General features: G+C 38.9%; 1 protein-coding gene and 1 non-coding gene across 6 annotated transcripts; both read right to left on the bottom strand.

Moving 5' to 3' along the window:
• Positions 1–24,196: 24,196 nt before the first annotated feature.
• Positions 24,197–51,263, bottom strand: PABIR2 (PABIR family member 2). Of its 5 annotated transcripts, XM_090264770.1 has the most exons (13): positions 50,860–51,263; positions 48,665–48,743; positions 45,371–45,421; positions 43,875–43,931; positions 43,299–43,342; positions 43,160–43,214; positions 42,622–42,723; positions 42,221–42,306; positions 41,587–41,648; positions 35,932–36,028; positions 28,570–28,574; positions 26,757–26,901; positions 25,877–26,190 (listed from the first exon to the last, which is right to left on the bottom strand). In XM_090264770.1, the coding sequence occupies exons 1-13, from the start codon at positions 50,955–50,957 to the stop codon at positions 26,043–26,045; spliced, it is 1,029 nt and encodes a 342-aa protein (XP_090120896.1). In that variant the 5' UTR covers positions 50,958–51,263; the 3' UTR covers positions 25,877–26,042. The 5 variants fall into 5 exon arrangements, with proteins under 5 accessions (XP_090120893.1, XP_090120894.1, XP_090120895.1 ...); XM_090264767.1 differs by lacking the exons at positions 26,757–26,901; positions 28,570–28,574 and having other exon boundaries at positions 24,197–25,945; positions 41,587–41,651; XM_090264768.1 differs by lacking the exons at positions 26,757–26,901; positions 28,570–28,574 and having other exon boundaries at positions 24,197–25,945.
• On the bottom strand, positions 33,187–33,305 carry LOC149990680 (small nucleolar RNA U109). The gene has a single exon (XR_016508770.1). It is a non-coding gene; the product is annotated as a small nucleolar RNA U109 (small nucleolar RNA).
• Positions 51,264–72,089: the final 20,826 nt, after the last annotated feature.

The following is a 72,089-nucleotide window of genomic DNA, read 5'->3' as shown; positions in this document are numbered from 1 at the left end:
CTTGACCCAATGCCTTTTCTGTTCAGAAAGCCAATAACTCACTCTCAAAGTGACTTGTTTGGCTCTGCTGGCTATATCATGTATCGTATATTATAAATGATATATCACAGTCATTGGCAAAGCTAACTAATGCCCAAACTCCACTCCTAGATCCTAGCACCAACTGCCAGAGGTAACCATACATTAACATTAGTAAGATGCAGTGGGCTGTTAAACCAATCTGCATTATTTGAAGTGAAAGGATGGAAGCAAACAGACTTCCAAGTTTCTCGGAGCAGTATCAGTATAATTTCTTTTGGACATTAGATAACTTTGAAAGATCGTATTTTCTACATTACTTGAAATTTGTTTTTCAAATCAAGTGAATATTGTGTACAGAACATTGTGTTCAAAGCTCAAGGGACTACAAGGGTTTTGGTAAGGAATACATGCCATATGCTTTGGAAAGATTACAAAGAATCCAGGGTAGTATATGCTAAGTCAAAAGGAATGGTATAGAGCAAGCTATAAGTGCGACAGAAGCATAGAGGACTTTATCCTTAGTTGTGAACAGCTTAAACTCATTTCTAAGCATTTATCTTGGGTCTTTCATTCAAGACAATGATATACTCTGGGAGAGGTGGGGTGAAACACCATTTAGAGTTAAATTAAACCTCTCATTAACCCACTGCCAACCTGAAACAAGAGCACCCTTTTCACTTATTTGCTTCCTGTGGCTAAAGTTAGCCTATCCAGGAAGCCAAAGGAGTATCTGTCTAGTGGTCTGTGTGGCAGCTTGCATTCTGATACTGAAGGAAAGATAAATGTGGAAGGAATTCCCTGAAAAACACCCTGCTGTATTGCAGGTTGCCTGGTCATGCAGCTTAATGATTTTGAAAGACATTATTTTGTTCAGTGGCCAGTAGTGAGTGAACTTTATACTCTGCCAGGGATGAGGAATTAAATGTCTGTCGGAGTGGGGAAGTAGTAGGGACCTCCATGGGAAATTCTCGGCTGGTCATTGAATTTACTCATTTTTAAGAGACATTCTGGGGTCAGGAAGAGAATCCTGCTCTGGAAGTCAAGAAATATGCTGTGAGGTGGGCCCGTTAGCAGATACAGAGAGAACATCAACTGCTGGGAACCCACAAGGAGCATTTATAATGATGATAATGACACAATTGTTACAATATAGACCTCTTTACACTTTTCAAAGCATTTTGACATTTACTACCATAAAATCATAGAATCTTAAAAGTGGAAAATAACTTTAGGAATTATCCAGTATGGCCGCCCACTTCAGGCAAGACTCACCTACAACATCCCTCTTATTTCATTTTCAAAGAAGTCCTCTGTGGAAGCCAGCTTGGAAAGTCACACCACCTTCATCTTAGGCAAAAACCAATTGAAGACTTAGAGAGTTTCAGGCCAAGATGTTGCAGTCAATTAATAATAAAAACAGGCCTTGGACACCCTAGTCCTGGATTTCTTCCCTGCTATCATGTGTCTCTTTTATCTTTAAGAGGATAGGTTCTAGTCACCCTTGTGGTCCTTACTATGTAAATTAGCACCTAGTTATTCTTGAAGTGCTTTAGAAGTTTCAGATATGTTACCCCAACTATAGTATAAGATCTTTGAGGTCAAGATTCATATCTCATAGTGCATATTGCCTTTGAATCTCCAACCTCTCCCTAGCTCACCACCAACGTTAGGGGAAGATATTTAACAAATGCCTTTATGAACAAATTGAAATTCTAAAATATCTGAGTTACTCCTTATACTTTAGAGACATTCCAGTTTCTACTTTCTACAATTTTATCCTCATCTTTGAAAAACTCATTCAGTTGTAGCTACAAGGTTGAAATATTCTGGTATCAGGGCTTAAATGGGGGAAATGTCTTGATATCATATAGCAGATCACCTTTATTGATCAATAAGACAAGCAAGGCTATTTACCTAGGTTTTATATTGGCAAGTTGAGAATTCAACATGTATTTTATTTCCCTGTAAAGCCCTAGTTGGAACTCTAGAATGGAAAAGTTGTGTTGCCCCTTTATGGCCACTGGAACTTATTAAATGAGATGTGTTGTGCTCACTTTATATCTTAATGTTAGAGGAAGAGTTCTAATCAGGGTTACTTGTCATGGGCTTTTGACATAAACTAGCCTCTTCCAAGAGTATTAGGCTGCAATGAAAACAAGAATCAAAGACTTACACAGAAATATCCACAGGGTTCACTGGTTAACCAAAGTGTGCACATAGTAATTTTTGAAGCTAAAATTTTGAACTTGGCGACATATTTTTTATTTTTTTAATCAAAATTTTAAACTTCTGTCTATATCTGGACTTTTAAGAAACTCTTTAGTTCATAACTATTTTATGTTGTTGACATATAGAAAAACCCTAGCTCATCAGTTTCCATTCCTATTGCTCATTCCCTTAGTTTTTCTCCTTTCCCACAAATAGGATCTATATTGCAATAAGTATCTCCTGCTCCTGCCCTCCAAAGACATCTGGAAAGGGTGTTAGTTAAATAGCAATAGGTTTGTACAGTGCTGTAATTTTTATAGCTATAGGGAAGACACCTGCCACTGCCACCACTACCCCAGAGATGCGTGAGCTGCCCCAAAAGTCTTTCATGAGAACAAACAATGGAATCCAGCAGACCACCCTAACCAAACAGCACCCAGGCAGAAGGGCCCAACTTGTCTGGTAAGATTCTTTCAAACACATTTTATACTATCAAGGCTTAAATTCATCAGAAAAAAGACAATGAAATGTACCAGGAAATGTTTAAGGTAGAGTAATAGAGCTGCCGAGATACACTTAAACATAACTTTCTAAGCTTAAACTGCATAATAATCATTTCCAGATCCTTTTAGTTCATTTTTTATTCCAAAAAAAACCTTATATGGAATTGCACACACTTGGCCCAGTACAACTTTGGCTCATATCAAGCCCCTTATACTTGGCCCACCACAAATTCATGCTGTCAAGTCCAGCTTGGCTCCCACCATTGCCCAGTTGTTCCTTATACACCTTATACTGTGAATATTCCAGTACTTCTCCCCAGTCTCCCAAGTCCTTTCCTCCCAACACCCCATTCTTAGTAGATGAGCCTGCTTACAAACCTTATAGATGTTATTGAAAAATTGAAGCTATGGGTTTAAACTCCCTTAGCTATTTGTGATGTTAGAATATCTCTCACATCAGATGAATTTTTTTTCTGAATACTCTCTGCTCTAGAATTTAACCGTTCCCACTTTTCTACTCCCACATTTATACTCTTCCTCTAGACCTGCACCATTCTATATGGTAGTTACTAGCCACATGCTGCTATTTAAATGTAAATGAATTAAAAGAAAATTAAGTTAAAATTCAGTTCTATGATTGCACTAGCCTCATTTCAAGTACTCAACAGTCACATGTGGCTAGTGGCTACTCTATGGGATGGTGCAGATGTAGAAAATTTCCATGACCACAGAAAGGTCTACTGGATAGCAATTTTCAATAGTGTCCTCTGATTTTCTTACCCAGCCCATGGGCTCTTCAGTCTCATCATCATCAACAATAGCAAAAACTACCCTACAAGAGACCTTTCTACCCTTGTAGCCAGCTACCAGTATCTAAATGCTGCAATCTGACTTCTGTATCTTCTTTACAGAAACGAAGCCTCCAAAAACTTTGGGGGCATCTTCCACCATTCTTTCCCAGTTTTCATCCTAAAATTTTTCCTCTCTAACTTGTTTTCTCCCACCTCCTGTCCTTGGCACATGCTCGTTGCTGAAGAAGTTTTGGTCCACTGAGACAATGAACTTTCCTCCTTGATCACTTAGTCCTGCAGGACCCTTCCTACGCTTCCTTCCTGTCCTGAAAACCCAGTCCTCTACTCTTCTTTTGCCATCCCTTTTCTGATGAGTTCATCTTCCCTCATTCACCTTTAACTATCTGCTCTATGAAAATGGGTCTTGATTTCATGGCTCAAGATGCTAATTTCTCAGAAGCAGACTCAGATACAGAGAACAGACAGATGGTTGCCAGAGGGGAGAGAGGTTGCTGGACTGAGTGAAAAGGGTGAAGGAATTGAGAAGTACATATTGGTAGTTACAAAATAGACATGGGGGTGTAAAGTACAGCATAAGAAGTATATCCAATAATATTGTGATAACTGCGTATGGTGCCAGGAGTGTACTGGAAATATCAGGGGAGAACACTCTGTAACGTATACGATTGTCTAACCACTATGCTGACATGAAATTAATACAAGATAATATTGAATGTAAATTGTAAGTTAAATATTTTTTAAATAAAAAGTTAAAAATTTTAAAACGATGCTAACTTCTCTCACTTACATGCCTGGAACTACCAGGAAAAGGTGCTTGTATTATTAATGAATTCCCCCAGTTATTAATGAATGCAGAGAAATCTATCTCTCCATTTCAGTTAATTCCCATGTTTCTTGCAATATGGTGGGCCTGTGAACAGTCAGGAATTGAAGGGAGCAGAAAGAAAGACCGCAAAATGAAAGATATGGGCAGGTTCTGGTCAAAGGAAATGTCTATATAATAATTCTGCTATAATCTTTCTTATGACTAGTTTCAAAGCTGAAGGATAGAATAAAAGTTCTTTCCCTATTCATTTTTTCTTTCTTTTTTTATTTTTAGAGGGAGGAATGGGTTACTACCTTCCACACAGCCTCTTCATAGCAAACTACACAACAGTTGTAGATCAAAATGGAAAACCAGCCATCTGCACAAAAGCAATAGCAATGCAATAAACCTGCAGAAAATTACACCCTGGTGTTGTGAGAGGAAGTTGACAGGACAACACCTCCTTCTCTTTGCAGAATGAAGGCATAAACTCCACTCTAACCCTGAAGAGCATATGATGCTTATAACTAACATGAAGGAAAGTCAGAACTTTTTTTCTCCCTTTGTTTTTTTTTTCTTTCAGCAGAAATATTGCTCTGCTGATTAGAAAGCTAAAAAAGTGAGTACCTAGAAATATACAACTCGTTAAGCTGAAGGAAAATTAAAGTAATGCAGACAACACAGTGTGTGGTGCTTGATTCTGTTACACTTAGACTTAAAAACTACTGGGTCCTGACGAATGTTCCCCAACCCCAGCTTTATTGAGATATAGTTGACAAATAAAATTGTAATATATTTAAAGTGTACAACACAATCATTTGATTACATATACGTAGTGAAATGATTACTACAATCAAGTTAATGAACACATCCATTACCTCATAAAGTTACCTGTTTTTTACACAACACTATTATTAACTATAGTCACTATGCTGTATATTAGATCCTCAGAAATTATTCATCTACCAACTGGAAGTCTGAACCCCTTGGCCAACATCTTCCCATTCCCTCTACCTCACAGCCCCTGGCCATTACCATTTACTCTGTGTCTATGAACCTGTTTTTTCAGATTCCACATATAAGTGATACAATACAGTATTTGTCCTTCTGTTTCCTGACCAATATTCTTGAAATGTAAATTTAATACCCAAAACTCACAGGTGACACTAAGAACACTGGCGGAAGCAAAAATTTACACTGGACAGATGCAAGCAGTCCCAAAACTCAGTGATCTTTGAGTTACAAGGTCAAGACAGTTTTCCACAATGATTTGTAAGAAGTTTGTTTATAGCCCTGTCTGGTGTGGCTCAGTGGACTGAGTGCCGGGCTGTGAACTGGTTCTAGTGCCTGGGTTGCAGGCCAGGTCCCTGGTTGGGGGCACGCAGAGGGTGACCAATTGATGTTTCCCTCCCTCTCTTTCTCCCTCCTTTTCCCTCTCTCTAAAAATAAATAAGTAGAGAGGGGGTGGGTTGGGTGGGGGAGAGAAATTAGGGGAAAAGGGGACAACTGTAATTGAAAAACCAAAATAAAAATAAATAAATAAATAAAATCTTTTTTAAAAAAGAAGTTTGTCTATAAAAGAAAAACAGACTTTAGAGAGGGCATTCAGTTATATACAAGGTAATCAAAGTAACAAAAATAATCTCCAAAGTGGTCATTTACTAGGCATCTTGGGTTAAAGTAACATAAAAGGCAGATTGTTTCAGCCAGTACATCTGTCTTTCTTGCATTTGAAAAAAAATTGTAGATGAAGAAACCGCTTTAAAAGAAAAAAAGAAAGAAAGAGAAAAAGAGCCTGCTTTCTCACAGCCTTCTGCCAAACAGATTCTGTTGCTAGGTAAACATAAGCTACCAACAATTTATGTACCAATATACACAGCAAATTGTAGCTGAGAGGAAGCTCACTAGTTTATGAAACAGATGGTAGATTTATGTTGCAGCCCAAGAAAAACAGGGTTTTTCCACGATGAGCCACTGCAAGTCTCTCTGACAATTTCCTAGCCTAATAAACACTCTGACTTTTTATGTTGTGAAGTTGGATAAGAATGGAATCATGCAGAAAAGAAGAAAGAACTGAACAGAATGACAAAAATAATCACTTTTGAGATAGTTGAAATTATTGGTTTTAAATTTTGTTTATAAATATGCAATAGAAGCAGAAAGTAAGCCAACACGGCTAGTAATATATCCCTCAGACTTGCCATCTGGGTTGAAGTCAGATTTAATAAGCCTTGCTATATCAACTCCACCTCTTTAGCATGATAAAATTTAAGAAAGGCTGGGAACAAGAGGGTATAATCTTCTGAGAACCTCTGTAACTAGAGAATATATCCATGCTTATTAAAATTTTGTAAAAAGAAATTTCAGCAACTTAAGGCCCTTGCAGCTCATATTTCTCATCCAAACTGAACTGATGTTTGTTTAATAAGCACTGGTTCACAACTGGACTTCTACTGCTCCACCACATCTTGGAACAAATTGTTGAACCACACTCAGATCCACACTGACATCTGCAGGTAACTGAAACAGGACTTTTATGAATTGATTTCTAGACACGGGGCTCTCATACCAGTCATCAGTGTGCAAACACATAAATTTAAATACCCTGAATGACGATTAATTTCTTTAAAAAACACTATCAAGGTTTAAGTGCTTCCATAAATTAAAATATTGCATATAGAATATGAGCTCAATCGTGTAGGAAAAACCCCACAAACATATAACTATTTCTGCCTGGTGTAATTATGGTGATTTCATTTTCACTTTAAACTTTTTTTCTACTTTCCATTATTTTTCATATATTCTCCAATGAACATATACTACTTTCATAATATGTAACTTAAAGCTTGCTACCTAAATTTTAACCCCAAACCTTTAGTTGTCCCAATTCAATTTGTATTCACGTTCATCAAAGCCTTCTAAAAACACCCTGCAAAAATGTTGACTGTGGGAGCAGGGTGGTTGTGGGAGGGATAGCAGAAAGCAACGGAGGAAAAATTGGGACAACTGTACTAGAACAACAATAAAAAATAAAGAAAGAAACTCAATCAACAGGCACTCATTAACACACAGTACCCCAACTTACAAGTGTGTTACATTTCAACTGTTTACTGATATTTTTAATAGTGCCCAGGAAATGCATTTTCTTAAAGAAACAAAGTTATGGTAGTGAGGGTCCCAAGTTAATTCACAAAACTAAAGCTGAAATACTGTACTGTAGGTTTGCACTTTGGACAGTGTGGCTTGGTTGGAGCATCATCCCATAAACCGAAAGGTTGTGGGTTTGATTCCCAACCAGGGCACGTACCTAGGTTGTCGGTTCTATCCCCAGTAGAGGCATGTGTGGAAGTTCTCTCTCACATAGATCTGTGTGTGTGTATGTGTGTGTGTGTGTGTGCGTGTGTGTGTGTGTGTCTCCCTCTCTCTCAGCAATTAAAAATATCCTTGGGTGAGGAATAAATAAATAGATTTTTAAAATACTGTAGGTTTCCAATGAAACTGTAGAAAGAAGTTAGCAATAAAATCAAACAAATGTTGGAATGATTTTAACAATAAATTATTTTTTCAGTTTTTGTATTTTGATGCATGAGAAAATAACTATAGAAAAAAAGAAACTCAGATGTTTTCAAGCACTTTAGATAGTAACATCTAATTGCTCTTTAAAATTTGTAGATTTTCTTTTGTTTATGCTTATGGGTCATGCTTAAGGTTTTACTTCAGTTAATTAATGGACATAGATGAAAATTAGAGGAGAAAAAAATTAGGACAGAGATTTTGCTATGGAAACTGAGTAAGAATTGAAACAGAAGAGGGGAGAGGGAACTAAAGAAAACATGGATGTAGACTGTACTTCTTACTTCCACTTCACTTATTTATTCAACTATTAACTGGCAGGCCCTGTTGATGAGTATAAAAACCCAATATTACATTCATTTGTCCATTCTTTCAACCATTCACTCACTTCTCCAAGTGATTCAAATAATCAAGCTGACTGCATATTTTTAAAAACATATTTGCATCTTTCTTACTATGTGTGAAGTTGAGTATCTTTTCATATATTTAAGCATCATTTGTATATTTTCTTCTGTGAACTGTGTACTCATGGTTTTGCCCCTTTTTCTCCTTAGGATTTTTAGCCTTTCCCCCCTGTCTGGAATTTAAGAGTTCTTTGTATACTGGGGATATTAGCTCTTTTTATAGGAAGTATAAGTATTTTCTCCAAGTTTTGTCATCTTTCTTTTGACTTTGTCTATTTGGTTTTGCCACACAAATGTTTTTACTTTCATTTTCATTATGTAATGTAACACATTGAATAATAATTAAAAAATAATTTGAATGATATGCAAAAAAGAGCAGCTTTCTTTACAGAGGAATGCTAGCTAATAAATGCGGAAGGAATGACACAATTAAGTAAGCATCATTTTGCAGCCACCATCTTAAAAACTGATTCAGGAAAGCATCAATAATAGATGCTAAAACTATTGCATAAAAGTTGTCAGGGAACAGGACGCTTACACACTCATATCTACTGTTTAAATATTAATTTAAAGGGGGAAAGGTACCTTTACAGTGGAGAAATCTGGAGAACACTACCTTGACCAAGTGATGAAACTTCACATTTCCAAAGGGAAAACTGACATCATGTGTCTCCTGACGTGATGCAATGGAAATCACCTATGTGGTATTCTTGTTAAAAATGTTTAATGAATCTCTAATATACAACTGAATCTAATCATGAGGAAACAATCTGACAAATACAAATGATAGGGCATTATATAAGACAACTGGTCCAGATTCTTAAAAATGAATATTTCATGAGTGACTAAAAAAAGTAGAGGGCACTTCTGGTCGAAATGGAGGCATAGGTAGACATGTTTCACCTCCTTGCACAACTGTAAGAGGATCACAACTAATCTCAAAGCAAAAAACATCTAGAACTACCAGAATATCAAACTGTATTGAAATTCAACAACCAAGGATTTAAAGAAGTCCTATTCATCCAGACAGGTAGGAGGAGTGGAGTCAGGGAGCTGAAGCAGAGACCATGAGGACATGGTGGCAGCGAGGCAGCAATGGTGAGGTTGTGGCGGCAAATGGATGGTTTTATATTCATGAGTGGCACATCAAGTGATCCCAGCCCGAGGCCAGATCGTGTAGCCCAGGGTTTCAGCACCAGGAAAATAAAACATCATAACTCCTGCCTGTAAAAACATGTTGGGGTGGCAGTGGCGGAAGAAATGGCCAGTATCTCAGGAGAGTACATTTAAAGGGACTACACAGCCATAGAACATATGCAAACCCACCCACACTGGGAACCACCACCAGGGCAACAGTTAGGGGGGCTCCAGTAGCACATGGGAAGTGGATGAAATGACTGGAAATGGGGTGAGTGCTAAGCAAGCCTACAGCAGCCAGACAATGGCATTCACCCCTCTACAACCCCTCTCTCCATACAGAGCCACAAAGCAGTGAAATGGGTTGCTCTGCCCTGGCGATCACCTAAGGCTACACACCATACATCATAACAGGTATGCCAAGACAAGGAGTCAAAGCACCTCTACCAAATACACAGAAACAAACACAGGGAGGCTGCCAACTTGAGGGGGCAAAGAAATATAACTCAAATGAAAGAACTGAACAAAACCCCAGAAAAAGAACTAAACAAAACAGAGATAGCCAACCTGTCAGATGTAGAGTTCATGACACTGGTGTACTCAGAGAACTCATTGAGTACATCAAAAACATAAGAGAAGAAATGGAGGCTACACTAAGTGAAATAAAGAAAAATGTACAGGGAACCAACAGTGAAGGGAAGGAAGTCAGGGTTCAAATCAATGATGTGGAACATAAGGAACAAATAAACAGACAACCAGAACTAAATGAAGAAACAAGAATTAAAAAAAAAAAAAAAAGGAGATAATGAGAAGACTCTGGGACATCTCCAAATGTGCCAATATCTGAATCACAGGGATGCCAGAAGGAGAAGAAGAGCAAGAAATTGAAAACTTATTTGAAGAAATAATGAAAGAAAATTCCCCTAATTTGGTGAAGGAAATAGACATACAAATCCAGGAAGCAAAGAGAGTTGTAAACAAGTTTGACCCAAAGAAGACCACAGAAAGACATATCATAATTAAAATGCCAACGGTTAACAATAAAGAGAGAATCTTAAAAGCAGCAAGAGAAAAGCAGAGTTACCTACAAAGGAGTTCCCATAAGACTATCAGCTGATTTCTCAAAAGAAACGTTGCAGGCAAGAAGGGGCTGTCAAGAAGTATGTATTCAAAGTGATGAAAAGCAAGGACCTACCACCTAGATTACTCTATCCAGCAAAGCCATCATTTAGAATGGAAGGACAGATAAAGTGTTTCTCAGAGAAGGTAAAGCTAAAGGAGTTCATCATCACCCAGCCATTATTATATGGCATGTTAAAGGGACTTATTTAAGAAAAAGAAGATCAAAAGTTTGAACATTAAAATGACAATAAACTCACAACTATAAACAACTGGATCTAAAAAATAAAAACAAACTAAGCAAACAACTACAACACAAACAGAATCATAAATATGGAGATCATTTTGAGGATTATTGTCAGAGAGCGGACATGGGGAAAATGGGGGGAAGGGTACAGGGATTAATAAGCATAATTGGTAGGTACAAAATAGACAGGGAGATGTTAAAAATAGTATAGGAAGGGGAGAAGCTAAAGAATTTACATGCACGATCCATGGACATGATCTAAGGGGGTGGACGGCTGGAGGGAAGGGGGATACCGTGTGGAGGGGGGCAAAAGGAGGAAATTTGGGACAACTGTAATAGCATAATCAATAAAATATACTTTTAAAAAGTGGTGGATTATTCTGTACTAAGAAAACTAAAGAGACATGACAACTAAATAAATTTGCATGATCTCTGATCCTGAATTTTAGATGCTGGATTGAAAATACTCCAGACAATTTGGAAAATTTGAATATGGACTGTGAATTAAATAATATTATTTTGTCAACGTTACATTTCTTGAGTTTGCTAACAAAGTAGGCAAACACCCTTGTTTTTATTCAATATAAGCTGAAAAGTTGTCTGAAAAAAAAGTCTTGATATCTGCAACTTCATTTCAAATGTTTCATAAAATATGTGTATATAAATATAAATATATATACATATGTAGAGAGGGGTGGGAATATAGAAGGGGAGAGGGATTGAGAGTAGAGCAAGTGTGGCAAAATGTTAGCTGTTTAATTTTGGTGAAGGGTATATGGGTGTTCATTGAACCATTTTAATATTTTAAAATATTTTTAAATGTATAGGTTTGAGATTTTTCTAAATAAAAAGTTGAAAAAAATTATAAGTTTTTAAAAATAGAGAGAAAAAGGAAGAGAGAGAAACATCTATATGAGAGAATAATCAATTCATTGCCTCCCGTGCAAGCCCCAACCAGGGATCGAAACCACAACCCAGGTATGTGCCCTGACCAGAATCAAATCCCAAACCTTTTGGTGTATAAGATGATGCTCCAACCATCTGAGCCACACTGGCAAGAGGAAGAAGTTGAAATACTTTAGTTAAATTTGGAAATATCTATCAAAATTACAAATGCACCAACACTTTGAATCAGCAGTTCCACTTGTAGGAACTTATGTGACATATGATCAACGTTATCCATTGCAGCATTGTTAGACCGTAGCAAAAGACTGGGAGCAATAGAAATTTCCTTCAACAGGGGACTAGCAAAATAAAATGGTTAAAAAGCTGAAGAAGCTCTTTGAGGACTAACATGAAATCATCTCCAAGATATTGTGTTAGGGGAAAAAGGTAAGGTACAGAACAATTTCTATAGCATTATATTTGAAGGAATAAATGACCCTACCTCCTCCCTTCCCTAAACCCACACCTCTTGCAATGTGACTTTGCAGCTACTCACATCCCTTGAATCTGGCCTAGTCTTGTGATTTTCTTTGGTTAATAGAACATAACAGAAGTTATGGTGTGCCAGGTCCAAACCTAGGCCCCCAGAGACCTTGTGTGCTACTGTTCTTGTGAAACCCTGACACCAAAATGAGAAAAAGCTGGAGGATGAAAAGCACTGTGGCATAGAGCCAGTAATCCCAGCTGAGGACATTCTAGACCAACCAATCCTGAATTGGCTTAGACTGATCAGCTGAAAACAGCTGAGCCTGGCCTTGAACAGTAGAACCATCCAGCTTTCCCATAGACTCATCAGGAAAGAAAAATGAATGATTATTGTTTAAAGTCCCTAAGGTTTGGGGGGATGGAGGGAGAAATTACCCAGTTATAGTGTATACAAATATTCTACAATTTGTATAAAATTTTGGAAAAAATAATATGTAGATGAACTTGCTTTCATATGAAAACTTTCTCCTTTGGGATGCACAAAAACTGAAAACACAAAACAAAATTGCTTTTGAGGAGAAAAGCTGAGAGATGAAGAAGAAAGGGAGATGTTTCCCTATCTACTTTTTGTACCTTTTAAATTTTGAAACATATGAGTGTGTTTCCAATAAATGAAGGAAGGAGTGAAATCTCTTTCTTTTACTTAACTCCAGTTTTTTTTCTTTTCATTTTCAATTTTTCATTGCTATCACAGCTTTTCTTTCATTTCCATTTCTATGAAATATCTTTTTCCATCCCTTTACTTTTAATTTGTGTGTATCTTTCCTCATGAGATGGGTTTCTTGTGGACAGCATATCTATGGGTCTTGTTTTCTTATCCATTCATCTACCCTATGGCTTTGGGTTGGAGCATTTAAGCTGTTCACATTTAAAGTGATTATTGATAGTTATGTACATATTTATTGCCATTTTATTCTTTATAACTATGTTGCCCTTCTTTTCTTCTCCTCCTTCTCTACCTCCTCCTCCTGCCCCCCTCCTCCTTCTCCTCCTTCTTCAAGGAAACCCTTTAACATTTCTTGTAATACTGGTTTGGTGGTAACAAACTCCTTTAGCTTTTTTTGTGTTTGGGAAGCTCTTTATTTCTTCAAATTTAAATTATAGCCTTGCTGGGTAAAGTAAGTAGTCTTGGTTGTAGGTCCTTGCTTTTTATTACTTTAAATATTTCATGCCAATCCCTTCTGGCCTGAAATATTTCTCTTTTGAAATCAATGGGCAGTCTAATGGGAGCTCCCTTGTAGGTAATTGTCTTTCTCTTGCTGCTTTAAAATTTTTCTGTCTTAGGCTCCGCCCCTTATAACATAACAGGAGCGACAGATCTCCCTAAGACACAGAGGCAAACACACACAGATTTCCAGCCAAGATGGATGCCTAGACTGGCACACTCCATCTCCCTCCACAACTAAGAAGGAATACAACTACCGCAAAACCAGAAATAACCAGAAGTTCCAGAAAATAAATGGAAGTCCAACGTACGAAGTTATAAAGAAGTGCTACTCGTCTGGACAGGTAGGAGGGACGAAGTCAGGGTGGAGAGATCAAGCTGTGCTGGCGGCAGCAGAGGGACGGCAGTAAGCACAGAAACCCATATTTAAGGGGAGGCAAGAAGCTCCTTGGAGCACCCCCGGCTGTATACCACACCCATCAACTTGCATTTCCAACACCAGGGAAGGCAGACACCCATTCCCTCGGACTGTCAGGCCTGGAGGGGGTGGTGAAGGAGGAAGAGGCTCCCAGTCTCAGTGGAGAGTGAATGGCGGGAATCCATCTTGGATCCCCACCCCCACAGAAAATGCCACAGTGTGGTGAGAAAGGTCGCCCGGTTGTGATGAGTTCATGGGGCTCCGCCCCATAAAGCATAGGAGGTGTGACAGCCCTGCCCAGGAAGGAAAGGTAAACACAAACTGTCGGGATGGCACAGATCATGATAGAGATCCCGGTGACACAGCTGACCAGACAGCAAATATCTAATCTAACGAAGAAACAGATAGGAAATCTTTCTGAGGCACAGTTCAGAGCTTTGGCTATAAAAATGCTTACAGACCTAACGGTAGATCTTAAACAAGATGGGGAAGGAATGAAGGCTAGTCCTGCTGAAATGTACAAAAACACATACGAAACTAGTGGTGAGGGGAAAAAAAAAACAGGGATCAAATCAACAAATTGGAACATAGGGAAGGAACAAACAGTCAATAGTGCAGAAAGAGGAAACAAAAAGTGAGGAAAGTGAAGAGAGCATCAGAAATCTATGGGACAGCTATAAGCAGGCCAACATCCGAATCATAGGTTTGCCAGAAGGTGAAGAAGAACTAGAAATTGAAAAATTATGTGAAAAAATAATGAAGCAGAACTTCCCTAACTTGGGGAAGGAAATAGAGTTACAGGTCCAGGAAGCACAGAGAGTTAAAAAAAAAAAAAAATGGACCCAGGGAGAACCACACCAAGACACATTATAATCATAATGTCAAAAATTAAGGATAAAGAGAGAATCTTAAAAGCAGCAAGAGAGAAGAAGAGAATTAGGTACAAAGGGGTCCCAATAAGACTATCAGCTGATTTCTCAAAAGAAACTCTGCAGGCAAGAAGGGACTGGCAAGAAATACTCAAAGTAATGAGAAGCAAAAACCTACGACCACGATTACTCTATCCAGCGAAGCTGTCATTCAGAATAGAAGGGCAGAGAAAGTGCTTCCAGGACAAAGTAAAACTGAAGGAGTTCATCAGATCCAAACCACTGTTATATGAAATGTTAAAGGGACTTGTTTAGGAGAAAAAGGATCAAAACTATGAACATTAAAATGAAAACTGTATTCACAACAACCAACAACAGAAGCTAGGGAATCAAAACAAAGGCAACGAGAGTGGGAAAAGAATTATAGGTATGGGGAACATATTGGGGGTAGGTCAGCGGGGAGGGGGAAGGGAGAAAAGGGAGTGAGATGGTACAGGAATTAAGAAGCATAGTAGGAGGGAGTGAAGTAGATAGGAAGATGTTGAGAAGACCTACATGCACAACCAATGGGCATGGAATAAGTTCGGGTACAACTGGAGGGAAGGGGGTCAGTGGGTGGAAGGGAACAAAGGGAAACAAAATTGGGACAACTGCAACAGCTAATCAATAAAGCATATTTTTAAAAATTTCTGTCTTTTACCTTTGCCATTTCAATTATGATGTGTCTTGGTGGGGGCCTCTTTGTGCTTCCTGGACTTGTGTATCTTTTTCCTTCACCAAGATAGGGGGGTTTCCCTTCATTATTTATTCAAATAAGTTCTCGACCCCTTGTTCCCTGTATTCTCCTTCTGGTACCCCTATTATGTGGATGTTGTCATGTTTCATGTGGCTCCAAAATTTTCTTAAACTATCTTCATTTCTTTTAATTCATTCCTTCTCTCTCTCTCTCTCTCTTTCTCTCCCTCTCTCTCTCTCTCTCGCTGCTCTGATTGGGTGTTTTTCTTCTAACTTGTCTTTTAAATCACTGATTCAGTCCTCTGCTCAATCCAATCTACTGTTTATTCCTTCCAGTGTGTTCTTCACTTCAGATATTGTATTCGTCATTTCTGACTGGTTCTTTTATATGGTTTCTAAGTCCTTTTTTATGTTTACTATCTTTTTCATTAAGTTCCTATTGATTTCATCCATTCTTCCCTTATGTTCCTTGAGCATTCTCATAACCATTGTTTTGAATTCTATATATGGTGAATTGCTTTCCTCCATTTCATTGAGCTTTTTCTAGAGATTTCTCCAGGTCTTTCAGTTGGGGTGTATTTCATTGTCTCTCCATTTTGGCTGTCTCTTTGTGTATCTTTCTGTGTTCTACACAGATAGGCTCTGACTTCCTGTCTTTGTGGGGTGGCTTTATGTAGTAGGTGTCCTATCAGACCCCCTGGCACAGTCTCCTTCATCTCCTTATCTGGATTCTCCAGGGATGTCCCCATGGGGGTTATGTGGGCCATCCCATTGTAATTGAAATTTTATTACTGTTGTCCCATTTGTGTGTGGGGTTGGTTGGCTGGCTGACTATGAGGATTGACCCTGACCACAGTGTATGAGCTGCTGTGCAGGTACTGACAACTCAGAGCAGAATTTCCCTCAGCACAGTCTGGTGCCTGCCAAGATCTCTCTTTGGTTTGCTGTTTGTGAAGCTAATTGGATCCTGCTCTGAAGTTGTCTGAAGCTAGCCACTGGGTGTGCTGGTTCTAGGGTTTCTTGGGAGGGACTCTGGTGTAAGTCAATGTCAGATGCTGCCTGTGACTAGCCCTGGGCGACCTGTTTGGAGCTAGAGAGCGATCCGCAGTTTGTGGCTGACACTGCTGGGCCTGGATGTGTGTGGGGAGGATCAACCTTTGCACCAAGGCTCACTTTTACCAGCACTGAACCTGGTGGCAGGTCATCAAAAGTCCGTAGGAACCCCAAGGTCTGTCTTCACCTGCCTGTACCTGTTAGGCTCAGTCACTGAAAGAGCCTCTGGTAGTACTCAAGTGGCATGCAATAGGTTCTCAGTGAGTGACAGGTAAGGGCGAGAAGAGTTCTGTAGATCTATATGGGTTCAATCTTGGTGCCAGTGCTGGGTTTGAGGCCACTCAGCAAACGTCCTAGGGTATACCAAGTCTAGCTGCAAACCACTGGGTGCTTGAACACCTTTGTTGTGAGACAGGGTCTCAGGGAGTTGTCAGGGTGAGGTCAGCAGTTTATAAGGCCTAAAGAGACCAATATTTGGCTGTGTGAAGGAAAGGCTCCACACCAGTCAGGTGTGTGAGGAAAAAATTTCCTGTTCTAGAGCCACATAACTCAGTTTGTCCCAGATTCTGCCAGGTGCCCAATCTCAGCGGGGAGGGGCCAGTGGGAGTTGAGAGGGGAATACTGGTCAGCTTTGGGAGGAGTTTGGGGCTGTGCCCCCCCCCAAACTTGAGATTCACACAAGCCAGAGTGTCCCGATTTCTGTTTAGACCTCGGCAGGGTGGGGCCACCTAGAGTCAAGAGGGTGGGGTTGCCAGGAGCTTGGGGAGAGCAGGGCTAGTGGATCTCCTGTGAGGGGGAAGCACCAGTCAGCATCACAGGAAAGTAGGGGAAATGGCCGCCCTCCCCTAAACCATACAACTCAATCACTGACACCCCAGCCCAGGCTGCTGACTTCTTAATAAGGTAGAAGCTCTGCATGGTGGGTCAACAAGGAGACCAGAGGGTGGGGCAATTTCTTTTCCCCAGGCTGATGTTGCATGGAAGGGTGTGCTCCACCAGAGGAAGATAGTGTTTGCAGTGCAGTAGAGAGAAAGATGGTGTCTGTGGTGCAGTAGAGTGACTCAGTATAGGGGTCCTTGAGGTTTCCCCTGAGCTCTCTCTCCAGAGCCATAAACCCCAGTCTCTCCTCAGACGACTCTAATCTAGTCTGCCCTCCTTCCACCGGAGCCTAGGGTGAGTGGCTGTGAAAGATATATTATGTGTTGGCCCTTTAACAGAGTGCCTGAGTTTCTAGCAGACTCCCATTCCTCCCTGGGTGAAAGAAACCCTGTTGCTTTTCACAGCCAGTTATTCTGTGAACACCTCTTCTAGGCTCTGGTGTTCTGGGCTGGGGAGACTAGCTTTGGCTTGCGATCCCATGCTTCTCAGGGGAAACCTTTGCAGCTGAGTTATCCCTGCAGAACCTCAAGCCACTGCTTATGGGAGTGCAGCCAGACCTTTTTGCCTCGGCAGCCTTCCCACCAGTCTCAATATGGCTTCTTCAGTAAATTATTGGTTATAAGACTTCTGTTCAGCTAGTCTTCAGTTGATTATTCAGGTTAATTTTCCTATAATTTAGTTGTAATTCCAGTTTGGTCCTGGGAGGAGGTGAGTGTAGCTTTCACCTACTCAATGCCATCTTGCATTTCCCCCTGATCTTTTTTTATATGCTCTTTTTACTGTTTGGATTTTTTTTTTTTACAGTGAACTTGTATTAACTTTTTCAAAAGGAAACTAATGAATAAAATGTACATACCCTTTGACACAGCAATTTATCACTTCTAAGACTCTTTTCTGTGGAAATACTTATAGAAGCAAAGATAAATGTATGCTATTACTTATATATACTAATATATTATAAAAAACCTAAATGATAGCAGTGGCTGCTGTGGCTCAGTGTATTGAGCATCAGCCTGCAAGCCAAGTGTCGCTGGTTCGATTCCCAGTCAGGGCACATGACCAGGTTGCACATCAGGTCCCCAGTTGGGGGCACAAGTGAGAGGCAACCACACAGTGATGTTTTTCTCCCTCTCTTTCCCCTTTCCCCTCTCTCTAAAAATAAATAAACAAACAAATAAATAAAAAGATTTTAAAAAAACCCTAAATGACCATCAATTAAAATTAAGGATTATTTAAATAAATTATAAATGCTTATACAAGGGAATACTCGTCGTCGTCGTCGGCGGCGGCAGCCGTCCGTCTCGAGAGACGATGGTGTAGCTTCTTAAGAGTCTATCTGCACCGCCGAGAATGGCTGTGCAGTCCAACTTGGGAGTGATACGGTATCTGTCTCCTCCCGTGTTGAATCGACATCTTGTGATGACGCTGGAGTGTCCTCTCCAGTGAAGCTGAAGCTACAGAGCCTGGGCAGGGTGATATGGAGGGTCTGCTGTTGCCCATGCAGCAGACCCCCCCTCTCTTCGCAGCTGAAGGGTCCAAGGGAAAGACGGAGTCAATACAGCTTGGCTTCAGGTGCGCCGCAGGAGTTGCCGGTGTTGACTACAATGTCGAACCGCCTTAGGGACTCCGGCTCCGGATTTTCTAAGGGAGTAAACAAGGGAATACTACACAGTTGCTAAAAATAAACCCATAAACTATCACCCAGGTGGATATAGAACATTCCAGAACTCCTGAAGCACTCTTTTGCCCACTTCCAGCCATTTATCCCCTATGAAAGATCAGAAACTGAATAAACCCATGTAACCATCACCCAGGTCACATACAACATTCCAGAACATTCCTAAAACATCCAGTTTGTGATAATTCAGTAAGCTGTACACTTTTTTGTATGTATGTTACAATTCAATAAAGTTTTAAACTATGCATATGTATCTATTATAAATATGAAGGCTGACAGGGAGTTTATTTACTTTGCATAGTTCTATAAGGTTTGAAAACCAGTGGTGGTTTGAACAGAGAAGGAAAACTCTGATTCTAAAAAACCTCCGCTGCCTTGCGGCATACCTCTTCAGGGGAAAGGCTAAGGGAGTAAACCCCGACAGAAAATCCGGAGCCGGAGTCCCTAAGGCGGTTTGACGTTGTAGTCAACACCGGCAACTCCTGCGGCGCACCTGAAGCCAAGCTGTATTGACTCCGTCTTTCCCTTGGACCCTTCAGCTGCGAAGAGAGGGGGGGTCTGCTGCATGGGCAACAGCAGACCCTCCATATCACCCTGCCCAGGCTCTGTAGCTTCAGCTTCACTGGAGAGGACACTCCAGCGTCATCGCAAGATGTCGATTCAACACGGGAGGAGACAGATACCGTGTCACTCCCGAGTTGGACTGCACAGCCATTCTCGGCGGTGCAGATAGACTCTTAAGAAGCTACATCATCGTCTCTTGAGACGGACGGCTGCCGATAAGGTTTGAACTTCAATGAGCTTTTTTCCTTCATAATTTGTAAAATGAATAAAAATAATGAAGAAAACAATAAAAGAGAAAATAATTTTAAACACTGCTATGAAATGTTAATTTTATCTTTGAGGATGAAATATACAGTCACGATTATAAATGCTAGAATTCTTAACTTACCACCTACAACAGCCACAGTTCCCCTCCTCCCATTTCCACCCCATAGGTGCTGGAGGGAGATAAATGCTTGAAGGACAGATTCAGACAAAGGACTACTTTACTAGCTTGGGCTTTCCCCTCAGACTTCAGTGTAGTCACCATATAGGTTAGACTAAAGATTCCTTTTGTCCAAAGTAGGCAGGCCTCCATAGCTTCTTTCTCTGAGGGCTACATTCTGACCTTAGCTTTGGAGCTCTAACCACTTCTTTAGATAAAAAAGATAGGTAATAAAACACAAACTGGAGGAAAACCACATCTAAGGAGGCAAGAAAACTTTAAGGGTGACAAATTGGTCCCAGTTTGCCTGGGACTTTCCTTGTTTTAGCACTAAAAGTCCCCAGGAAAACCATCAATTCCAAACAAACCAGGACCTCACAAACTAGGGCTCGAGTGCTCTTTAAGACCCTTTTTCCTTGAGCCTCAGAGAGGTTCTCTCCTTGACTTTCAAGGAGGAAGGTGTGTCTTCTCAGAAGCTAAAGGAGAGGTACCAGACTTCTCTTACCACACTTCATAGAAGAAAAGAGAATCCAAAGAGGCACCCCAAAACAGCATTCAGTAGATTCAATAGACAGTTCCTCACACCACTGTGACCCAATACTTTTCTGGATCTGAGCTCTGATTTATATTTTACTTCAAAGATTTTGGCCATATCTAGATATCTGTCACTCATACTATTGTTTACTTAAGATGTTTCTTTAAATGAACTCACTTTTTCTTTGTTTTACTTTTTTATTTTTTAAAGATTTTATTTATTTTTAGAGAAGGGAAGGGAGAAAGAGAAGGAGATAAACATCACTGTGTGGTTGCCTCTCTTGCACCTCCAACTGGGGATTCAGCCCACAACCCAGGCATGTGCCCTGACTGGGGATCAAACCAGCGACCCTTTGATTGGCAGGCTGGTGCTCGATCCACTGAGTCACATCAGCCAGGGCTATTATACTTTTTTAAGTATAAATATTTTAAAATATTATTTGCTAAATTTGTTTTAACAAAATTTCATATCAGTCTCATAAATGGAAATTTAGTATCACATGTCACAGAATGTACATATTAGGTATATATTAAAATATTACCTAGAGGTAGAAAGACCCCTCATGCAAGTTTTCCTCTGGAATGTGTGGAAGACAAAAAGCTTAATGCTTCTCCTAGGAGGCAGAGAGCAAGTAGCTTTCTTCCAACTCCTTCTATAGGTTAACACTCTCTTGTGATATTACTTTAGCAGCCTATTTCTAGACTAGATGCAGCCTATTTCTCTAGCCTCATTTTTGTTTTAATTTGAGGTAACATTGGTTAAATCAGCCTCATTTCTCACAATTGTCAACTTACTGTATTTCTGTGATAGCACCTTGCGCTGTTCTTATCTGTTTCCTATTTCCCTCTACCTGACTCCCACCTCCACCCCTAAGTTTGTTCTTCAAGATTCAGCTTGTGCTACCCCTCTGGGAAGCATTCCAGAAGAACAGCAGTCTGTGTTGGGTGCCCTCCCTTTGTGCTCACCCAGAACACTCAAATCAGTGCTTCTAATGGTCAGTGTACTTCTGTTTATTCCACTAGGCTGGTGTTCTTGAAGGCATTAACTTAATTGACATTTACAGTTCCCAGTACAGGGCTCAATAAATATTTGTTAAATTGATAGACGAATATAAAAAATTCCTTGTAGGGTACAGCATACGGAATGTAGTTAATAATATTGTAATAACTATGTATGGCGCCAGGTGGATACTGGAAATACCGAGGGAGGGCACTTTATGAAGTATATGATTGTCTGACCACTATGCTGTACACCTGAAACTAACACAAAACAATATTGAATGTAAAAAAATCCTCCAAAACTAAAGAAATCCATGAGCTGTGAACATCTGAACACAAAGGAAGAGGAGCTCAGGGTTGGCATAAGCCAGGGATATTTAAAACATGAGTATTTAGATTCTCTTCTCTTTTCCTTCATAGAGGCAGCCACGGCTGCTGGGGCTGGAGGGGGAATGAGGGTTGAAGCCAAAAAGATGGCTGGCTGGGCTGACAAGGCAGCCAGTGGCAGAGCAATAATTTGGAGGATAAAGGGAACCAGGTTTGCCACTATCCAAGAATGGAATTATAAATATGGATAGGGTAGATGCTGGAATGAACCCTGTGCTGTTGAACTGTAATAGGAGGCATGAGTTTAAAATCATGATTGTTAAATAGATGAACAGATATAAATATGTGTAGGTCTATACATCTGTGTTGAGGACGCCTTTAAACCATGACGCCCAGTGGCAATGATTATACCTAGTGCCTAGCCTATACCTTGATGTTGAAATACCATTCTTCATTAAAAGGAATCCAGGCTCCTTAGAAAAATGGCTGATCCTAGAGCTGGGGCAAGGAATGTATTAATCTGGGACATCTTGTGCTAGAAGGTAAAACACTGCTCAGAAAACTATAGGGATTTGTCAACAGAATACAGGAGCTGGCTTAGAGGGGCTCTCACCATCCAAATCTGAGAGGTGAATATCAAAATAATCAAGGTAATGGATCAAAACCCATTGACTAAAATAGGAAGGACTCCATGAGTCCACACTTAAGTGAACGGTAGAGAAAGGAAATTTTCTTCATAGTAGAATGCCAGTTAATAAATATAATAGAAATTATAGAATTAGTCACCATTAGGTAGCCATCATACCATCAGGGAAGAAAGATCAGTGGATACTAACAATACTGAGTGAAAGTTTGATGAGGAAACAGGACACTTATATACTTTCAAAGTATCTCCACACAAAATATTTTTTTAATTTCAAAGGGAAAATACTAACTGTTCAGTGGAAAAACATGCTAGACACCAACTTAACCAAAGGATCCTAGATTACCATAACCAGTAATAGAACAGTGACACCATGGGCCTCCTACAATACATTGAGAACACTGCATCACTTATGTGGTATTTCTGGCCAAAATGAAAAACCTGAATTTAATACCTAGGAAACACGGTAAAACCTAAATTAAAGTTATTTTTTCAAAATAACTGGCCAGCACTTTTCAGAAAATGAAGGTCACAAAAGACAAGGAAAGACTAGGGGACTTCCAGATTGAGGGAAACCACAAACCACAGACACATAACGATTAAGTGTAACACACAATACTGGCTTAAATCCTGGACCAGATAAAAGATTTTTTCCCTTTTACTAAAAGAGCATTATTGGGACCACAGGCAAAATTTGAATGGAGTCTGTAGATTAAATGGTATCAAGGTTAATTTCCTAATTTTGATAGTTGTAATGTGGTTATGTAGAATGTCCAAGTCTTGAGAAAATTTTCACTGACACATTTAAGGATAACAGGGTGTATCATGTCTGTAACTTAGATGGTTCAGAATGTGTACATACATACATATATATATATATATATATATATATATACATATACAAAAACATACATATACATACGACAGAAAGAATGATAAAACAAATGTGGTTAAATGTCAACAACTGGGAAACCTGGGTGAAGGATACATGGGAGTTCTTTGGGCTATTTAAACAATTTTTCTGTAACTGTGAAAATAGTTCATATATATATTATGTTCATTTCCTTTTTCTCGAATTTATTGTGGTAACACTCGTTAACAGAATTATACAGGTTTCAGGTGCACAACTGTATAACACATCATCTGTACACTGTATTCTGTTCACCAGCCCAAGTCAGTCTCCTTCTATCATCATTTATCCCCTATACCCTTCGAAAAAGAAAATAAAGTTTTTGTAACCTGAGTATACATAAAAGGCTTTTATTTTTGACTATCTACCCCTCCATCTAGTTCTAAAAACAATTTAGTTATATGAATATAAAAAAACAAACAAGATGAAATAAATTGAAAACAAGTAAGAAATACATGTGGTCTTGGCAAGAATCTTTTAAATTCTTAAATTCTACAAAATGTTCTTGAAAGTTTGACAGATTATGGGGAGAGGTTTCTGTTTGTTTTGGGAAACAGCCCAAACTTCAATATAGCTGTTAGCTTCTTTGTGTCCCTGATACCTTTTTATTCAAAACTTGACTGTTGTTAGACACAGACAATGCAATACTGGGTTATAGAGGCAAAAATCATTATTAATATAAAGAACAAAATAAATACACTGTAAAAATTTACAGAATTTTATGCATGTGTGCACTTTATTAAATTTGCATTGTAAGATATACACAAACTCAGCATTTCACAAAAGTTCCTATTATTCCAGTTATCATGAAATACAATGATTATATAATCAGTCAGGCAAAAAGAGCATCATCTATAGGATTTTCTTATCATATCATCTCTTGTACTTATTTTCAAATATAAGTCTGAAATATGATATAATATAGACTAGAAAGAGAATTTTAATTTGTAACAATGATCACTTTTGAATATTAAACTTTATATAAAAATAAAGTCAACCAAGGTCATCTAAAGATTAGCATCTCTATCTCTGTCTCTATCTTTCATTTATCTCAAAACAATCCCTGCATAAACTTAACTTTCTAGTCCATTTAAACAATAAAAACAAACCTTGGTTTAAACAATAAAGTGAACCATCTTGCTTCCTAGTTCTCATATCATTGGAACAATTTCATTATCCTGCCCTAATTCTACCCCACCATTGAATTACAAAAAATAAATATCACACTCCAAAGGTTATTTCTTAAGTGTTCTAAATTACAGCCAAAAAATGGCCAAAAGTATCCCTTTAAGGCAAGACAGTAGAATGAAGGTGAATAAATATCCTGTAAGATAAAACCATCTCTCAGTATACTATAGGCAGAAACATGGTTCTTTCACAAACAGAATAAATATATTGAATACCATCGAAGTAATCTTTCTTTAAAATGGCATAGCAGGGAACAATCTTCACAATATACACATTTATGTTAGGTTTGAAGGATTATGGCCTTTGCACAGGTGAAAGCAGCAATATGAAAAATTAAGAGGATGGCCATTATGGTGGTTATTACAAGTTAAAATAAACAATACACCTGATGCTGTTAGAAAACTACTGACTGCTAGCTAAGTGATGGTCTCTTACAATTCAAAGAGAGTAGGTTTCCCTTCAAGCCATACAGTATTACTAGTCTGTGAGTACCTGCAACATGCAACATCTTCCTTTAGGATTCAAGGATCTTTGCCTTCAAAAGACACAAGTGCAGTAGTCTTCATTTCTTACATACATTCAAAGATGGAATACTGTGATCCTAGCAGCAAATTTGCATATTAAATATAGATAATTCACCCATGAGATCTATACATCAAAAGAAATTTATAATGACAGATATTTTTACACAGTTTTAAATAATAAATAACACAACAATAGACTACATTCAGGTTTTTAAAATAGCTTCATTCAGGAATTTCCTTTTAAAAATTAACTTTTGGTACCTCAGACTTACTACCATGCACAATGTTCACAGCTCAAAATGCTTCTTAAATTAAAGCTGAACTTATAATAACATTGTTAATCCCCCCCCGAGTCCTAAAGCTTCCTCATAGACATTAAACTGCCTTTGCAATAAGACAGCATGAGCAAGAACTGCACTTTGATTCTGGTGGCAACACAATGACCAAAACACAGTCAGCAGCACCATTCACTACATGACAAAACAAATGAATCCAACGACAAAAAAGTAATCAGAAAAAAGCAACAATTGAGACAGTACATGGCAGTAAGTCACATAAAGACCCCTTTTCTACTCTACCTTATGATATACATGTTTATAGCACAGCACTGTATCCCAAGGCACCTCAGGCCTCAAAATGCCACCCAAGACAAGCTGACAAACTTCATATATGCCATTCTAGAGAGTGGTTTGTGTGTAAATCATATTATTCATTCATTTGTAGATGCTCCACACATCTGGTCAAAGCAGGAATTTCTTCTCCTTGATAACACCACCTAGGAACATTAACAATATTTTATATTTTCCTTAGGGTAACAGATTTGGGGAGAAAAATATCAACTACGGTAGCTAAGTCATAAGAACCTGTGGCGACTACTCCAGGCATCCTGTAAGTACATTTACATACTCAACACTAAAATCAGTCCTCACATCATACACTCCAACAGAAAAGAAGCGATATGGGTAGTAATGAAAGCAACTACATCCTTTTTCTGCTCTGTGAGAAATGGCAAGTAAGCAGCTCAAACAGGAAAGGGAAACAAAACAAAGTACTTTAAGCTGATGCAGAAAAATAAAAAAAAAAATATAATCAAAACCAATTCACCTATTGTGAAATAAAGAGATTTGAAACTATGTAGTCAACAGGACAAAAAATATCTCTCAAGCAAGAGAATTTCTGATCAACTCTAGCTGTCATATTACTGCTAGGAAAAGGAACCACTGTCAAAAATACATATCAGGGCTTTTCATAAACATATAGACTAAAATGGGGACTCTTTGAAGCACTGGGAAATATGTAATATTTGTATTTATATATACATACTCTAAGCAATTAAAAATGCGTATTTGAGGTTTAGTTACTAGATCCAAAATGAGATCAGCAAAAAGAGACACAAGTAAGGTCACTATATTTGTAAAATTGAACTTTAGAGAAGAGAGATGAAAAAAAAAAAAAAAAAAAAAAGAATGGTGATACTTTAATCCTCATTATGGATCAAAGTTCTCTGCGTTCCTCATTGAATGCTTTATGTAGGAAACAGCAGTTAAAATACTGAATACTGAATCAGAAATGGGTAAGTAAATCACTTGGGTGAGAGATCATCCATCAAGATGAGCGGAGGGCATGAATTGGAACATGCTACTGGAGACTCTGCAGTTGTGCTGCCTTTAGCCAGTGAGTCTGAGGACAAGCCACTGCTGCTACTGCCGCTACTACTGCCATCCAAAATATCTGAATTGAGGATAAAGCAAAAAGAATTATAAGCAGATGCATCTATCAGGGTAAAAGTAAACACAACATGCAACAACATAGTGTCAAGAACTCAAGAATTAGTAGAGTATTTGTAAATAATAAAAAGTATAAAAGCAATAGCAATGAACTATATCATGTACCATATTCAGATACCTGTGAAAGCACAGTCACAGAAATTGACAGTAAGACATTAAGGGTTCTGTATCATTTTAGTGCTCTCCTGGAGGCACCAGAATGTTCAACATACAATAACCATTTCTCTTGACAGGTCATGGTTTACATGAGGTAGTTCCCTTACCTATTTATCTTCTTACCTTCCCATCAGTCTTAGAGTAAAAGGAATGGTTATTCATTGAGGTAGCTACCCTGAACTGTGTGAAGTAGTCTTTCAAGTACATTGCTTCATGGTCCTTCTACTCCAGAACGAAATCTTCCAATTGCCCTAGATTTTATCACATCCCCACTCCCAAGAGGCTTTCGATTCAAACACTCTTCCTAATTTCCTCCATTATTTGCCTTTTATGTTCTTCTCATTTTATGAATTTCTTATACCACTTCCTTTCCTCTTGCTTTCAAAACCCAAAGGTCTCCCTTCTAGTTCTAAAAGACTCCTTTCTTTGAGCCCTTCTATTACTATCCAGTTAAGCTTCTAAAAGGAATGCTCTATATGTACAGACCCAATACCCTCATAGTCCATTCACCTCTTTAATCCTGACAATGGGCATCTGCTCCTACCCTTCCACTAAAACTCCTGACCTGGGCATCAAGAACCTCTACAGCCCAGCACAAGGATACCTTACCCATTCAGCCCAAGCCCTCATGGCTCCCAACAATCAACCTGGCCTGCCTCATAAATCTGCCTTCATGCTTCAGCATTCACAATCAAGAGCCTTCACAATTTGGTGTCAGGCTGCCTTTCTGACTTTGATTCCCAACAATCCCACATATAAACTCTATGTTCTATATTTGGCCCTAATTAACTCATTTGTTTATACTAATATTATTGACTTTCTGCCAAGTGCAGGAAGTATGCTAGATATTACAAAACAATAGTGTACAAGACAGACATGGTCCCTGCCCTCATCAAATTTATAGAAGAGTGCAGAACAAAGACACCAAAATAAATATGTTAATAAACATAATTATAATCTGTGAGCAAAGCAATAAAGGAAAGATACAAGGGGTTCTGAGGGTATATAACATGGGTAACCTGATCTAATTTGTAGAAACAGGGAGGGACAAGGCTTCCTAAAAGTGATATTTGAGCTGTCATCTGAAAGATAAGTAGGCATGAAATGAAGTAGGTTAGGTTTGGGAGGAATCAAGGAGAGTTCTAGAAGCCAAAAGCAGGCTAGTGTGACTGTAGTACTGACAGTAAGAACATGATGAGAGACAAAACTAGAGAGGTAGCCAGGCAATTTTTAGGATTTACACAGACATGCCCCTTTTTTTTTTTTAAAGAAACAAAATATAAAATTGGAGAAGCAATTATGAATCAGGAAATATGGGTTCTAGTTTAAGTCTCGTCACTAGCTCTTTTGCAAAGGCCCATCCTAATCTAATGTACCCAAAGGCTAAGTAGTATGAGTCTTTAATACTATAATTTTTATGAATTTCTAAATTAATATGTTTCCACTGTTAAACAACCTGTGCTACATTTGGAAGTTTCTGGGCTCTATGCCACTGTCAATGAAATAAAACTCCCCCTACCTTCTTCCTCTACTCTTCTATTTTTCTTCAAAATGTCATTTCTTTCTATTGCCACTGGATTGTTTTTAGGTGAAGACAGAACACAAATAGGCTTCGTAAAAGTAAAAATAAAAGTGGAAACAGGGACTTCCAGCCAAGAAAGAAGCATAGGTAGACACACTGCATATCTCTCCACAACTAAGAAGGAATACAACTACCTCAAAACTGGAGAAAACCAGAAGTTCCAGAAAATTGAGCTGCATGGAATTCCAACAAAGAGATAAAGAAGAAATACCCATTCAGACAGATCCCTCCCCCACATACAGTGCCACAACATGGTGAAACGGTTCGCCCAGCACTGACGAATACCTAAGGCTCCCCTCTTACCTAAGACACAGAGGCAAACAAACACAGGAGAAGTAAAGTTCAGGAGACAGAGAAGTATGGCCCACAAGAGGGAGCAGATCAAGGTTCCAGTGGGAGAACTAGGCAAAGAGATAGCCAACCTAACAGACGCAGAGTTCAAAACACTGGTGATAAAGATGCTCATAGATTTGACATATATGCTTCAGTATGGCAAACACAGAGGGAAGAAGTGAAGAATATGCTAAGTGAAACAAAGGAAAATCCATACGAAGCCAATGATGAAGGGAAGGAAACCAGGGTTCAAATCAATGAGTTGGAACATAAGGAAGAAAAAAAACAGTCAACCAGTACAGAATGAGGAAACAAGAATTGAAAAAATGAAGAGAGGCTTAGGAACCTCTGGGACAACTTTAAACGTGCCAACATCTGAATCATAGGGGTGCCAGAAGGAGAAGAGGAAGAGCAAGAAATAGAAAACTTATGTAAAAAAATAATGACTAAAAACTTCCCAGAGAGAAAGAAGGAACTCCTGCCATTTGCAACAACATGGATGGAACTAGAGAGAATTATGCTTAGCGAAATAAGCCAGGCAAAGAAAGAAAAATACCATATGGTATCACCTAATACAGGAAACTAAAAGAACAACATAAACAAACGAACTAAACAGGACAAGGAGCAGAATAGCAGTCAATAGGGGGAAAGGGGGAGGGAGAGAAGGGGGATAAGTAAGGGAAGGGTTTAGTCAAGAAACGTGTATAAATGACTCATGGACATGGACAACGGGGAGGGATATGATTGTGGGAGAATGGGTAGAAGAAAAAAAAAAAACTTTCCAAATTTGGAAAAGGAAATAGAAATACAAGTCCAGGAAGCACAGAGAGTCCCGAACAAGCTAGACCCACAGAGGACCACACCAAGTCACATCATAATTAAAATCCAAAGGTCAAAAATAAAGAGAGAATCTTAAAAGCAGCAAGAGAAAAGCAGAGTTACCTGCAAAGGAGTTCCTATGAGACTATCAGTTGACTTCTCAAAAAAAATTTGCAGGCAAGAAGGGACTGGCAAGAAGTATTCACAGCAATGAAAAGCAAGGATCTACAACCAAGATCACTCTATCCAGCAAAGCTATCATTTAGAATGGAAGGGCAGATGAAGCGCTTCCCAGACAAAGTAAAGCTAAAAGAGTTCATCATCACCAAGCCTTTAGTATATGAAATGTCAAAGGGACTTAAGAAAAAGAAGATCAAAACTATGAACATTAAAATGGCAACAAACTCACAACTATCAACAACTGAATCTAAAAAATAAAAACAAAATCCAACTAAGCAAATCAAAATAGGAACAGAATCATAGGTATGGGGATCATTCGGAGAGTTATCAGCTGAGAGGGGGAAGAGAAATGGGGAAACGGTGCAGGGACTAAGAAGCATAATTGGTTGGTACAAAATAGACAAAGTTAAGAATAATATAGGAAAGGGTGAAGCCAAAGAACTTATATGCACAACCCACAGACATAAATGAAGGGGGATGGGATTGCTGGAGGGAATGGGGGTACTTGGCAGAGGGGAGCAAAAGGAAAAGAAATTGGGACAACTGTAATGACATAATCAATAAAATAAACTAAAAAAATGGAAACAGTATATTCCACAGTACTCCTACTCTATGCTCACTGCTCACTGCTTTCAAATGCATCATTAGTAATACCAGTTTAAAAAAAGAAGTTTGGATAATTTAGCTGGCTCAGCTATTTTTCAACCAAAAGGTAAAATGAGCCTAAAATATAAATTATTCAAACTACTGAAGAAAAGTTGCACAGATAATTTGAGACATCGGAAAATCAAAATATATGTGATTTTTTTTCCTCCTGAAGCATTTGGCCTAGACTAATATTAAAATGAATTTACTTTCCTAAAGCATATATTGTCTGGGCAGCCGAAGGACATGCTCTGTGCTACTTGGCAGGAAGAAACGGGCTTGGATTAAAATTTGGCCACGAAGCAGACAATCTGAATATAAATAAAGACTTTATTATTCCAACCACCAGACTTATAGTGAGCCCTGGGTTAAAAGATTCCATCTGTAATAAGACCTGCTTGCTTAGGTGAATCTTGTATTCATTCAAAAACACAGAACATGAGGGTGGTGAACACAAAATGCAATATACAGATGATGCATTATAGAATTGTACAGTTGAAACCTATATTATTTTATTAACCAATGTCACCCCAATAAATTTAATTTCAAAAAACACAGAACATGACTCCTGCAGAGAAATCTGTCATTTAAAACTGTCAATTACTTTAAGAGAAATAAGCTAATGGGGAAGTTACCAAGAAAAATAAATAAATCTGAACATTTAATTTCACATCTTTTCAAGAATTTCTTCTCTATTATTAAATATAAACATGTATAAAATTTTGTTCATTAACAGAAAAATAGCATACTTATATTTAGTCACCAGTGCAATTCATACTCAGAACTTAGTAAACCTTTAACCAGATATTTTCACTAAACTAAAATCTACTTTCTATTCTAATTAATCTGGCACTACTACTCATGGTCTGGAAGCACAGACTACAAGTCACAAATTACCCACTGTTACTAGATCTGCATAAAGCAAAACTTACATATTTTAGTCCACAGACCCCTAACAAAAGTGATTTTCATAGCGTCCACTATTAAACATGCTATCAGGGTTTCTAAAAGCAACAAAATATGGTCCAATTTGAGTTTCTCTCTTCTTTCTTTCCTAGCTCAAGCTCTGATGCAGGTGTTAATGAGCTTTAGACTAATGACCAAACGGCAGACAATGGCAGGCAAGCAAAGGACCTAGACAATTCAGACTGAACATAGGAGAACATTTATGCATGACCCATGGACATGGGCAATAATATGGGTGGGGATGGACTGAGGGAGGGCATAAAGTGGGGATGGGTGGAGGTGGGAAAAGGGAGAAAAAGCATGGATGACTATAATAGCATAAACAATAAAGTAAAGAAAATTGGAAAAAAAGAAAATAAAGTGAACTAATTCATTCTAGTCACTGAATATATATATTGAGACAATATTTGAACCACACGACCAAAAATATTTATAACTGTTAAAGTAGTGCCCTCTTTCTAAAAAAAAAGAACAACAATTGTCAACAACAAAACCTAGGGGTAAAATTGTAAGAGAATCATTAGAACATTCAAACAACAAAAGTGGGATGTCCAAAAATGACAACAAACTCGCAACTATCAACAACTGAATCTAAAAAATAAAAACAAAAACCAACTAAGCAAACCAGAACAGGAGCAGAATCATAGGTATGGGGATCATTCGGAGGGTTGTCAGCTGTGAGGGGGAAAGGGGAGAAATGAGGAAATGGTGCAGGGACTAAGAAGCTTAATTGGTTGGTACAAAATAGACAGGGGGAAGTTAAGAATAATATAGGAAAGGGTGAAGCCAAAGAATGTATATGCACAACCCATGGACTTGAACTAAGGGGGGTGGGATTGCTGGAGGGAAGGTGGGTACTGGGCAGAGGGGAGCACAGGGGAAAAAATTGCGATATTGTAACAACATAATCAATAAAATATACTTAAAAAAAACAACTAGGGTGTCCAGTGTGATTCATACTCTCACCCCATCCAGTTGAGCCTCTTTCCCTTGTCCAGTCAATAAGCTGGGTTCTGTCAGATTAATGGCAGACAGAAAAATGCACTAAAAATTAGCCACAGCCCTATCAAGCTGAGTAGATCTTGGCATAAGGTAAGAGTACAGGGCATCCTTACTATCCCTTGATGTGGGTTAAACTGGTCCATAGGGCATGTTCTCTGGTCTCTACTATTTTACCTTAGGAAGGCCCAGCATTATCTTCCTGTACAACTTCTAAATTTTAAGATCACACATTTAAATACAATCATTTCCACAGTCACCTTGGAAACAGGAGTTTAAAAGTATCTGCACAGATGTCTAAACTGCTCACATAAATATCTTCAAAGTGTATGTATACATTTCTATTATTAAATGAATCATGACTAAATCTTATTCTTTGTATGTCATATATTCACTATGAAATGTTCTTGCCATGATGCATATAACATTAAAATAATGTTTAAGTAACTAAGATTAATAAAAATGTTAACATAAAACCATAAAGGTTAAATAGCAGTTACATTAATACTGATGCAATGGGCAAGAAAATTCATGGAAGGTTTTTTTCTTTTCTGTAGGAGAAACAGGGTACCTTAATCTTCACTATATGGCTAGAAACCCTGAAAACTCCTTTATTTTTTTGCCACAGATAATCTTATTCCCAAAAGAATGAGGAGCATAACATGGGTTGCCCACACAAAAGAATCAAAGCACCATGCAAAGATGTACTTCTGAGCTGTGAACAAACTCTTGATGTTCATGAACACTAAATGCAGAATGCCATAATTCTTGCCTTGTGGTGACAATGTTCCCCAGATTTAATTGGAAGATGTTTCAGAATTTTCAGTTAGTAAAAATATATAATATAAAGAACAGACTTACTATTTCTTTGGGCATCAGTTGGCACACTGGACACCGATTCCAAATGAGTCCGTACTCAAACTTCACATTTAATTTATACTTCAAAGATGTTAGATTTTAATGGTTATTATCTAGTACATAAACTTTAATTTAAAGTGTTAAAACCCATCTCTTTTTGCAGAGTAGGGCAGGGAACAAACTATAACAATTTAAACCATCATTTACTAATGATGTGATTCTTTGTCTACTCCCTAAAAGGTATAAAAATTCTTTCCTTACTTTCATTACCAAGTAGATTGCTAACTTTGGCAATAAAAATCAGTACATAGCTACTTTCTGTCTTCGTCTCCATTTCTAAGAATATGGATGTCTGATCAACAAAAACTCACTAAAATGTCACTTAAAATTTTAATTAAATATTTTTTACACTTAGTTTTGTGAATTTTGAATAAATTTTTTTTTAACCTATTACTTGAGTCATACATTAGCTTGTTAACTAGCACCCTACTAGGGGCTGTGAATGAAGCAAATCTCTCTAATGTGACAGAACACTTTTTGTCTTTATGGATCACAAGTGCCCTTCATCACCAATGTCTATGTTCCCAGGGCTCTCATAGCCAGTTATAGGTCCTTGGAATATGGGAGCAGTGGCAACAGAAAGAGAAACCTCACAATAGCCACCATCAGTCTACAGCTTAGGTAGTGCTGCTCAGAGGAATAAATGGCCAGACAAGGGGAGAGGACTCGGTAAATACCACATCTTCTCTTTTCTTTCTTATTTATTTGCATGAACCTGTTTTACGGCATCCTGCAGTCAGCCTACGACAGTATTTTCTTATAAATCCCCTCAGCCTATCTAATGTTTTTAGCTTGGCAAAAAGCTTTCATGTCTTTTACCTAACTTGGTTACTTGGTTAGTGACTGGGTAAGCAACTCTATTTATAATGTCATGTGCCTATATTAAAACACACTTTACCATAAAAGTGATATGTAGTTTCCACTAAGTATAGAGTTTCATCCACTTGTCATCTTGATTAGCTTTAGAGGTTTTCTCTTTGCGATCATCTACATACCTGGAAAGGCACTCTGTACCAAAATTAGCACACTGAGCTACCAAGGGCAGACAGAGATGAGAGAGAAGAAAAATTGTGGGGCTGAAAATAGCTAGAACAATCTAAAAGGCATCTGTTCCGAGGTTAAAACAGTACTGATCAATGACTCAATAAACTAGAATAATCTGACTTCTTTGTCAACTAGAAGTACAGGTTATCTTCTACAAAACATGGAGTGAGCGATTTGGAAAAAAGGAATCATTGATCCTTATACCTTATAAGTGGCTTACACAATTCTTTCATTTAGAGAACACCATTCTTTTAAATTGAATTCCCTCATGAGCTCCTTAAAAAACTCTCACCCATAAAACTCAGGGAACAGAAAGTTCTGAAAGGCAATACACAATCAAGTATAGAACATGGGTGTTCAGTGATTTCATTAGAATGTACTTAAAATTTTCCAATTATGCTCTGGCTGGTGTGGCTCAGTGGCCTGAGTACTGGCCTGTGAACTGGAAGGTCGTAGGTTTGATTCCTGGTCAGGGCACATGCCTGGGTTGTGGGCCAGGTCTCCAGCTGGGGGTGAGTGAGAAGCAACCAATCAATGCTTCTCTTGCATGTGTTTCTCTCCCTATCTCCTTCCCTTCCCCTCTCTCTAAAAGTAAATAAATAAAACCTTTTAAAAATTTTCAAATTATTACCTGGCTACTGCTACTATTCCTTCCCCTTCCTTCCAATATGTCTGTAATATGTCCGTCAGTATCCAAGTGCTCAACTTCAGGTACAGGACTATAAGTTAACTTTAGCACAAAAACATTAAAGGGCCTTAAGTTAGACGTCTAAACTAGGATGAGTAAGGCTAAAAAAAAATATGTAAGTGGACCATAAGAATCAGGAAGTGTACTATAAAAATGAAACCTTAGTTAGCACTGGGATGAAATACCCCAAACCTTTAAAAAATATTTTATAACAACAGACAATGTTATTTAGAAAATGCCATGCTGAAGAGAATACTGGTATTCTCTGTCAAAAGGATATAAGACAAAATGCAGGCAGAACAGCTACAATCACTGGACCATTCCCCAGAACAAGCCAGAAACTCTCACACCATCCAGGTGCTGACACTTTCCCATCCCATTAGCACCTGCTGAAAGGGGATGACCTAACAACAGGAGTTAGGAATGAAGGTGAAGGTGCCAAAAAGATACACACTTCCAAAAAAGTACTCATGATTTTCAAATAATCTGCTTTTCCACATTATCTACACCTCTAGGAGATTCCCCCTCTATGAAACATGGATAAAAAGTTGAATACATTTTAAGTGACTCCAATATACTTTTGATGTGGCTCTTTTTAAGTAGATTACACTCTAACATTCTTTTGATTTTATTTCATTTTTTACCATGAACTGAGATCAGACAACTGTGCACTCTCCGGAGACAACATGTTGGTAGTGCCTTGGAAGAGCCTCTTAGGCTGGCTTTCAGTCTCCATTTCACCTAAAACAAAAAGATAATGTTACTATAAAACAATTGTACAGGCTTAGTGCTAAAAATAGGGTGATCTTTGTTTACCCAAAGCTCAGCATACTTCTTGAAGCTGTGACTTGAAAGACATTTTTCCACGTGTTTAATATAGAAGGTATATACTTCCACATAACCTTAACCAAAGTCAGCAGCCCTAAAAAAAAAATAACAACAACAACAAACTTCTCCCTTATTAAATGTATTATGCTACAGATAGTCATGTTCTTTTATTTTTTTAAAATATACTTTATTGATTATGCTATTACAATTGTCCCAACTTTTCCCCCTTTGCCCCACTCCACCCATACCCCTCATTCCTTCCAGGAATCCCATCCCCCTTAGTTCATGCCCATGGATCATACATATAAGTTCTTTGGCTTCTCCATTTCCTATACTGTTCTTAATACCCCCGTCTATTCTGTACCTGCCAATTTGTACTTCTGAATCCCTGCACCTTTTCCCCCATTCACCCCCTCCCCTCTCGCAACTGATAATCCTCCAAATGGTCTCCATATCTATGATTCCATTTCTGTTCTGCTTGTTTGCTTAGTTTATTGTTTAGATTCAATTGTTGATACTTGTGATTTTACTGCCATTTTAATGTTCATAATTTTGATCTTCCTTTTCTTAAATAAGTCCCTTTAACATTTCATATAATAATGGTTTGGTGATGATGAACTCCTTTAGTTTTTTCAGTCTGGGAAGCTCCTTAACTGTCCTTAGATTGTAAATCATAGCTTTGCTCACTAGAGCAATCTTGGCTGTAGGTCCTTGCTTTTTATGACTTCGAATATGTCTTGCCAGTCCCTTCTAGCCTGCAGTTTCTTTTAAGAAATAAGCTGACAGTCTTATGGGGACTTTCCTGCAGGCAACCCATTTCTTTTCTCTTGCTGCTTCAAGATTCTTTATCTTTAACCTCTGGCATTTTAATTATGATGTGTCTTGGAGTGGGCTTCTTTGCATCCATTTTGTTTGGGACTCTGTGTTTCCTGGACTTGCATGTCTATTTCCTTCACCAAATTAGGGACGTTTCCTTTCATTATTTTTACAAATAAGTTTTTAATTTCTTTCTCTTTCTCTTCTCCTGCCAGCACCCTTATGAATCAAATGTTGGTACATTTGAAGTTGTCCCAGAGCCTCCTTATCCTATCCTAATTTTTTAAATTCTTTTTTTCTTCCTGCTCTTCTAACTGAATGTTTTTTTCTTCCTGATGTTCCAAATCATTGATCTGATTCTTGGCTTCATCCACTCCACTGTTGATTTCCTGTACATTGTTCTTTATTTCACTTACTGTAACCTTCATTTCTGCCTGGGTCTTTTTTTATGCTGTTGAAGTACCCAATGAGTTCCTTGAGCATTCTTATAACCACTGTTTTGAACTCTGCATCTGATAGGTTGTTTTTCTCTATTTTGTTTAGTTTTTTCTCTGGAGTCTTGATCGGTTCTTTCATTTGGGCCATATTTCTTTGTCTCTTCATTTTGGCAGCCTCCCTGTGTTTGTTTCTATGTATTAGGTAAAGCTGTTTTGATTCCCTTAGTACTGTGGGCTATTGTAGAAAAGCGCACCCATAAGTTGGATAGGGTGGAACCATAGGTAATTGCCAGGTTGGAAAAACCTGTGTGAACCAGGTTGATGCAGTCATAGATATGGTGTTGTCACTCTGGGGCTCTGTGTGGGGTGATGGCTCAGAAAAGGGACAAGGGCCTCTGCATGGCCTCTGAAGTTTTATCTGAGAGGAAGCTGTCCCCAGGCACTCACCCTGATGCCAGACACTTCAATTTCTCCCTGTATGTCACTAGTGCCCTTCCAGCTGCTGCCCTAGTGCTGGAGCCCAGAGGGAGTGAGTCTATGTAAGTCCTAAGTCTGTTGGGGGACCTCTAAGAGGAGACTCCTGAAAATCCTGCAGTTTCTCCTGCCACCCCAACCCCCACTGGTTTTTTATCTTCCTGGCACTAGAACCCTGGGCTGGGTGGTCTGGTGTGGGGCTGGGATCCCTCACTCCAGAGGTATCCCTCCTGATTTTTATCCACCACACATGGGTGCAGGACTGCTCATTCCACATCTCCGTGTCTCTGCCACTCCAATCCGTCTGGATGAATGTGACTTCTTTAATTCCTTGGTTGTTGGATTTCCATGGAGCTCAATTTTCTGATGATTCTGAGTGATAGTTGTTTTGTAGTTTAGTTGTAATTTTTGCTGTGGTTGTGCGAGGAGGCGAGTCATGTTTACCCGCACCTCTATCTTGACTGGAAGTTCTAGTTATGTTCTTTAATAGAGAAGCAGAACACTGACTGCATCAAGCGAAATTAATCAAGGCTAACCACAGTAGAAATAAAGCATCTCCAAATAGCTGAAACTCATAGCAGATAAAACTTTATGCTAATGATTTGTAAAGACTTGATTTTATATATTTTAATATCAGAACATTTCCTGAAGTCAAATGGCTTAAAAATTACTGTCTGATAGAGCATATAAATCAAACGTTGCTTTAGGGTGCTTAGTGAAAATGAAAGTTGAAAATACAGTCATGGGCCACATAACAATATTTTGGTCAATGATGGACCATGTATAAGATGGTGGTCCCATAAGATTATAAGGGAGCTGAACAATTTCTGTCACTTAGTGAGGTCATAACCATCGCAAGGTTGTAGAGCAACACATTCCTCATATGTTTGTGGTGATTCTGGTGTAAACAAACCTACTGCACTGCCAGTTGTGTAAAAGTGTAGCACATATAATTATGTACAGTACATAAAACTTGAAAATGATAATAAACAATTATGTTACTGGTTTTTGTATTTTGTATATGATAATTTTCATCATTTTAGAATGTCTTCTTTGTACTTATAAAAAAAAACATTTGCCATAAAACAGTATGTTGTATTACACCACAAGTAGCCTTACATATCTTGTGTTTACCATGTGTCTTGATTGCATCATTTTCTCTTGGGCTTGATTTGATCTTGTGCTGTTTTTTAGGGTAACATGCAGTACAGGATTGTACATTAGGAGCAATAGGCTGTACCATATAGCTTAGGTGTGTAATAGGCTATACCATCTAGGTTTGTGTAAGTGCACTCTGTGATGTTCATACAATGATGAAATCGCCCGATGACACATTTCTCAGAACATACCTCCATTGTTAAGGGATGTATGACGGTATATGTTTGAAAGCACACTTGTATCTGAAAGCAATTATTAATTCGCAAAACTAGTATTGTACTGGCTACCTCAATCCTATAAATTTTCTCAGAACTGGTAATAGAAAAACATTTTGCCACTAGGACTGCAAACACTAACAACCCTAAGTTAGACAGAAAAAGCTTCTTTCCAAATAAGCTATGACTTAAAACATGCACATAAACTTGGTTTTGAAGCTTTTTATCTGAGCTTTAAAATGGAATAGTAAAGAACATTTAAGTCATGGGACTACCTATACTCCAGTAGGAAACTAGTAACGGTAAACTTAAACCTGTGCAAGATTGTAATGGAAAAAGAGCAAGCAAAAACAAATACAATGTTTAGTTTTTTACATTTATCAATTAATTCATAGTATCCTTCCCCTGGAGCTATTCTGAATATTATTAAAATTGAAGAAAGGATGTATTTTTATTTGCTTTTTCCATACTTTATTATTTATTTATTTATTTATCTTTTTAGTGGTTTTAGAGAAAGAGAAGGAAAGGAAAGGCAGGGAGAGAGAAACATCAATTTGTTGTTGCACTTATTTATGCAACTATTGGTTGATTCTTATATGTGCCCAGACCATGGCATAGGGGAGGATGCTCTACCCAACTGAGTTACCAGGCCAGGGCGCTTTTTCCATATTTTAATATGCAGTTTTTAAAAGCTGCCGCTGGTCTTTCAACACCTCTTTAACAAAACACTTCAGCACTTTTTAGCAAAGAATTCCTCCATCTGCTGGTATATTTTGGAATAGCTTTGAAACTAAACAACCATACCAACTTCACCAATTTCCTGCAACAAACTTAAAATAAAAACAACAGCAATAGCTTTCATTTCCATGTGTTATTGTCACATAATATCTCCTGAGAAGATTCTTAGGATTGTAAATAATTCCTTAAAGAATTAAGGAAAAAAGACTACTGGTTTATAAAATAAAACTTATTCACTAATACAAATACTGCCACTGTATCAGGATTGGCTCAGTGGATTGAGCGTTGGCCTGCGAGCTAAGTGTCGCTGGTTCGATCTTCCAGTCAGGGCACATCAGAGAAGGAAAACTCTGACTCCAAAAAACCTCCGCTGCCTTGCGGCATACCTCTTCAGAGGAAAGGCTAAGGGAGTAAACCCCAACAGAAAATCCGGAGCCGGAGTCCCTAAGGCGGTTTGACGTTGTAGTCAACACCGGCAACTCCTGCGGCGCACCTGAAACCAAGCTGTATTGACTACGTCTTTCCCTTGGACCCTTCAGCTGCGAAGAGAGGGGCGGTCTGCTGCATGGGCAACAGCAGACCCTCCATATCACCCTGCCCAGGCTCTGTAGCTTCAGCTTCACTGGAGAGGACACTCCAGCGTCATCGCAAGATGTCGATTCAACACGGGAGGAGACAGATACCGTGTCACTCCCGAGTCGGACTGCACAACCATTCTCGGCGGTGCAGATAGACTCTTAAGAAGCTACACCATCGTCTCTAGAGACGGACGGCTGCCGAATCAGGATCTATTTTCCAGGACACACCATCTTTAATTTTAAGTTGTCTGAAATATAGCACTTTTTGAATATACGTGTAATGCTATGATTGGAACATTTTCACCAAAGCTGGCAAGTATCCATTTACCTACCACGTGGAGAGTTGATTTGTTTACTGGCCCTGAAGGTGATCCGCACAAAAAAAAACCACTTACTGAATTGTTTTTTTAAATTATTGCTAAAACTCTTGTTTAAAATGACATCCAACACTTGCAATCATATGGTCATATCCCCAGGAATACTGACTAAAACTGTGTTAAATTTCCTTGCCTTTTTTTCAATAGATTCCGCCAGGGGCCCATAAGCATCTAAAACTAGCATTGAGTGAGATCATTTTAATTTAGTGTTTTGTGGTTCAAAATTAGGTAATTAAGAGAGCACTGCAATTACAGCAAAAACCCTAAAGACCTAAATGTGAGGAGGCAATTCTCTCTTTGCCGTTGCTGAGGTGTAATTTGGTGGTGGATTGTATTTGAGAATACAGCTTGTTTACAGACCTATTTGCTGTGACAATAAGCATATATTTCTGCAACATATCAATTTGTATTTTTATATTCTGATCACAAAGGGGAAAAATTTTTGGAATATATATTGATAATATAAATATATGAATAAGATTCTGTTATGAAATATAAAAATATAGACAGTATCAAATAACTAACTTAAAAAATTTAGAATCAGTAAAGCATACATTGGGAAGAGTAACACATATTTCTTTAGGAAAAAGGAGTCCTGCCTTGAAACTAATTTCAGACAGAAATTCTAATATGTAATTCAAGTTCAACTAGGTTTCATATCAGAAATGTGATGCTTACCTTTTCTTTTAAGAGGACCAAGAGCACTGGGCCTAATGCACTTGACTGGACTCTGACTCCTCCTGCTTCAAAGAATAAACAAACAGGATGACATGAAGTACTTCTAAGATGCAAGATAAACATTACAGCCCACCAAATCAATAAAATTGACATTCATATAGGGGGAAATAGAAAATGCCTGTGTTGTACGTTGAATAACTGAAATGACAATACATGATCTAACCTGGCATATGGCAATCTGGAATAACATGGTGTTTTAAGCAATCTTTTAAAATTGTTCTGTAACACAAAATATCCACAATAGTTTCTTTTACAAATATAAACTTTATTAAAAAGTTATTTGGATTTGACTGGTCTACACTCTTAAACAAAATTTTTCTTTATAAAAGACATTATCATGTGCACACATGTGTGTCCACTAAATATAAACTGGTATTAAATCTCAAAAAATGAATCTGGTAAAATGTTAATGGTAGAATATAAGTAATAGGTATACAGATGTTCACTTTGCAATTATTTCAATTTTGCTTTCTGTTCAAAATTTTCCATAATAAAATGTTGTGGGAAAATTTCATCAGAGAGACTATTTTAAAAAGTAGCATTTCACCCACATTTAAAAAGCAGGTTCACCTACCTGGAAAAGTGTCTTGGACTAGGAATGGGACTTGGTGGTAGCCCACTGCTGCTCATAAACATTTGTAAGGATGGTGAAAAACACTGCTAAAAAAACATATTTCATGTAAAAATAGTTAGTTCTAATGCTCCAGTTTTCAAGAAATTCTTCTCAAAATGACAAAAGCAACATCCTTAGAATTGTTTAGTTGTCTATGTATCTCTCTCTATATATAAATGAGACCATATTTTTTTTCCAAATTACTATCATAGACTTTCTTGATTTTTCTTCCAGTCATTGGAGTCTTTAAAAGTGAGGCAATTTGTGTGTGTGTGTGTGTGTGTGCGTGTGCGCACGTGTGTGTTTGTAGACAGTAAACAGCTCAGTGTGTGAAAGAATTAATATATTGTCAATGAACCTACCTTTCCAAATCCTCTGGTGGGTGATGGTGCTGGAGAAACTGGAGTGAAGTCAATCCTTTTAGGAGAATATAATTTGTCTGGCTTGTCAAAATCACTATCACTCTGTAAACATAAAGTGTTATTTCCTCATAATTCACAATTCAGTATTTCACAGCTCTTCTTTACTATATACACATGCCTATATTTTTTAGGGTAGAAATGTATCCTAAAATGTTGCAATATAATATTTCAGTGGAAAAGCAGAGATCAAAAATGAATACAAATTTGGAAATAGAAGGGACAGAAATGTATGAAAAAAATTAATAAAGCCAATGAATACTACAAAAGTTTCTATAAAATAAAAAAAAGGGGGAAGAGTCTAGTCAAGAAACATGTATAAATGGTCCATGGACATGGATAACAGGGTGGGGACTGACTGTGGGAGTGGGGGGCAGCGGAGAGCAAGGGCGGAAAAATTGGGACAACTGTAATAAAACAACAATAAAAAAAATAAATTAAAAAAATAATTTTTTTTAAGAAGCAAACATAAATACTTTACCAGGCTCAAGCTCTCATCCCATGATTGGCTTATCTGCATTGCTGTTTGCACTTTCCTAAAACAAACAAAAATGAAAGGCCATCAGTACTCAGAAATAAGATATACACCAGGCTGTGCCCTATTCTTGTGAAGTACTAACCTTTCATGGGCAGTTTCTTTGTTCATCATATCCATGCCTTCTTCCTGCAAAGATAAACATGTGCTGAAAACATAATATTTATCCATACAATTCTTTATTTCAAAGAAAATGAAAAAACTCTTCTACCTTATTTGACATAATCACAGTATAGTAGAAATAGCATTCCAAAACTGTCACCCATGCCATATCTGTATTTTATCTGAATACACAGAATTTTAATCTGTCTACAACTAAACAGTTGCAGCCTGCTGCATTTTTGATATCGAAATCTTCAAAATGAAAATAAAATCAAAATGTAAAATTAAGCCCTGACTAGTGTGGCTCAGTTGACTGGGTATTGTCCACAAAGCGAAATATCATTGGTTCAATTCCTGGTCAGGGCACATGCCTGGGTTGCAGGCCAGGTCCCTGGTTGGGGGCATGTGAGAGGCAACCCATCGATGTTTCTCTCACACACCATTGTTTTACTCCCTCTCTTTCTCTCTCCCTTCCCCTCCCTCTAAATAAATAAATAAATAAATATTTTAAATATAAAATTCAGAAAATTGTAGATCTGTGCTAGAAAGTAAAATTTACCCTTTTGATCTGATGCAGTCTGCTACTAGAAACCTGATTAGGTGAGGATGACAGCAACTGAAAAGAAAAAGTAAACATTTACTAAATTCTGAATCACAAAGCAACAACCTGCTGTCAGTACCAGTGTACAGTCTCTTCCTAGATAATTTTTCATATTCTTCTTACAAAACTAGTTCTTTAAATTACTGGACATGGTGGGGGATTGCTGGAGGAGGGTGGGTGCTGGGACGAGGGGAGCAAAGGGGAAAAATTGGAACTATTGTAACAATATAATCAATAAAACATACTTAAAAATAAATTACTGGACATAAATGCACTACAGGCAGTATATTAAGTCTTTAGAAAATACACCAGGGAAGAGGGGAGGGGGGAGGGGGAGAAGAGCAGAAAGGGGAGGGGTCTAGTCAAAGAACATGTATAAATGATCCATGGACATGGACAACTGGGTGGGGAGTGACTGTGGGAGTGAGGGCATAGGCAGAGCAAGGGAGAGCAACGGGGGTGGGGAATGGGACAACTGTAATAGAACAACAATAAAAAAGTGAAAAAAATAAAAGAAAAATAAACCCAAAGTAAAAAAGAAAGAAAAAAAAAAAAGAAAGTACACCAGGGGTCCAACCCCAAGGCATCATCTGTCATTAGACAGTCACCAAATTTAATACTTTTCCCAGATGAATGCAGAGTGTGTACATTTATGTTAAAAAAAAAAAAAAAAAGACTCCATGCCTTGGAAATATCCGTTACCCCAATAATCTAAAATAAAGAACTATAGATGCTGGGTGGAGGGGAGCAAAGGGGAGAAAATTGGAACCGTTGTAACAATATAATCAATAAAAAACATTAAAAAATAAAATAAAATAAAGAACTATATGAGAAGGGAAAGAAAAAACTGATTTTATTCATTTTTTATTACCAATTCACCAATGGAGAAAGACAAAGAAGCCCAGTATAATAGTGTCTATGATTAATGTTTATCAAAAGCACTTTAAAATTGCAATAAGGAGATTTTGTTTACATGATCTAAAATCAATTTTAAAATTTAGTCACCAATGTTATCACCACAAACCTTACTAGTTAAGAAAAATCAATGTGGAAGGCAAAGTGTATTTTTAAAATAACTGTTGCTTCCCCCTAGATCACCATTTTTTAATAACACAAAGCTGAAATGATTTGGGGTCCAAATTGTGTTCCATCAAAATAATCACAATCTGATTACAAAATGTAAGATACAGTTCATGTCAATGGGTTTTACAGGGTCCTAATAGCCATGATATAAACAAGCACTATGTATCCCCTAATGAAATGTAAATGAAATTGTAATACTATAAAACCAAATAAGACAATTATTCTGTTACAGGAGGCCCTATCCTATTAAAACTTTTTTGAATACTAATGTAGTGAGTAGTATAAAATGGTGATAAACTGCTCTAAGTTGTTTAGCCAAAAGTTAATTCAGGTAAAATTTTTTAAAGTTATCCACTGAAATATGATTTTACCTCAAAAGATATCTCTTCATTACCCACTCCTTTCTTTGACTTTTTTCTCTCCTAGGCTTTGAAAAGAAAAACTTTACCATTAAAATCATTTTAAAAAGTACTTTTTTCCATTATGAAAGCAATACATATTTACTGATGAACTCTTAATAAGGTCATTTGAAAAACACTAAGCTGCTATGCAAGTAAATAAGGCAAGACTCTAACAGGATAATATGAAGAAGAGCATAGATGTATCTGTGTCAATCAGAGAAAAAAAGAAACCCCAAAGGCAGTGAAATAATCAGGAAAGCCAAAAGTAAGGACTGCCAAACCTGATTGTGGAGAAAGTCAGAAATTTAGATGCTGTATCTACATGATGTACAACTTGTTGATTTTAGAACTGGAAAGTAGACCTGACAGAGGAACAGAGGAGCAAAGCCATGTCTAGTACCAGCAACAGAGTAAGGTATAGGCTGAGAAAAAAGCCAGGAATTTCAAGGAGGTGCTGGTTACTGGTGTTAAGTCAAGCAAAGAGCTCTACTGGGATAAGAAAAAAAAGGCCCCTGACTTTGGCCATCAAGTGGGTATTGGTGACTTTTGCCAGAACAGGTTTTTAATGAAGTTGTGGTAGAAATGATTATATTACAAACTGGCCGAATAGTTAATAAGAAATTAGGAATAGACAAGGAACTAGAGACAGTAGAGTGTAGATTAAGCTTTGAAAAAGATTCCAGAGGAGAAGGAAAAAGGGGAAGGAGAGAACCATGAAAAAAGAAAACGGTTTGTTTTCCAGATATTAGAGGTGCAAGTCAGGAGAAGAAAGTTGAAGAGCCAGTGACGAAGAGACTGAAGACACAAGATAGGGAGAAGATGACAGACCAAGCAAAATGATAGGAGAGTCATAAAATATATAAACCATTAGGAGAAAACACCACATGTGAAGGCTGCAGGTAAAGACATTTTAAGGAGAAGAAAGCTGATGTGTATATAAGATAGATGTCTGCCTTTTCTGTGAAGTAAGAAGGGTTGTCTGCTGCAAGAGAAAGATGGTGAGATAGGAGGCTTGCAGAGGGTTTTTTTTTTTTTTTTAAGATTTAGAATACTTCTTTAGTAAAGAGCATGGGGCCAGTGGAATTTATCTTCTGTCCCTTCAAACGACTAATTCCTCTCCTTCTCCCTACTCACAATAAAGGCAATACTTTCCCGTTGGTCACCAAGAAATAAAATTGCAGTCACTTTGAGTCCTCCTTCTCTCTGCCTTTATCTCTAACCACTTGTCAAATCATGAAGATCTTACTTCTTCATGTTTCCTTCATCAGTCCCCTTCTTTTCAGTTCATTCACCAGCACCTTACTTTTTGCAGATTAATACAGCACATAGTTAAGTATATTAAGATTTATACACTACACTGTGACATACTGTATATGGTGTAAATAATATTATGATGAAGTACCCAAAGGGTGATGTGGAATGCTTCCCATACTGGATAGCTAGAAAGGAGAAGTGGGGGGTAAGCATCAACAAAAAGCAGTGAATCAATAAAACTCCTTCAGCAAACTAGGTATTTTAGTGCAGCCAGAGCCTATGGTGGGTATTTGTCAGGAAGCAGTGAGAACTGAGGCTAGACAGAGTAGATAAGAATCTTCACATCTTAGAAGAGAGGAAAGTGAAGTGTAGGAAGGCAAATTCATGCTATTGATACAGAAACATTTTTTCACATATACAGCAAAAATAAGTACTGATATTTTCTAGTATCCTCAGGGAAGGAGGTGAAGTGAAGCAAACCTCCAGATAGCTAACATTTCCCCCTTTAAGTATTTTTAGCCACTTCAGCTGAAAATCTTTCTTAAAAGTGCAGTGTTTCCCCCCTTGTTAAACAGGTTATACCAAACAGAATGGCACCAGAAGATCTCTGTTAAAATTCCAGCTCTGCCACTTACTAATTGTCTGATTCTGAGCAAGTCACTTATATCGGCTGAGTCTTAGCTGCTGCCTCTTTTAATTGGGAAAAACATCTTCTGCCCTGCCTACTTCATTGGGGTTGCTATGAGATTAAAAGTGTGAAAGTAGCATCGGCCTACGAACCAAGTGTTGCTGGTTCGATTCCCAGTCAGGGTACATGACTAGGTTGCACGGCAGGTCCCCAGTTGGGGGTGCAAGTGAGAGGCAACCACATAGTGACATTTCTCTCCCTCTCTTTCTCCCTTCCCCTCTAAAAATAAATAAATAAATATAAATAAATAAATAAATACATACATACATACAAATAAATAAATTTTTTTAAAAAGTGTGAAAGTACTTTGTAACATTTTAAATGTCATAAAAGGGTAGGTACTACTACAATCTAAGAAAAGGTGGAAGATTCAAGTATCCTTAAGAACATCAATTATTTTACGATTCTATGCAATCAACATACCACTCACTGTCCATTAATAGGTTCTTAGCCCTTGTACTCAGCCACAGACATTTTATTTTAGAAAACCTGTCTACTTTTCAGTTTTCCCCTCTCTTCCTTTGCTAACAGCTATTAGAATACCTTTAACCCAAATGTACCTCTTCTGATTTGCTGCTTCTCACACAGTACTGGACTAGAAACTTATTATAATTGTGCATAAATTTTAGATGATTCAGAGGTCAGAGAAGCTCTCCTATAAATAAACTGAGGAACCTTTGTGCATAGACTATGGAAATCTAGTTCAGTCATTTAGAGGTCTGTTTGCTTACATCTCCAATACCTTCCAGAGCCCTGTAGCTACAGGATAAGTGGGCTCCACATGTGAAGTGCTGCTATATAAAAACCTCATCATTATTTCTCCCAACACAACCAACTAATAAGGTGCTCTCTGACAGCTCTGGTTATATAGAACAGTCATGATCAGCAACTCTACTAAGAATACAAATACGAACATTTTGAAGGAGTCTTTCTTTGGCTAAACAGCACTTAGCAACAGAAATAAATACTCTGCAACCATTTAGGTGACTTTTGCATCCTAGGACAAATAAAGGCCACTGCTCGCAGTTATAATTAGAAGTTAATTCTGACTTACCTCACAACCATGATATGATGTAAGTAGTGACACAAAACAAAGAACAATGTTTAAAAATACAAAGTCCTGCAGCCAAGAAATATTTTTAACCAGGTCTCCTATTTTGCACCAAAAGCTAAAATTGACCAAAGCATTAAGCAGCAAATAAAATAGGTAAAATGTTTTCTTTTATAAAAAAATATGCATAGCACATAATTTAAAGAAGGAACTACATTTGAAAGTGTTTCCTCCAATCAAAACCACTAAGGATACTTAGTTCTATACTTACCACACTGTGACAGCTCATAATTGTTGTACTATGCCTCCGAGTTCTAAATGTGCAAGGCTGAAAAACCCATGAAAGATCACTAAAAATAAAAACAAACTTATTAATAGAGTCTCATTTAAGATATCCTTCAATTGTATTAATGCCAATTCTCTAGTTAACAATGAAATCTTTGATGGCTCCTCATTTCGTACAGTGAATAAACTCCTCACCGTCCTCTTCAGAGCTTTCTGAGTGGTGTGCTATGGATTACAGTTGGCAGAGATACTGATCTCCTGGGTGGTTGGGAGGAAGCTAGGAGAGATATGGGGCAGAGCTCCAGACTGGTTGCCTCCAACTGCTTCTGCTCAGAACTTATCCCCCCCAAACCAGTTACCACCAGATTCAAACTAGCAGCCTCATCTGTTTACCCCAGAGGACCTACAATCAGTACTGCTTTCTCTGTGTGCCATGATGTGAACAAGGACTGGGGAACCGTGTTCTACAATATGAGCCCACTCACCATCTCCCACTATTGCCCTATCTACATCTGAACCCCACCATCCAACTAAATAAACATGCCTTGAGTTTTGCTCATGTTGCCCCTTCTGACTCAAATGTTCTCCCTCCCACCACCACCTGTCAAAATCCTTCCTCTCCTTCAATACCCATCTCAAACACCATGCCCTCCATGAAACCTCTTCATTCCACAGACATAATGCAATCTTTCCCTCCTTTGAACCCAAAGAGCACAATGGGGAATTAAGATGCCTCCTGAGACACCAACTTTAACTTTTATTAGTGAAAACTTTGCATGTGTCTTAAACCCTTTGGTGGAGGTGTTTTGTTCACCTTTGTACAATATCCTGCAGTGCCCAGCAGAGTGCCATGCCCATGTTTAGAGGTCAAGAAGGATTTTCAGGATTGGGGATGTGGATATCACCTAATCCAGCTCTCCTACATTTTAAGTGAGAAAACAGAGACTCAGAAGGGATAAGTAACTCATTAATAATCATAGCCAGTCAGGGAGAAAATTGGGACTAGGCCTGGTCTCCTTACCCTTCTTCTGTCATCATTCTACCTTTCAAATAATTACTTAAATCCTGATTCAGAAAACAGTATGTTATTTCTACAGTAGACTACATTTAGGTCAACAGGGTTACCCTAGTCCTTAGCAATTGCTTACCTACCAGATTTTAAAAGATAATCAAAAAAGTCCAATTTATTCTTATAGTATTAAAAATAAATGTAGAACTGAGAAAAGATTTAGGAAGGAGTCACTCCATAATCTGCAGTTTCAAAATCTAATAAAAGAAAAAAAATTTTTCCCTAAAATGAGGATATTATAATCAGTTTGATAAACATAAATGTTTGCCTTTCCTGTCCTTGATTAATGTGTTTGGCTAACTATTCCCTTATGCCCCTTTTTTGGACTAATTCCATTTCTACAGGGCCTCACAAATTGGCTCTCTACCTAAGATGAATTGTCTACTTACAAAAGTGAAATGTAATAGGTTCAAGTCTGCCAACCTAACCTTCACTATCACAAGATTATACCTTAAAATAGACCCTGTGATGACTTTCTCACATGAAAACACAAGACCCTACCACTGAAGTTCAAGGGTGGATTCTTTGCATTGTTTTCTAAAACCTGTGTTCTCACTAACCTAAGCTACATGCTACCCTTCTTTTTTATACACTAGAACGCATTTCAGGCATTTTTAGGATCTGAATACAACAAATCCAAATCACTTAATATGACATGAACATGACATTTATTTTCCAGTTATGAGATAAACCGTGATTTATTAAAGTAACCCACTGTTAATACCAGGATTCCTAAACTAGGCTTAGAAATAGCAGCTCTTAGAGACAGGTGTCAAATTGCAAGTCTAGTTCCAGGGGCTTCAGACATTCAATGGTGTAAATTAGGCAGGGAAAGCAACCTGTCAAAAGATCCAGAAGCTTCTTGTAGTTCTTTATAGAGTGAGCTAACAGAGCCTCAAGTAGAGATGGTCCCCTTGTCCCTACAATGCCCAGAGTTTGGAGTCAAACTTTCACTCCACCATGGGACCCCAAGTCGCTATCAAGCAAACAAGTCATTACCCCCTCAGTTTGGAGAGCTCAAATGAGCTCCAACTCTCACTTTAGGGAAGACTGCTTGCAGGGGCTCAGAGAGCCCCTGAACCCTGTAGTTCACCCTCCCCAACACTGCTCACCTAAGCCCACGGATCAGGGGAGCGCTGTTGGATCTCCTCAGGCTGCCCCCATCAGATGTGTCAGGCTCAAAGTCCAGCTCCATTTTCTCCTGAGCCATATCTGGAGACTTGCAGGCAGGCACAGCGGACAGAGCTCAGCTCCTGGTGCTTAGCAATGAACTCCCAACACTCACCGCAGGACTGAGCTGCTGGGGACTGGCAGCTGGGGGCGGGGGCTACGTGGTGGGGGGCGGGAGTTGGGGCGGAGAAAAGCAGAAGAGCAGGAGAGAAGAAGGATGAGGATGACTGAGGGGTCATAGGGAGGGGAGGAGAATGGAGAGGTTGTAACGGAGGGTGACAGAATAAGGGAAGAGGATGGAAGAAAGAGAGGTGAAAGGAGAACGGAAAAGGACAGGGGGGAGGGGAGAGGAGAGAGGGAAAACAATGTAAAAGGCAGAGGACAAAAGGGAGACTCGAAAGATGGGGGAAAGGACAGGGTGGGAAGGGCAAAGAGGAGCATGGGGGAGGAAAAGAAGGACGATGTATGGGGGAGAGGAAGGAGAGGAATGAGAAAAGGGGGAGAAAAAAGGAAGGAGAGGAAACTAGGCAGAGGCAGAACTCATGCTAATCTTCTGGCCAACGACCTCAAGTGGGGCTGGGTTAGACACCGCAGCTGCCTGGGCAGCGATGTCACCGAGGAGCTAACAGTCCGGCAAGGCCCGGCCAGGCTGACTCTACGACTCCAGCTCCCCATGCTTAGGGACCGGATCCAGACCCTCATGCTCCGGAACCCGGTCCCAGAGGCTCCTCAGTCCTGTGATGGGTGCTTCTCCCCTGTCTGCCTCCCTCCCACCTGGGGGACAAGTGGAGGGCTCAGCCCCCTCAGCCGACGCCGACGCGGTGCCTTCTGCTCTTCTCTCGGTTTCTAATGGTCCGGGGGAACCCCTTGGGGCCAAGACCAAAATTTACAACCTGCCGTTTCTTACTCCTCCCACGCTTCAGAAGCCGGAACCTATGCACGGCCCAGTCTTCCGCATTTGGGCAGTCACCCGGTCCTGCGCACGCGCCCGGTGGCCACACCAATGGTCCTGCGGGCACAGAGCATGCGTGGCAGCCCTACTCCACAGACCTCCTCCAAAGAGGAGGAACGTTTCCTGGGGGCCCGGCGCTTTCCTTGATAGCATTGGTCCGGGACCCTGGCGCCCTATTTTGAATAGAACCAATAGCTTAGAGCTGCTGGAGCATCATCTTTCGGGAGGAGTTTGAGCCAATATTCAAAGGAAACAGAAACATGCCGCTTCCATGCCACTCCCAATTTGTGTACTATGATTTCTGTGATCACCACTCCTTTTTAAAGCCTTCAGTTTTGTTGGTCTTGGTCAGGAGGGGCCGATATCTTTTTCAGATTATCTATTTGGATGCACTAGACTAAAGGGAAGTGAAAAAACAAAAGCAATGGTTGTAAAAACAAAGAATCTAATGAGCGTTCATAATTAGGAGCACTCATCTCCATTTTACAAGTACCGTTAGCTTCAAAGACATAAGGAAAAGTCTTGAAGAACAGGTAGCAGAACTTTTTCTTTCTAGGTTTTTTGGACGCCCTAACAAGCATGATTCTGCATGCGTGAGACCTGAAATTGTTAATTTAACAAAGATCTACATAGCAGTTACTGTATTCTAGGCACTATTCTAAGAACCTTTGAAATAATAAATTACTTAATCCTCACCACTTGAACGACCCTGAAAGAAAGATGTTCATTGTATTATGTTAATCATATGTATCTAGAAAGTACAGGAAATTTAATAGCTATGAAGTTGGTTTCAAAAATAAGCAAAACTAGTTTTACCTGCCCCTTAATTCACTTGTTTCATGTTACACTTTCCAAGCCCAGTTGTCATTTTATTCCTCAATGTTTATGTTTTCTAATAGAGTTTTTAAAAGCACTTTTGGAAAGTTTTACTTTAAATTGCCTATATTTTCCTGCCAGCTGGATTATAAATGCAAATTGTTTTTGACCAATTTATGTATCTCTTTATCTCAAGGTCTTAACAACTCCCCCACCCAATCCAATCGAAAAAATTATAGTGCGTTCTACTCTTCACAATAACAACTAAACAATCATTTTTTGACTACATGCACAGTCCCTAACTCTGAGGAGTCAAATAGTTTGGTAAAATCCTTAATTTTCAGAAACTTAACAATTTGGAGGAACTCAAGGATTCGTAAGCCCAGGCCAGATAGCTCAGTTGCTTAGAGCATCATCCCAATACACCAAGTTTGCAGGTTCAAACCATGGTAAAGGCACATACAGGAGTCAACCAATGTACGCAGAGATAAATAAGTGGAACAAAAAATCAATGTTTTTCTCTCAAAATCAATAAATTAAAAAATCACTTAGAAAAAAAGGATATATAAGAAGATGATGCTACCTACCTTGTCCATCATTTCCAGGTTTTATTCATACTTCTCTTGCCTACCTAGTTTCTCTTCATGTAAACTTTTGGGAGGTTTGGGGTGTTTGTGCTCTGTGGGCTTGGGGTCTGCTTGCTCCTGTGAGTTAACGTGTTGCTTAAACGTTGCCATGACAACAGGTATCATAAAGAGCTAATTATGACATATTTGTGGGACACCCTTTATAATAAGTGAGAGGCCTGGGGCAGATGGCAGCAGCCTACGGCATAAAAAGAGGAACAGTGTAAGTGTCAAGGTCGTTGTCGTTGGCAGCCGTCCGTCTCGAGAGACGATGGTGTAGCTTCTTAAGAGTCTGCACCGCCGAGAATGGCTGTGCAGTCCGACTCGGGAGTGACACGGTATCTGTCTCCTCCCGTGTTGAATCGACATCTTACGATTACGCTGGAGTGTCCTCTCCAGTGAAGCTGAAGCTACAGAGCCTGGGCAGGGTGATATGGAGGGTCTGCTGTTGCCCATGCAGCAGACCCCCCCTCTCTTTGCAGCTGAAGGGTCCAAGGGAAAGACGGAGTCAATACAGCTTGGTTTCAGGTGCGCCGCAGGAGTTGCCGGTGTTGACTACTATGTTAAACCGCCTTAGGGACTCCGGCTCCGGATTTTCTGTCGGGGTTTACTCCCTTAGCCTTTCCCCTGAAGAGGTATGCCGCAAGGCAGCGGAGGTTTTTTGGAGTCAGAGTTTTCCTTCTCTGATGTGCCCTGACTGGAAGATCGAACCAGCGACACTTAGCTCGCAGGCCGACGCTCAATCCACTGAGCCAAACCAGCCAGGGCTCGTTTTTCTGTCTAGTCACTGGTTATCTTAATAGCTTCGTTATTGCTCATCCTTTAAAAAGCTTTTTCTTATCGTAGAATGTAGGTTTGATTTCCGAGTCTCCTGGGGAGGCAGGGTGGAGTAGGAGGAAGATAAGGTGCCCGGGCAGTGTCCTCGCTCTTGACTCTGGGCCAGTCTTTTCCCTCTGTGGGTCTGTTACCTCATCACAGACTACTTGATTGCAAAACCCTTTGCCCACACACTATGCACGGGGCTCCACATCAGGTCTGCTGCACCCCAAACTGCAATGTTTCTTAGAACCAGGCTGCCACCCCAAGATAAACAGAGGCATACAGCCAGTGGGGCTTTTATGGGGAGGCTTGAGCACAGGGCAAGGAACTTTGTCTTCATTTGAGTGAGGTCATTGCCAGGCAGTGGTGGAGGGTCTGAAGACAGATCCTTCTTTTGGAAGTGTTACTGGTGGTGTTGGAAGCAAAATTGGACCTCGGCTCTTGGTTTCAGTGAAGAATCCCGAGCCAAGAACTCAAATGATAAGAGAAAGTTTATTTAGAAAGTTACAGAGGTAGTAGAAGTGAGCCAGCTGGGTTGCACAGGCTCAGGAAACAAGTTACAGAAGCAAAAGAAAGTGTCAAGGTATATCTAAACAAACCAGCAATCTGACATCTTGGTACATTACTATGGAATAGCAAGACCTAATCATGAAACACAGCTAAGCTGGTACAATAATGTGTGGGTAGAAATGGGAAATAGTAAAAAGAATTTCTTTAAATGCTGTGTTATAGTATACAGAATTCTTCATTTTTATACTACTTGTTCCTTTTAACATTCCAACTCATGTAAATATTATGAGACCAGACCTGTCTGTATCTTTACAGGTTTTGGGTTCCTACAAGCTGCCCTTTAGTTAAAGAGAATTCCTCCTCTTTGATAATAGGTGGAAACTTGTTGCCAATTCATATATTTAGTCATTTCATATTCCTACCTCTTTCATAGAAACAGTCTCTTAGTTGTTCTTTCCTTGTTTTATTATACCTATTCTCTTAGTGTTTCGGTACTTAGATTTTCTAAAATACGATATTTGTAATGCTTAGGCATGGTGAGATTTTGTTTATTTATTCAAAATACATCTGTTAAACCTCATTACTTGCCAAGAATATTAACAAACCCTTTTTAAAGTATAATGAGCAGTAGGGTGGAGGTAAGATCTTGTTCTCCAGTGTAATCCTTATTTTCCTGCTATTTAGACAGTTTTTGACCCTCTGTTCTGTATTTAAGTACTGGTTCCTGCACTCACCCTGACTTTACTCACATTTTTAGCTGTCATCTTTCATAAACTTTCCAAGTATACTGGGAACTTTAACATTGCCTTTCAGGAAGTCTTGATACTAGCTGAGATTCTACTGCTACATAATTATATGACATTATTCTCCCTGGAATTATTTTTAAGACTTTATTTATTTATTTATTTTTAGAGATAGGGGAAGAGAGGGAGGCAGAGAGAGAGAGAGAAACATCAATATGTGAGAGAAACATTGATCAGTTGCCTCTCACATGTCCCCAACCAGGGATCTGGCCAGCAGCCGAGGCATGTGCCCTGACTGAGAATCAAACTGGCGACCTTTCTGTTCGCAGGCAGGTGCTCAATCCACTGAGCCATCCCAGCTAGGGCCTCTCTGAAATTTTATCAGCTGTAAAATAGAAATGATTCACTTACTTTACAAGATAGCTATAAAGGACAATTATTTAAACCTGCATTTATTCAGGAGACAATTTAATAAGTAGTTATCAAGTGCATATGAGTACAGAAACAGTCCCCAGAGAAATATCCAGAGGCACTTTGTATGTCTTTTCACTTGAATAGAAGGGTAGAGAAATCTTGACTTTGCCACTTAGTAGTTGTAATTTGAGCAACCCCTCTTGGCTTTGGTATCCTTTTTTGAAAAACAGGTATTGTGATAGTACCTACCTCAGAGTTATTGTAAGCATTAAATACAATCACATATTTAAAGTGCTTGGGACTGACAGTACCTGGCACAGAGTTAAGTGTTCATAAAACGGTAGTTATTGTTAACCTGTCTTACATCAGGAACAACGACTCCAAATTGTCCTCATGTCTGGGATTTAGGTAACCTAGTCCCACCTAAAATAATTAATATTTTCTTATTTTAATCTCAGAATGAATAAAGAATGATTATGATCTTTCATGTCATAACTTGTCTTGAACTGTTTCAAGATAACCCCGTTATTTTAAGTTCGGCACCAATTAGTTGAGTAGTTCATCACTGAACCAATTGAGACAAGTATGTGAAATCATTTTTAAACTGTAAAGTGCTATATTTCGTTATGACTATTTCAATTAATAACTTCCATGTCACTAGTTACACTTGTCTTCTCTGCCAGTTTTCTAAATGATTCCTAAAATTTGTTTTTACAAGATCATTAGCATGGAGTTAAGATTTCAGTACTCAAAACTCTAAAAGAGCAGTTCTTAAAATGTTTTGAGTCATGATAATATCATTAAATGGAAACACTGATTTAGATGAATACTAAATTCTGAGATATTCAAGAAAATAAGCCTCCCTGCTTTAACTCAAATCTTTTTCTTAGATGAATAGCTTTAAAAAGTTAAGATTTTATTCAATGTAAAAATAAACATGAATATGGTAAAATATAACGACACTACACGGAAAACAATGATTTGTCTGCACAATTGATTCATTTAGGTAAGCGCCTTACCAGGACTCTTTGGCAGCATATGGCCTCTAAGCACTTCGAAATGGTTTTGGGGTTTTTTCCCCCCAAGGCTTCAGCTTTTTAAAATTACAAAGATGTAGTGTATTTGCTGTAACAGGATGGAAAAATTCGTCATGGGAGTTAACAAGCTTGTTGGCCTCACACATAAGGGGTAAATGGGTTAACCAAAACTGAGAAAATTGTTAACAAAACCTTCCAGGGTTAACAATAGCAATGGAACAACCACGGCGAATCTGCACTAGAGAGAACGGAGGACAGAACTTCGCGGGGGGGAAAAAAAAAAAAAAAAAGAGGTGGGGGCGTGGCTTCCCGACTGCGCCTGTGCCGCTCGCTAAGCTGCCGAAGGTGCCAACTAGAATATTCGTTTCTTACGTCATAAGCAATCGCCGATGGGCCGAAACTGAAACAAGCTTGTTGGCCTCACACATAAGGGGTAAATGGGTTAACCAAAACTGAGAAAATTGTTAACAAAACCTTCCAGGGTTAACAATAGCAATGGAACAACCACGGCGAATCTGCACTAGAGAGAACGAAGGACAGAACTTCGCGGGGGGGAAAAAAAAAAAAAAGGTGGGGGCGTGGCTTCCCGACTGCGCCTGTGCCGCTCGCTAAGCTGCCGAAGGTGCCAACTAGAATATTCGTTTCCTACGTCATAAGCAATCGCCGATGGGCCGAAACTGAGCGCATGCGCGGAGGGTTGGTCCCCAACCGACACAAGAAGGCGGCAGGTTGTAGTCTTTGGTTTGGCCGGAAAGGCTTACCTAGTTTTCTCTTGACAAGAGAAAAAAAAGAGACGGATTTGAGGCCATGACTAAGATAAATTCCTCATTTTCGTTATAAGTTTGGAGGTGGAAGATCCCAGCGTTAGTGGCCCCGAGCTTGGGGCGGAGGGAGTCGGTTCGGGACCAGTCCTGCGCCACTTAGTTCCTGCTGGTGTTAGGGCTGGTAGGGATGAAAAAATGAGCATCTCTTTCGTCTAATAGCTTCCTTCTCTCTTCTATTTTTTCCCCTTTCTCCCTACGTAAGTGGGAGCCAGAAAACCTTGAGGTCGTAGAACCAAGCAGTAGCTTCTTCCTCAACACGGATATGGCAGAGGAGGAAATGGAACTAGATGCAGAGCTTCTGCCGAGTTCCATCGCCACAGACGGCAACATCCTGAGGAGATCCAACAGCGCCCCTTTGATCAGTGAACTTGGGTGAGCAAGATTGAGATACTAGAGAGGTAGCTGAGGGGTGGGTAGCAAAAGTTGGAGAAAGTGAGTTCCGAAAATATTTTCATCCTTTTATTCATAGAGGTTCTGCAACTATGTCCTTTGTCCCTGGTGTCCACATATTCCACCCTCAGCCTAGAGGGTTGTGGGGCGGGCTGGCCTGGGGGAAAGCACACTCCCACCATGGGTTAACACATATATGAACCTGAACCTCTTCAAACAGTCCACCAGCATCTGAAAGCAGCAACCAGTTGATGCAGTGCACGACTTGGAAAAAGTGCCTTGCCTGTTTCAAAAGTCGCTAAGAACCACAGAAAGTTGATCTCTTAAATTTTGCATTCTCAGTGACTGATATTGCCCCCAACTTGGTTCTTGGGTGTGTGTGAAAAAAGAAACTTCATGTGTAAAGCACAGATATACATACATATGGAAATTTTGTGGGATTATCAAGGGAGTGCAATTGTGGGGCAACTGTATAAAAAGGCTCCTTAGAAAGCTGATAATGAAAACATGATTTAGAAACACTGCTTGGATAGTTGACGGTATGTATTTCCTGCACACACCCAAAGATCTGGCATTACTCAAGCTTATTATTTCTTAAAATAGACTTTTAAAGTGAAGTCTCGCATTTCACATCTTAGTGCCATAAAGTTTTCTCAATATGGTAAAAATGTCAAAAATGTATTCCCTACATAGGTTATTAACTTTGCTCCTCGCCTTTTGCTGGCATCATACTAATTCATAGTTGTAAATCACAACTGTTAGAAGTGAACTTGGAGACCAAATGTACCTTCATTGTTTAATATATGAGGAAACTGAGGCCCATAAATCTCCAAAATGGAATAATAGTAGAGCCAGTACTAGGAAGGTGTGTCTCCTGCCTCCTAAGCTAGTGTTTTGTCCACTACTAATCAACATCTAAGCTGATTAACTCTAAAAAAAAAATGCAGCTTTCTGGTCATTTGAGGTAAGGGAGAATATATTGTTCTGTTATGAAAAGCAAACTAAGACTTGCCAAAATATAATAGAGTAACATTTTAATAAGCAGATAGAAAAATAAAGGATGGGAGTTGCTTTGCATGTTGTGCTGAGAACAAGAACATCCTATAAATTCAGGATTTTACTCTTAACTGTGTTGTGTGAATAAATTAATTGTTATGGGCCCACACTGCTAGTAGAAGAAAGCACTTGGGGAGAGTATTGGTTTTCCTGGAAGCCTTATGAAATGAAAAAAAAAAAAAGACAAGTTGAAAATAGGTGGTGAAGGGTATATACTTGAAGGAACGTGTGGATTCTATTTAATATATTAAGTGCTGGAGTGGTGATGGGGGCAGGGAGAACCCTTCTCCAACCCCCAAAGTCCTGGAAACAAAGAGAGTGATCTTAGTTATCCCTTGATACTTTGCTTTATACTGAAAAGGACTTGAACATTTTTATTTTTATCATAATGAGAGCATAGTTGTTGTGTCAGATTACATAGTTTAAGATCCTGATGCATGAAGTGAAATTTGTATGGAAGGGTGTGCAGCAATTGTATCTCTATCTAGAAGGAGTTAAACGTAAAGAAAACACGAAGTGGACCAAGTCCAGAGCCTCTTATTTATGAAAAAGAAGTAACAGGAATGATATATGACATGCCTGAGGTCGGGAAACTTGTCCAAATGATCTATGGGCATATTTTGTGCCATTGTGGCAAGGTTAGGGTGTGGTCAGTGAAGGTACAGTGAAGGAAGAAAAGGTTAGAGTAGAATTACATGAAGCCTTAGTTGAATTCATTTTCACCTCAGTTCTTTTCATTTGCACATGTACATTTGCTTACTTTTCTCACCTTCCCTTAGCTGGGCCTCTAATTCTTGCTGTTTTTGCCTGTTTCTCAAATTGCTAAATATTGTTGAGCTTCTTTCAAGTAATTTTTCAATTTTCTTGATACTTCTTGTATATAAAGACTCAGTCTCTTTTGCACCAGTCTTTGCAGAATTTGTTCTACAAATGTCCACTCTTTAATACATGTGTTACTGTTTTTAAGATGTCCCTGCCCTGTTTTGTGTACATCTTCTATTAATTGAAATACCAATGTCAAAAGTTTTGAACCTCTTGATTCTTTATACTCTTTAGCCCTCTAGTTGGCTAGGTTTACTACCGTGTCAATAACTTTATTTAAAGGTAGTAGGTTTTTTTTTTCTATTTCTCTGGCTCTTACTAGAATTAGAGATTAAGTTCTTGGATATCTGCCACTGCATTTCCACTTTAAATGCCTCTAGCTCTAAATACCCCTGCATTTAAATTATCACACATCAATTCTGTTTGAAAGTTAAACTGCTGCCCTTGGGCCAAATTCACCCTGCCACTTGGTTTTGGAAGGTAGCCATGCCCATATGTTTACTTTTTGCCACTTTCCCACTACAATGGCAGAGTTGAGTGTTTGCAACAGAGATTGTATAGTCCACAAAGCCCAAAGTACTTACTATCTGGCTCTTTGTAGAAAAAGTTTGCCAACCATCTGGTTTAGTAAACTCTTACAAACCTGAAAGAAGAATCGTAGTCATGAGGAATAATTGAATATAATTGACATAAATGTGGTTTAGATAGAGCTGCTTACTGATCATTTGATGAGGAGCATTAACATCTATCTCAGTGGTTCTCAACCTTCCCAATGCTGCAACCCTCTAATACGGTTCCTCATGTTGTGGTGACCCCCAACCATAAAATTATTTTCGTTGCTACTTCATAATTGTAATTTTGCTACTGTTATGAATCTTAATGTAAATATCTGATATGCAGGATGTATTTTCATTGTTATAAGTTGAACATAATTAAAGCATAGTGATTAATCACAAAAACAATATGTAATTATATATGTGTTTTCCGATGGTCTTAGGTGACCCCTGTTGAGAACCGCTGATCTATCTAGTTACATTACCTTCACTTTTTCAGAGTTGTCAAGTAGTATAGCACTTAAGACAGTTGTAGATATCACCTAAGATTTTATGAACTCATGTTCAGTGACTTGTACCAATTAAATATATGCTGCCTTGATTTCTTTCAATTATAGTCATATTAAATGAAATTAATTAGCAGACACAAATTTAGGAGAGTATAATTGCCAGCTGTAAAAGTTACCCCCCCCACAAAAGATAGTTGAAATATGTAACCCATTAGTGTCTCCCGACTTCCTTATAAGTGACTGCTAGAATATATTCCTAATACATTCCTAATATATATGGAACATGGCTGGGAAAGGAAGTAAAAATTAGACATATATATATATATATATATATATATATATATATATATATATATCCCCTCTCATAAAATATTGAGTTACTGCCTATTACATGCAAATTACCATGCTGCAAAAATGTACCTCAATGCTCAACCAGCTTTTAATAGGAAAAATAAATGCACAAATGACTTAAATGTATGGTATAGTTAGACCTGTGCTTAGGGAGGGAAAGACAGTGCTAGAGAAATTTAAAGAAAGGAATGAGAAATTACAGCAGAATTGATGAAGGGTAAGGAAAAGGTTCTTGGAGAGGTGGCATTTGAGATGGAGCCTAATGGATTGATAGGATGCAGACTGGAAGAGAGGGGCTGGAGAACTGGACAGCATTCCAAGTATATGGAACAGGCTAGGAGGCAGAAAAGCATCAGTGTATTCTAGATAGCTGGTCAACTCTGCCTGCATCACTTGCTCCGAAATGTTCACCTACTGATTATTGCTAATCCCAGGTGATGTTTTCACCAATCCATGTTTTTAAAAAATTACGTACAGCATAATTAAATTTATTTTTACATAATCACCAACCATCCTTTCCTAGACAGGGCTATATTTCACTCTGAGATTGTTAGCCCTACTTTTATTAACTACCAAGATGTCCTTTTATAAATGAAACGATGGTGCCAGTAGCTGGTGATGTTTTTGTTTTTGTTTTAATAATCTTACTTGGCAAAAGAAAATGGTAGCAACTATATATTTGTGCCAAGATTTTGTTAGGGAATTTTACTAGTCCATGAAACCCAAAAGTCTCAAGATAAATTATGGAAGGCTTTGAATGTCCTAGTAAAACATGTAACTGAATTTGGCAGGTGATGCAGAGAGTCACTGGAACCTGTGAGCGGGAGAGCAAGCTGTTCTTTAGGAAGGTGATCTGTTAGTCTATTAGAGAGATGGTGGTAGGGGAAGAACAGAGGTGAGATGACCAATGAAACTAGTGCAGGGTCTGTGGAAAAGTAAAATGGCTTTGAATTAGTTTTTGGCAGGAGACTGAAATGAATAAGATGGTTATAAGTGAGATCATAGAGGTGAAACCTATAAGACCTGGCACGTTATTGGGTTTAGGGGGCAAAAAAGAAAATGATAAAGGTGATTTCTTATTAGGGTGGATAAGAGGTACACAGAAACCCAAATTCTTTTTGCAACTTATTTGAGTCTTAAACTGTTTGAAAATTAAAAGTTATAACAAAAAGAAGAAATAAAAAGGAAAAGATAACTTTCTCAGGGTCACAAATAGAGCTAAAACCAGCAGGGTGGGCACCATCAAAGCTGAGGACACATGCACCATCTTCACTGGGCCGTATAAGTAGCTGCTCCGCTTCAGTCCATTGTTGCCACATGAGAATGTGGCCCAGTATGGCAACATCTTGCAAATTTGCAATAGAAGGCAGAAGTCTGTAATCTTGATTATTTTTGTGAAATCTCTTAGTGTTTTAAATGTACATAACTAATTAAAAAAACTAAACACTGAGTAGGCCAAAGGAAACACATTTCTGAAGATCAGTTCTATCAACCCCTGCTATTGGTTATCCCTCCCATTCTGGTGAAGGTTTGGGAATTAAGAGGAAATTGGTACTGACGCATTGCAACCCCAATTATAAATTTAAATCAGTTACAGGTTTAAACAGAAAATGATGTATTTCCAAGGCCACAATAAATTATATTTATTCTTGGTAGCGTGGTAAAGTGGCATGCTTGAGAATTCCTTACCCTTACATAGACACTTATTTAGGCTCAGCCAACTAAGGCTTTGTATATGTGTGTGTGCATGCATATATATGTGTTTTAATTTCTACATTTGCACAGCTGTCTCCACAAAGAAGCCATTTAGATTAAGGGCATTGCTGTTTTAAGTATTTGAAATCTTATTTCTTTAAAACATTTTTGTAATGGATTTTAAATGACAAATGTTTTCTTCTTCTTCTTCTTCTTAGTGATAATTTACAAATGTTCCAAGATGACACATTAAGAATTAGAAGAAACAGTATAACATTGACACCACACTGTATGGTAAGTAAATGCTTATAGCAGCCTCACTGGCCAAGATTGTGCTCTTGGCCCTAACCAGAGGTTCTTAAACTTGAGTATGCACCTGAAAGTCTTGTTAGAACAGACTACTGGCCCTCAACCCCAGAGTTCTGATTCAGGATGTCTGGAGTGAGGTCTGAGAATTTGTATTTCTGACAAGTTCCTGCTTTGAGAAATGCTGCTCTAAATATTAATGAAGGACAATGTTGACTACAGTTTTGATTGCTTTGCTGAAACTGCAGCAGAATTAACTTTTAAATCTCATATGGATTAACATTGAGATTTTTTTGTATATAAGACCTTCTGGCATCCAACTTTTAAAAGAAAATCCTAATTTTGACAAGCAAATTTGCAGGCTCTCCTAAGAGTAGTTTTCAGGATTTTAGTTTGAATTTTATCTCAAATTTATCTTGAATTGAACATAAAGTTTGCTTTTCATGGTGTTAGAACGCAGCCTCTAAATTATAACTCTTATCTACTAATTATCCTGTAAACATAGGAAAAATGCTAGTGGATTAGTAAGCCAAAGTGAGTAAATGACTCACGATATGAATCTTTTTATTGAAGTGAAATTTATATAACATATAGTCAACTATTTTGAAGTACATAATTCAGGGCATTTAGTGCATTCACAGTATTGTCCAACCACCACCTCTGTCGTTTCAAAAAGCACACATGTTCCTAATCATCAGTGGAAAGGTTTCAGTCTTTCATCATTGAATATGATGTTAGATGTAGGTTTTGGCAAATGCCCCTCATCGTGTTGGGGAAGTTCCTTTTCAGCAATAAAAACAATGAAATCTTTCCATTTGCTATTTTCTGTGTATTTTTATCATGAAAGGATGTCAAATTGTATTAAATACTTTTTCTGCATCTATTTGTTAGGTAGCAGCTAGGAATGAGTGGCCAGAGGGGAAATAGAGACAGGGCCCTCACTATTACAATCTAACGAAGAACTTAATATAGGCTAGAAGCAAAGGAAGACATGTCTCACCCATTGACCCAGCAGTCCTGATCCGGGTCCGATAAGACTTCCAGGTATACTGTACAACACAAGCAAAACTATGACGGTATAGGAGGAGTGGAGAGTCCTTGAGACTGGACTTCTGTAGGCTTCTGTAAGCTTCTGTAACAATCTTACTAAGATTGCTGGGTGTCCTGAACACCCTAAAGCCTCGAAGGTGGGAGGAAAGTCCTTGAAATTCTATGTACTGCTTCCACTATCTGGGAAAGAACCCCACACATACCTATGTTTGGGTAGTCACATCTCCCCAGAGGAAGCTGGCATCACCTTTACCCACCAATCAATATATAACTCCCTCATCCCCTCCCGCCAACTATATAAGTCCTCAGTACAACGGACCTGATGCCTCTGGCCACTTGGCCTCTTTCCACCATGCCTCTTGACACCCTTCTTGTCACCCATGCCTCTTGTCATCCTTGCCTCTTGCCATCCTGGCTCTTGCCACCCTTGCCCTTATCTCTTGCTGCTTTTACCTTGTCATGCCCTGAACCTATGCTTTGCACCCCCACCTCAGCAAGGCCTGTTCTCTTCCATGAAAACATACCACTAATAAACCCTGCTTGCACGCTAATAGACTTCCTGATCCATAATTTTTTTACTGTGTTAGCAAGAAGAACCAAGTTTCTCCTGTAACATTGAGATTATCATGTGTTTTTTCCCCTGCATTCTGTTAATATGATGTATTACATTGATTTTCTTATGTTGAACCACCTTTGCATTCCTGGGTTAAATTCTTCTTGGTCCTGGTGTATCATCATTTTAATGTAATTGGATTTGGTTTGTTGAGGATTTTTCCATCTATATTTATAAGGGATATTGGTCTGTAGTTTTCTTTTCTTGTGGAATCTTTCCTGGCTTTGGTGTCTGGGTAATGCTGATCTCCTAGTATGTGTTAAAAGATGTTCCTCCTCTTCTGTTTTTGGAAGAGTTTGAGGAGGATTGGTGTTTATTCTTCTTTAAATGTTTGCTAGAATTCCTCAGTGAAGTCATCTGATCCTAGTCTTTCTTTGTTGGGAGATTTTGGAAAAAGATTCTAGTTTTTTATGGTACTCGTTACAGGTCTGTTGAGATTTTCTGTTTCCTCTTGAGTCAATTTGATAATTTGTGTGTTTTTACAAATTTGTCCCATTTCATCTAGATCAACAATTTTTAACCTTTTTCATCTCATTACATACATAAAATAATTACTAAAATTCTGTGGCACACCAAAAACATATTTTTTGTTGATCTGACAAAAAGTGATAACTTTGATTCATTCACACTGGACAGCTATTGTTGTGTTGGCTGTTATCATTTTTTTAATTTGACAATCTAAGAGAAAAGAGATTAGTGCCCCTGAATAAATAGTCAGGTATTGCATGTTTTAAAAATTCTTGTGGCACACCTGTGTGCCTGTTGTAGCATCCCAGTTGAAAATCACTGGTCTAGATTTTTAAATTTGTTGGCATAAAATTAGTTGTTCATAGAATTCTCATGATTTTTAATATGATGGAACATATAGAACATATTTTAGTGAAAATGTTATAGATTGGAACCCATTTTAAAATATTGCCTCCTAATCTTAGAACTGAACATTTTTCTCTTTGTAGAATTATATTCAATTATTTTTCCTACTGTCAATATAAGAAACATCCAAACCTGTAGAGAATTGTATAAGAGTTTATTTAAGCCAAAATGATGATGTGCTGGGAAGCAAGATCTCAAATGCTGGGGCAAATGACAGTTTTGCAGTTCTTTTTATACAGTTAGAATTAAGGAGGGAAATAAGGAAGATTAAACAAGATTATATGCTCCCTTGAGGGCCGTTACACCTCTGAGGGTTCTGGAAAAGAAGATTACTCCTGGCATTTCAAAGATGCCTTAACCTAGATGCAGAAGAACAATGGACAGGGCTTTCTTAAGGCAAAGATAAACCTATTACAGGTTTGGGGCATGACTACGCACCATGACATTCCCAGTTAGGAATTTCTGTTTATATCACCCTGTGAGATTACTTTCAGGCACTGAATTGTCAGATTTATGAAAGAACCTCTTTTTCATTCAAACCACAAATGAACTAATGTTATTTTGGGGAAAATAATTAGAATTGTTCATTAAACAAATTTCCTATATACCCATTTATTCATGTCATTGTAGTACAGCTGAAGGACCATAATTTATGAGCATGTGTGTGTCTGTGTGTATGTGTGTATGATCTTAGTATGTCTTTGCAATTAGATTATAAATCTTACAAACCTTAGTGTTTCACATTTCTGGGCATCTGAATGGTGATGATACGAACATGAGTAACATGAGTTAAATGTATTAAAATTTTGCTTGTTCAAACTGTGTGTGTGTGTGTATGTGTGTGTGTGTTTGAGGGTTATTTTGAAAAGGAAAACCTAACTTTTTCAGATTTGGTGCATGCTACTACACAGCTCTTCAATGTTCAATTCTAATAAAATGGAGAATTGGGGGAAATTTTTCCAAAACTGGATAAAGCACAACAGTTTCTACTTGCTTTGGAAAGTAGACGATCTTTACAGTATGCCTTAAGAATGGGAATAAAAGTATTTTTAAATTAGCAATAATATCTAATATTGGAGCATTACAAGGAAATTGATATTTTCATACACTGCTTGAAAGTAAATATGAATAAGCTTTCTCGAGGATGGTTTCACAATGTGTATCAACAGCCTTGTGATTCAGAACTTCAACTCTATAAATTTATCCTAAAGAATACATTAAGAATGTATGCAAAGATTAACTTAAAGGTTCTCCCAGCATTATTTATAACATTAAGCAAAAATGTGGCAATAGTATTAATGTCCAACAGCGGGAAATAGATTAAATGACTGAGCCTTCATTATCTGTGTTTGAATTCCTGTTCGAGCAATTACTAGCTATACGACCATGAGCAAGTTGCTTAACTTCTCTGGCCCTTAGTTTTCTAATTTCTTAAAAATATGTTTTATTGATTATATTGTTACAGTTGTCCTGATTTCTTTTCCCTCTTCCCCCCTCCACCCAGTGACCCCCATCCCTCCAGTTGCCCCCTCTTAGTCCATTCCCATTGGTTGTGCATATAGTTCTTCTCAACCTCTTCCTGTCTACTCCACTCCCTCCTACTATGCTTCTTAATTCTTGTACCATCTCCCTCCCTTACCCCCTTACCCCTCCCTGCTGACCTCCCCCCAGTATGTTCCCCATACCTATAATTCTTTTCCCACTCTCGTTGCCTACTTAGTTTGCCTTTGTTTCGATTCCCTAGCTTCTGTTGTTGGTTGTTGTAGTACAGTTTTCATTTTAATGTTCATAGTTTTGATCCTCCTTCTCCTAAACAAGTCCCTTTAACATCTCATATAACAGTGGTTTGGATCTAATGAACTCCTTCAGTTTTACTTTGTCCTGGAAGCACTTCCTCTGCCCTTCTATTCTGAATGACAGATTTGCTGGATAGAATCATCGTGGTTGTAGGTTTTTGATTTTCATTACTTTGAATATTTCTTGCCAGTCCTTCTTGCTTGCAGAGTTTCTTTTGAAAAATCAGCTGATAGTCTTATTGGGACCCCTTTGTATGTAATTCTCTTCTTCTCTCTTGCTGCTTTTAAGATTCTCTCTTTATCTTTAATTTTTGACATTTTGATTATAATGTGTCTTGGTGTGGTTCTCCCTGGGTCCAGTTTTTCTGGAACTCTCTGTGCTTCCTGGACCTGTTAGTCTATTTCCTTCCCCAAGTTGGGGAAGTTCTGCTTCATTATTTTTTCACATAATTTTTCGGGTGTTCGCTTGCTTATAGTTGTCCCAGAGGTTTCTGAGCTTCTCCTCATTTTCCTCACTTTTCGTTTCCTCTTTCTGCACTGGTTGACTGTTCATTCCTTCCCTGTGTTCCGATTCGTTTATTTCATCCCTGGTTTTCCTTCCCTCACCACTTGTTTCATATGTTTTTTCATTCATTGCATCAGGACTAGCCTTCATTCCTTCCCCGTCTTGATTAAGTCCCACTGTTATTTCTGTAAGCTGTCTTATAACTATAGCTCTGAACTGAGCCTCAGAAAGATTATCTATCTGTCCGTCCGTTAATCCGTGTATTTGCTTTCTGGTCAGCTGCGTGATTGGGATCTTTATCATTATCCCTGCCATACTGACAGGTTTGTTTACCTTTGTTTCCTGGGTGGGGCTGTCACACCTCCTATGCTATAGGGGGCGGAGTCGCATGCACTCATCACTACCAGGAGACCCTTCTCACCACACTGTGGCACTTTGTGTGGGGGCAGGGGATCAAGATGGATTTGTTATGTTCACTCTCCGCTGAGAGACCGGGAGCCTCCTCCTCCATCCCCATGCCCTCTGGGCCTCACAGTCTGAGGAAATGGCGGTCTACCTTCCCTGGCATTGGAATCGCGAGCTGACGGGGTTTGGTCTGCAGCTAGAGGTGCTCCCAGGCACTTCTCGCCTCCCCTTAAATACAGGTGTCTGTACTTACCGCAGTCCCGCCACCTATCGCTGCAGCTGCCACTGCCAGCACAGCTTGACCTCTTTGCCCCAGCTTTGCCCCTCCTACCTGTCTGGATGAGCCCCACTTGTTTATAACTTCATATGTTGGACTTCCATGTAGCTTTATTTTCTGGAACTTCTAGTTATTTCTGGTTTTGTGGTAGTTGTAGTCCTTCTTAGTTGTGGAGGGAGATGGAGCATGTCAGTCTAGGCCTCCATCTTGGGTGGAAGTCTAGTTTTCTAATCTTTAAAGTAGAGCGAATAAGAATGTCTATGTTGTAGTTATTCTGATAACTGAGTGAGATGAGACATGGCTGGCACACAATAAATGTTTATTATTATGGTACACCCATATAGTATAATATTCATCCTTTAAAATGGTGGAATAGGTGAATTTTAAAAAAATATTTTATTGATTTATTTTTAGAGAGAGGGGAAGGGAGGGAGAAAAACAGGGAAGAGACATTGATGTGAAATAGAAACATCAATAGGCTGCCTCTCATGCACACCCTGACCAGTACTGAACCCAGAACCCAGGTATGTGCCCTGACTGGGAATTGAACTAGTGACCTTTCCTTTTGCGGGATGATACTAAGCCAACTGAGCCACATCTGTCAGGGTGCAGGTTAATTGTAACATGGAAAGATACTTGGAATGTATTAAGTTATTTTTTGTTTTGTTTCTAAAATAAAAATTCAGTTTATTATTCTGTTTACAACATAGCACATAAGAGATGATGTGTTTCACATTATAGATTTCACTTCCAAGTCTTTTGACTATTCATTCCTTTGGCTAAAAAAGAAGGACTAGCTGAGAAAGACTGGCAATGCTTATATAACTAAAATAAGTTTGGGGCAGGTGGGTGACGCTGGTATCATCTTCACAGGGATGGCCACATGGGGGCCATTAGCTACAAGCTGATTTTCTAGAACTGTTAGCTGGGAACATAGGAACGCCACTTCTGTATGCTTGTGCCATCTCGAGTTTCAGTCAGCTTCACCACACAGGCACAGCAATTCTTTCTGTTAATTCCCCATGCTATCTTCCTGGATGGAGTCAGCAAAACACAGGAACTTGTTCTGAATACACTGTGCCAGGTCTCCTTTGACCTCCTTCTTGATCATAAGAGCTGTAGCTCTTGTACCTTTCAAATACTTTCTGGAGGCAACATACCCTCTCTTCAGTCATGATGCTGATCCACTTGGAACATCAGCCCCTTTCCTCTTTGCTTCATCATCCTAGAGATCACAGGCATCTTGGGGCAATCAGTTCATAATGAATGACAGAGCCACCCTCGGCTCTTCTACCCTTTGCAAGGGCAACCATCACCTTGCAGAATTCACCAGATGTGTTGAAAACAATATCCTTCTTCAGATAATTCTTGTACATTTCCTTGTAGACTTAATTTCCTACAGCTCCTGGTTGGTCCTTGAGCAGATGATCTCAATAAGGAATTCCTCATCAGTTCCCAGACCCTTCATGGAGAAGGCTTTCAGCTCAGAAAATCATACTGAGCAGGTGTTTTTAGAAGGTCCCCAAATCATCATCTCCAAGTGGCCAGACAAGGCTGCCTACATTGCTGATGCAAGTTCCATTTTGGTCCTTCTCTGGTAGGCAAAAGCAATATCTAGTCTCTATTCATTGCTGCAGTTGGTCATCGTCGGCAGCCGTCCGTCTTGAGAGACGATGGTGTAGCTTCTTAAGAGTCTATCTGCACCGCCGAGAATGGCTGTGCAGTCCGACTCGGGAGTGACACGGTATCTGTCTCCTCCCGTGTTGAATCGACATCTTGTGATGACGCTGAAGCTACAGAGCCTGGGCAGGGTAATATGGAGGGTCTGCTGTTGCCCATGCAGCAGACGACCCCTCTCTTCGCAGCTGAAGGGTCCAAGGGAAAGACGGAGTCGATACAGCTTGGGTTCAGGTGCGCCGCAGGAGTTGCCGGTGTTGACTACAACGTCAAACCGCCTGCTTGGGGGGCAGTGTTGCACCTTTATCCCTAATAATACAGCCCCTGATGAATCTATCACTAAGGATCTGCAGGGACTAACTACCTTAGCAAATACTTAGCATCTGTGTACTGATGACTCCAAATATATATATATATATATATATATATATATACAGAGAAGGAAAACTCTGACTCCAAAAAACCTCCGCTGCCTTGCGGCATACCTCTTCAGGGGAAAGGCTAAGGGAGTAAACCCCGACAGAAAATCCGGAGCCGGAGTCCCTAAGGCGGTTTAACATTGTAGTCAACACCGGCAACTCCTGCGGCGCACCTGAAACCAAGCTGTATTGACTCCGTCTTTCCCTTGGACCCTTCAGCTGCGAAGAGAGGGGGGGTCTGCTGCATGGGCAACAGCAGACCCTCCATATCACCCTGCCCAGGCTCTGTAGCTTCAGCTTCACTGGAGAGGACACTCCAGCGTCATCGTAAGATGTCGATTCAACACGGGAGGAGACAGATACCGTGTCACTCCTGAGTCGGACTGCACAGCCATTCTCGGCAGTGCAGATAGACTCTTAAGAAGCTACACCATCGTCTCTCGAGGCTCTGTAGCTTCAGCTTCACTGGAGAGGACACTCCAGCGTCATCAACACGGAAGGAGACAGATACCGTGTCACTCCCGAGTTGGACTGCACAGCCATTCTCGGCGGTGCAGATAGACTCTTAAGAAGCTACACCATCGCCTCTCGAGACGGACGGCTGCCGCCGCTGACGACGATATTACACCCCAATGGCTTAGTTATTTTACAACAGGAAGTGTGTGCCTCTTAGTCCCTTTACCTTTTCACCCTATTGTGCAAGTTTTATCAAGAAAAGCTTCCTGACATGTGAGAAGGGTCATCTAGTAGCATTATTGATTTGCATTAGAAATTTTCTTGAAATACCAACCCTGAAACATGATTAGTATAGGCCAGCCTGAGTTTCTAGCCAGTCGGAGGTCCATAGCTGTTCCTGCCCTCCTTCTTTATACTCGCCCACTGGATAGAAACTGAATCAGGCTCAGGGCTGATGAATATCTGAGTATATCTATTCCAAAGTTGAATAGACGGTGCTGTTAGGTATAATGTGCTCTTCTGTATATACCAAAGTAGATCATTTTTCCACAGTTTAAACTTTTTGAGTATGGCATTCAAGGCTTTCCAGCATTTTCATCCTCTCAACCTCAGAGTTTTCTATTCCTCCACAGACACATAGCATTCCACTCAAACAGGACTAGTAACCTTTCCTAAAA

This window comes from Furipterus horrens, unplaced genomic scaffold, assembly GCF_987537825.1.
Source record: "Furipterus horrens unplaced genomic scaffold, mFurHor1.1.pri manual_scaffold_17, whole genome shotgun sequence".
Taxonomy (NCBI): Eukaryota; Metazoa; Chordata; class Mammalia; order Chiroptera; family Furipteridae; genus Furipterus; species Furipterus horrens.
Note: the sequence above shows the minus strand (reverse complement) of the source record. Positions and strands in the feature narration are given on the sequence as shown.

Bases quoted from the DNA above. Each gene is read 5' to 3' on its own strand.
- PABIR2 (XM_090264770.1), bottom strand. From the start codon at position 50,957: ATGGCTCAGGAGAAAATGGAGCTGGACTTTGAGCCTGACACATCTGAT. The intron at 42,724-43,159 runs GTAAAGTATTTA...TTATGTTTACAG, and splicing joins GGGATGAGAGCTTGAGCCTG to AGTGATAGTGATTTTGACAA. The intron at 42,307-42,621 runs GTAGGTTCATTG...ATGTTTTTTTAG, and splicing joins CCACCAGAGGATTTGGAAAG to CAGTGTTTTTCACCATCCTT.